At 33.8% G+C, this 72,089-nt stretch overlaps 1 protein-coding gene, 1 long non-coding RNA gene and 1 other non-coding gene across 3 annotated transcripts; 2 read left to right on the forward strand and 1 right to left on the reverse strand.

The window, feature by feature from the left end:
• Positions 1–10,437: 10,437 nt before the first annotated feature.
• On the reverse strand, positions 10,438–10,544 carry LOC120082297 (small nucleolar RNA R71). Its single transcript, XR_005483128.1, has one exon. It is a non-coding gene; the product is annotated as a small nucleolar RNA R71 (small nucleolar RNA).
• A 14,397-nt stretch (positions 10,545–24,941) lies between these two features.
• Positions 24,942–26,557, forward strand: LOC150035307 (uncharacterized). The gene is made up of 3 exons (XR_016530562.1): positions 24,942–25,069; positions 25,694–25,783; positions 26,368–26,557. It is a non-coding gene; the product is annotated as an uncharacterized LOC150035307 (long non-coding RNA).
• A 6,215-nt stretch (positions 26,558–32,772) lies between these two features.
• Positions 32,773–36,775, forward strand: LOC120081836 (caffeoyl-CoA O-methyltransferase-like). The gene is made up of 5 exons (XM_039037009.2): positions 32,773–32,923; positions 33,192–33,280; positions 33,468–33,618; positions 34,307–34,438; positions 36,367–36,775. Exons 1-5 carry the CDS (start codon positions 32,870–32,872, stop codon positions 36,652–36,654), a joined length of 714 nt encoding a protein of 237 aa, XP_038892937.1. The 5' UTR covers positions 32,773–32,869; the 3' UTR covers positions 36,655–36,775.
• Positions 36,776–72,089: the final 35,314 nt, after the last annotated feature.

The following is a 72,089-nucleotide window of genomic DNA, read 5'->3' on the forward strand; positions in this document are numbered from 1 at the left end:
CAGTTTAACGCTTTTCGACATGACTTTATGTATTTTTATCGTCGTATTCCCTCATTGTTTTTCTTATTTACGCTATAATAATGTGCATTTCTACCTGTTATCAAAATACCCATACAGAAATCATCGACAAGACTAGTGAGGAAGGTGAAATACCTAATGATAATAATGAGATTTCAATAAACTATGTTATGACAAGAAAAAAATGGAATCGAACTAATATAGTTACTACCATCATTTCTGCATATAATGTTGCTCTTGATATTATATATGAAAATGAGGACTTTGAACCAAAATCTGTTGAAGAATGTCGACATAGATAAGATTGGCTTTAGTGGAAAGAAGCAATCGAGGCAGAATTAAGCCAACTTTCAAAACATCAGATTTTTGGACCAGTAGTCCGAACACCAGAAGGTGTCAAACTTATGGGATACAAATGGGTATTTGTGAAGAAAATAAATGAAAATAATGAGGTCATAAGATATAAAGCAAGACTAATTGCACAAGGTTTTTACAAAGACCCGGTATTGATTATGAGAAGACGTATTCTCCGGTGGTGGATGCAATTATATTACGATATTTAATTGGTCTTATTATGTATGAAAATATGAACATGCATCTTATAGATGTAGTCATAACATATTTATATGGATATCTTGATAATGGTATTTATATAAGAATCTCAGAAGGATTTAAGGTACCTAAAACATATAAATCAAATTCCCGAGAATCGTATTCAATAAAGTTATAGAGATTGTTATATGGATTGAAACAATCAGGATGAATGTGGTGTAGGGATTGGTGTCCTAAATCTTGTAGGGTCCTATAGTTTGTATATGTATTATACAAACATCCTATTTATTTAACAAATTATATGATGTTTTATTTCAGTTTGAGTTGCATTAACCACAAACCGATAAACTAACATCCAAGGTTATCTTGTAGCTTAAACATGTATGGAGAGACATACGGATGGATCATGTTTAAGTGATAACCTAAATGATCTATAATAGATGGATAAGGTTGGATATCTTATCCTGGTGACACTACTATTGGGTTTTATGTTATAAAACTTGTGTTTTATAAACAAGAAACATATTCTATTTGCAATAAAGATGTTATTGACTTTTATTCAATAAAGTTGTTGTTGAATATATAAATTGCACTTGTAAAGACTAAATCCAATAAAATGAAGATCCATGATTGTTATATGAATACATGGACTTTATGTGGAGACATACGAGTGGATCAAGTTCAGTAAATAGCGAAAATGTTCTATAGTATATGAATAAGGTTGGGTACCTTATTGTGGTAACACTATCGGATTCGGCCCACTCTTTAGTTCTTACAATTTGTTGTAAAGTGCTACAAACAAAGTGATCCGGATTTGTTCATGTGGTGACATGAAGAGTGTGGGTGTCCTATGTAAAGAGTTTGCATAAGATCGGGCCAAGAAATAAGTCACTCTTACTTTATAACGTTGTTTACTGTTTAAAGACTGACTATTTCAAAGCGATGACTTAGTTAACTTAACCTTAATTTTGAGCTAACTATGAACTCCTGTTTATTCGAGATTATCCTTAGATTTTCATAGGTGAGAGTTGCCTTAACAGCGTTGGCTCAATAAGCCTCCAATTTCAGGAGTAAGACTTGGTAGATAGCTAGAGACATAAGGTGCAAGATGAAATTCACTCCTACTCGCTTTTAAGGATAGTAGAGAGGTTGTTCCCTTAAGTGCTGACTACAGATCTTGAACAAGGGGCCCCACCTAATCATTGGCCCAAGAAAGACTCGGTTTGATGATTGGATCTTAAACCAATTGTTCATTAGAGGATCATTGGGACTTAAGGAATAAGAGATGTTTGGAGCTAAGTAGGTGTTGTTAGTTCTACCTAACCCGAAACAAACAATATTTGTAAAGCTCGAACAACAACCTAAACTAACTAAGTGGAAGTAAGAGGTCAATCCATAGGAAATGTTATTTAATCTTTTTTTTTTTTTTTAACCAAGCTTAACTATGAAAGCTATAAAATGGGGGTTTTTTTATTAAGACGAGAGACATGCTAAAAATCAAAAGATAAAAGATAGTTGTTACATAATTTAGAACAATCTTTCTTATAATCCAAGCTAGACGTTTAATGCAATTTTTATCACCGAATTCTACAAATTTAATTCACAATTGGTTAAGTTCGCAACTACTTACTTAACTAGATTAAACTAGTCTCTACAAAGATGGACAACTAGCATTAACCTAATCAAGAAAGCGTCCTAATCAACAATTAAGGTAGGATAGGCCTAAACCTAATAAATCTACATACTTTTACCTCTATTGGGTTCGATGGCGGCCATATAGAAGAGAAAACATGTGCATTAAGTTCTAGGATTCAATTACGCCGATTAATTGTTAAGATAGCTTACTCAATTAATTGAATTTTTTTTTTCAAATCTAGTAATTAGTGCATCCTAGGATAGCCATTAGACATACAATTACTATTGCCTCTTGGAGATCTTGGCTAGACATTCTATTGAACACATTAAAAGCAACACATTCAATCATGAGTAAATGTGACAAAACCAAGCATCTAGGCTAAACATGCTCAAGATATAGATCATTCAACATGCTTCAAGAATTAAAAATGGATTCAAGAATGCTCGAATAAGATTGCTAATGATAAAGACAAGTAGAAAACTCAATGACCATTTTACCTAAAAAATTAGAATTAAAAGCAAATAATTAACATGATGTTGGGAAAATTAACATAGAAAATATAAGTCTTTTAAAGACCTAACAATAAGTAATCTCAGGGCTAAAATAGCGATTGACCCAACCGTTATTACGAACAACCTGTAAAGGGTTAACTTACTAATTATGATTATATCGCGTGGGCATAATATTGGGATTGGTGTCCTAATTCTCTTGGAGTCTCGTTTTTTGTAATGATACACATTATTTGATGAATAAAATAAATGTTATTTCATTCTGACATTTACTTATATCCAATAAACAAAACTCTATGGTTATCTTAGGTGAACTTAAGCACGTATATGTGATATACAAGTGGATCATGCCTTAAGAGATTAGCTAAATAGGTCTGTAGTATAAAGATTAAGGTTGGATACCTGATCCTAGTGACACTACGGATACCACCCGTTTTGTAGAGGTTTACAAGTGTTGTAAACTACTACAGATGGTAGATCCTGACCCTAATATGGAGACATGCAAGCAGGGGTGTCCTATACAAAGAGTTTGTATAAGACCGGATTACGAGATGACTAGACTCTATATATAACGCCGTTGATACTGGAGACTTACATCTCACCTAAACGACCATAGATGATACGACCTCATTCTTGAGTGTTTTGGGAACTCCTGCCTTTGAGGGCGGTCTTTTGATTAGTATGGGTGAGAGTGGCCAAATTGTCAACTCAACATACCTATCTTTTTAGGAACTTGTCTGATCTGGGAGCTGGGAACTCAATCCACAAGATGGAATTCACTTCTTTCCCGAAGTAGAGATAAGTAGAGAGATTTCTCTCTTAAAGGCTGATTCCGGGGCTTAAACATAGTGGCCACAACTTCTTTTTGGAAGAGAGTACTCAGTCATAGTAGGACTATGACTTATGTTCATTAGAGAGATCAGTGGTACTTAAGGAGTTAGATGTAACTACAGCGGCATAATGGTTATTGGCCTAACTGTACTTACGAGCGATCTGTGAAGGGTGTCGTACTACTGATTGGTTAAGATGGACATATAATATATCTGTGGTTAGGAGAGTTTAGTTGTCGGTGTTTAGTGAAGTGCTTGCCAGTTAACGGATGGTGGATTCTATGACTAAAGAGTTTAGTCAGTTATTGATGTACCGTTGGAGCTTCGAGCTACAGGTCCATAAGGTTCCTTTGGTAGCTTAATGGATTCAGTTGAGGATCAGTTCTTAGTGTTGATTTGAAATGTTCAAATTGACAAGAGGTAATTCGATTATATATGATATGATCGGTATGGTGTATGAGATACATCTAGTGGAGGATTAATGTAAATGAAATTTACATTAAATACCACGGAATAGAAAAAGAGCTATGGTTTATATATTTCATAAGATGAAATATTAAAACTATAGGTTATAAATATAGTATGATAAGTTCGTTATCATTTATATTTACAATGATATTAATTATTGGATAATTAATTCTTTTTCTTTAATAACCAATTGAGTGGGAATTTATTGGCGATTTCATGGTAACCGTGAGATAAAAGGAAAACTGTTTTCCTAATTTTAGTGATGTTGCAAAATTATTGATATGAGATTTTTCTCTCTCGGAAAAATAATCTCACCGAAGTTGTCAAGTAAATAGGATTTACTAAGCGACAACTTGGAGCAAGCTAAACGATTATATAGTGTTTGTAGGTGACAGACACGCAGCTAAGCGATGAGCTAAACGGTCGCTTAGCTTTTACTAGATGATCGCTTAGCTTTAGCTAAACGATTGGGCATCAACTTATACGATAGGTTCAGTCATCTCCCACTTGCTCAATCGTTTACACGATTGTTGTATCCTCCACCTTCTGCCTCAAACCAAGTCCACATAGAGCCCGCTCTCTGGATTTTCACATTGAGAATACCAAGGTACCCTTCTTGGTGGTGTCATACTCAACTCGACAACATCGAGGTTCTGTAGAGGTTGTTCATGCTATTGGGGTGTTCGTGATTGAGGCAATCGCTGAGTTTGAGTGTGTGGTGTTCATGTTGTGTAGCGATCGTGTTGGACGAGCGCTCGAGGTTATTGTGTTCGAGCATTTGTGATTAAGGATTTTGACGATGAGTCTACAAATGAGTGTATCATTTCTCCTTGATTATTTGTAGTATCATGCTGTAATTTCTGTAATGAATGGATAACCATATGTTTCCCTTTATGACTGTAATTTGTAAAGTTCATATATGATTGTAATTTGGAATGATCTTTCTGTTGCTTATGGAAATCCTCGTGCACGATTTCCTTTAATTCGTATCAAAGGCAGGTTGTTATGATATTCCAAATTACAAGTCTGTTTTGAACTTCATTTTACAGTCTCAGTGGGTTTCTGCATTTGTATTTAATTGTTAAGTGCATTTGTGGATGGAGTTGATGGATGTTTCGGGTTTAATTTCCTTTAGTTAAAGCTTTCTTCAATTACAAAGAGTTTGAGTTAATTGATTCTGTAATTCAAAGAGTTTGAGTTAGTTGAGTCGTTCGTGATGAAGTTTCGAAGCATGAAGATGCGGTTCTCGACGAAGAAGAATACCAAACATTGGTCATATAGTGTAGCCTAAGGTAAATGATCGTTGGGAATTATCTAAGCGATCATGTAGATTTTTCTATACGATCATGTAGTATTTACTATACGACCATTTAGCTAATGCTAAGAGATGGGGTAAATAGTTTACTCTATCGCGTAGCGTTGGTTGCACGATTGCGTAGGCGCTGGAGGTAGATGATCGTAATGGAGCATGTGATGCTCATCATTTAGTAAAAGACGTGCGCTAGACGATCGTGTAACTAGAAAGCCTCATCGCTTAGTTACTACCTACACGATCGCGCATATGCGATACGGAGGCGCTAGCTAAGTGATCGTTTAGGCGATGGTGCTTTGCCGCATCACTATCATTTAGACGATCGCGGAAGGCATGCGTTGTGTGGAGCGCGCTAAGCGATCACGTACCTCAAGCTTCATCACTTAGTAAAAGGTACACAATTGTGTAGTATTTGCTAAATGATCGTTTAGCTCTGGGAGCGTTGGTAAGCAATAGAACGAAGCGTTTGTTTTATTGTGTAAACGATCGCGAGGAGTTTAGTACACAATGGTTGGAGACGCGATGCTTCTCCCGAACAATTCAAGACCCGGTTCGCCTGTTTGAACTGGAGACTCCTCTTTTTTGTAATAGTTAGCTTTGATTTTGTGATTTTAAGGCAATTTTACCCGGTTCATCAACATTTATTTTTTATACATGTGATGTATGGTGCTTATATGCCAAAGTATTTGACATATAGTTTAAAACCCACCTTAGGTTGTGCAATTATTCATGCATCATGTATTATAAATGTTATAATCGAGTATGAATAAATTATATTAAAGCATGTGCATACATCATGAAATATAAGAGTTATAATTGCATGCAATGAGTATTATCATACATCATCTTTTTATTATAAGTGTTATAGTCTAAGGGTGAATGGAAGAATGTTTTGCTTGTTTCATTGTTGTTTTGTATAAGTGTTATATAAAAAAAGTAGCAATGAATGGACAATGCATTGAGCATGACACTTAGGTTGTTTATAATCGTTATGAATGCCTTGTTTGTGTTAGCTTAGCATTGTGGTTATGGTTTTCGTTTATAAGTGTTATAAAGGAAATTAGACCTAAAATCAATTAGAAAAAGTTGCATGCAAACTTAGGGTGAGCTCATGTTTTAAAAGGGTTTTAAAATTGGATTGAGATAGACCTAAGTTCAAATGGTTCTAAAAAAGTTTAGTAACCTAGATTAATCTTTTAAAATCGGTTTAATAGGATTAAATTGGTTGGCATAAAACATTAATTTTTTTTTAAATCTATCTATAAGGGACCTTTTGTCTAAGGTGGGTTCTGGCTAGGTTGGGGTTCTTAAGTTGATGGAAACGTAATAGCCCTACCTGGGAACCTACCTAGAAAGGTGAATTAGATAGATGTTCAACAAGCATACAACATTTTGGTCAAAGACTCCGTTAAAGAGTTTAATGAATGATGATCAAAAGTTGTTCACTATCCAAGGTAAAAGCTACTCTTGGACAAACCTAAAAGTCACTTGGTTAAAATCCTTAGCCATGTTTTTTCTAAGTAAGTTAAACCCTAGGTTATAAAATACTTAGTTGGAGGAAGAGATGTATCTGATATGTCTATGATTCCACTCACGTTTCTCCCTATATGTTCACATCGTGAGATTCATACTTGGCCTCGTGGTGCCCTGAGAGCATCCCCTTTTGGATGGTGTTTGCATGAGCCAATATCAAGGTGGATGGAGAGAGTGTTTATAGTAAGTGGGTAAAGGGTGTGTGTCAACATGTCCTATGGTCTCTGCCATTGGTTCACATCGTGAGATCATTCTGTACTTCCTGTGGCGCCCTGGGAGCATCCCCCTTCAGATGGGTTTTGTGCAGTTGGTCAAGATCAAGGTGAGCTCCAGAAATGGATAGGGTCGCTTTAGGTTTTGCCCCATTTGGATTTTCCCCTTCGGATTGGCTTTTTGGGGCGGATCTCTAGGCCTAAAATGGTAGGTCACACTTACAAGAGATTGTTGAGTAAGTTAATGATCTCTTAGAAAAATCAATGATGGCTAGTCGTTATAGGAGAAAGAGTTGTTCTGGTATTAATTACTAGTTGAGAACTTCTGAATTTAAAGGAGGGATAACTGACCTCCCTTTGACGACTTTTGTCCTAAACCTTTGAAGCATGATTAGGAAACTAGAGGGATCAGTCATAGTAGGACTATGAATTATGTTCATTAGAGGGATCAGTGGTACTTAAGGAGTTAGATGTAACTACAAGGGCATAACGGTTAATTGGCTCAGCTGTACTTATGAGCGATCTGTAAAGGGTTATCGCACTGTTTATTGGTTGATATAGACACAAAATATATCTGTAGTAAGGAGAGTGCAACTATTGGTCTTTAGTGGAGTGCCCAGCAGTTAACGGATGGTGGATCTCGTGGTTAAAGAGTTTAGTCAGTTATTCACGTATTGTTTGAGCTTCAAGCTACAAGTCCATAAGGTTCCCTTGGTAGCTCAATGGATTCAAGTTGAGAATCAGTTCTTGGTGTTGATTTGAAATGTTCAAATTGACAAGAGGAAATTCGATTATACATGATATAATCGGTGTGATGTATGAGATACATCAACTGGAGGATTAATGTAAATATGATTTACATTAAGTAACATAAAATAGAAAAAGAACTATGATTTATAGGTTTCATGAGATGAAATATTAAAACTATAGGTTATAAATATAATATGGTAAGTTGGTTATCATATATATTTATAATAATATTAATTATTGGATAATTATCTCTTTTTCTCTAATAACCAATTGAGTGGGAGGTTATTGGTTGTTTTATGGTAACCATGAGATAAAAGGAAAAATGTTTTCTTAAATTTAGAAGAGTTGCTTAATTCGGAAAGGAACTCACGGAAATTGCTATCAAGTGAAATCATTTCATTAAACGATAGTTGATAGAGAGACTAAACGATCGTGGAGTGTTACTATACGATAGTTTACTCAGTTGGTCGTAGCTAAACGATCACAGGGCATTATTTATACGATAGGCTGCCTTTTTCTACACGATTGAGTATTTGTCTATATGAGAGACACTTCTCATCTCCCATTTCCTCAATTGTCTACATGATTATTGTTCCTTCAGTCTCGTTCTCTAACCAAGTCCATACATAGCCCACACTTCTAGATTCTCACATCGAGAATACCAAGGTAACCATTGTGGTGGTGTCCTCACTCAACTCGACTGAGTTCAAGCTTTCAGAGGTCGTTCGTTGTGTGCTTGCATTGTTCGTGTGGTGGTTGCTGTTGATCGTGCTATGTTGCGGTTGTCGTGTTCGAGCGTCTATGTATTGCTGTCTTGGAGACTGAATGAGGGTTCGTGATCGAGGGAGTCTGAAGCATGAGTCTTCAAAGGTATGTATACTATATCCCTTGATCTCATCTGTAAGCATGCTGTAATTTCGTATTGTGCATGACCTGTTAGTTTCCGTTTCTTGAATTGTAATTATGTATGTTCAATATCGAATGGAATTTGGAACGATCATTCCGCTGCTCATGAAAATCTTCATGTCCGAATTCCTTCACCATGTAGATTTAAAATCCCACCATAGAAAGTATGTTGCATGCATCGAAAGTATGTTATAAGGAGTTATAAATATAATATGCATGTTTAGGATTTCAAGTGTTTAATATAAGGTATTATATTAAATCACAAAATGCTTGATGATTATTATGGATGCAAAGCATGTCTAAAAGTTTAATAAGTTGTTATAAAATTTGATTAGGCATTTAAAATCTATAACAAAGATAATTTACATGCTCACGTAGGTTAACAATTTGTTTTAATAGTTAAAATACGTCGTTATCTTGTAAAACTGTAGTTACAAACTCAACCGGTGTATAATCTTATCTAAGACTGGAGGTGCTTAAGTTGACGGTCTACGGAACACCTTTTATCTGGGGATTATGGCCGAATAATTGAGCGTTGTTAACCTCGTTTTATGAGCATACATGAGCGGTGTGCGGTTTTAAAACTGGTTTATCACCTAGACATCATAGATTAATTCCAAATATAACCGTTATACTTGAAAAATCACCTAGACTTAGATTGTGTAATTAGCCGAAACATACCTAAGTATAGATTTACCCAAAAACAAATAGAGCACTTCAGTAGGAGATCCATACAACACTGTGAGATATATATTCAGTGGGAGAAACATACCTAAATATAAGATATATTGTTCTTAGCTCTCACGTGCCTAAGAGTTCACACTGTGAGATCCATACAACGCTTCATGTCACCCTCGGAGTGACCTCCATTCGGAAAGTGTTTGCAAGGGTCAATAGCAAGGTGAATAGGGGAAGCAGTACATAGCAAGTGGGTGAAGGATGTGTGTCAACGTGTCCTACGGTCTCTTCCATTAGTTTGGCCCGTGAGATTCCTATGTTGCATCAGCTTGTCGACTTTATGCCATCTACACTAGTCATTTTTACGGCGACTATCTCCTCGGAGGGTTGTAACATAGGATTCGGAGCAAATCAAACTCCAAGAATGGATAGGATTTCTTAGACTGGTTCCCTACCTTTACTCTCTAATTCGGTAGCATCATTGGGGTCGTTAACCTCTGAGATCTAAAAATGGAGGGTTACACTTACAAAATTACTGTGTTAATAAGTTCTTCACCGAAAAAGGTAACTAAATGACTATCGGAATATGAGTTATTCTAGAGATAGTATTGTTGGGGTTGATGCCCTAAATTCTCGTGTCCTATAGTTTGTAAAGAGTTTGTACGAACGCTTGTGTTGTTAATATAACAACTTGATGAACGAGTATTTCTCCCCAGGAATCATGAGACCAGCATTGGATGGATCAAGGTTCGAAATGAAGCCAGTAATGTTACAAATGATACAAACAGCAGGACAGTTCAGAGGATGACATGGTGAAGATCCGCACGCCAATCTACGAAGCTTCATTGAAATTTGCAACACTTTTATCTTCCCTAATATTTCCCCAGAGGAGGTTCGACTCACGTTTTTTCCATTTTCACTATGTGATAAAGCAAGAAAATGGGCATACTCTCTCAAACTAGGAGAGATAACGTCATGGGAGAAAGTTGTGGAGAAGTTTATAAAGAAGTATTTTCCTCCCACAGAAAATTCCATAAGGAGGAAATTGATCACCAATTTTGAACAAGAAGAAGATGAATAGCTCAGTGACGCATGGGCGAGATTCAAGAGACTAGTACGCGAATGCCCACACAATGGATTATCGGATTGCCTCCAAATGGAGATTTTCTATCATGGACTCAACTCTGCATCATAGAAAGCTGCCAATGCGACAGCAGATAGAGGTCTTCTGGATAAAACATATGATGAAGCAAAGAATATTCTTGATCGCATCTCGGTAAACCATGAAGATTGGCAAGAAAGCAATCAAAGAACAAATACCAGAGAAAGTAATATGAGTAATAATGCCATCGCATAATTACAAAATCAGATGAATGTGATGATAAACTTGTTACAAGGCATCGTAATAAACAATTCAAGAACTTGAAATGGGCAAGTCAATGCGATTGAGAAAACAAGCACTAACTGTATCGTATGTGAAGAATCGAATTCTTTTAAAGAATGCCCACGAAATCCTCAATCAGTTTACTTTATTAAAAAAAAAAACAATCCTTTTTCAAACACTTACAATCCGGGGTGGCGAAATCACCCTGATTTTTCTTGGAAGAGCAACCAACGGCAAGGCAGTAAGCCTGTGGCTCAGAGAGAGGGACCACCAGGGTTTTTCCATAGAACTAATGGACAACAGCAAGCTAGTAGCTCTCAAACACCATCCCCATCATCCCTGGAAAACTTGTTAAAGAAATACATCGAAAAGAATGAAACAATCCTTCAAAACCAAGCTACATCCATATGCAATTTGGAAATTCAAATGGGACAAATTGTAGGAGAGCTAAACAACAGACCTCGAGGGACATTGCGTAGCTCAACCGAGCTTCCACGCAATTCAGGGAAAGAAAATTGCCAAGCAGTCGCCCTAAGGAGTGGATAGGCGGCGATAAAAGTCAGAAAAGAGCCTCACAAGACCGAATCAAAGGAGCAACCTGCAATTGAATCAGAAAAGCCTCTATCGCAAATTGAATCAAAGGAGTCCAAAACTAGGAAACCAGAAGATGCGATCACCTCTAAGCTTCCATACCATGAAACATTAAAAGTACAGCTACCTCTATTTCCTCAAAGATTGAAAATGAAACATAACGATGAAGGCCAGTATCAGCCTTTCTTGGAAATATTGAAACAATTACACATCAATATTCCATTCATAGAAGCGATAGAGCATATGTCGGTATATGCGAAATTTTTTAAGGACATTGTCTCAAAGAAAATAAGCATGGGAAGATTCGCCACGGTGGCATTGACACAAGAATCCCACCAAAGATGCACAATCCAGGCAGTTTTACAATACCCTGCTTAATAGAAGGAATTTATATTGGTCAAGCATTGTGCGATCTTGGGGCAAGCATAAACTTAATGTCTCTTTCAATCTTCAAAAGATTGAATGTGAGACAACTGACACCCACAACGGTGACTCTTCAACTCGCCGATAAATCCTTGGTGCACCTTGAAGGAAAATTGAAGGATGTCTTGGTAACAATAGACAGATTCATTCTACCTGCAGACTTCATTATCTTAGATTATGAGGCAGATAAAGATATTCCAATCATATTGGGACGACCATTCTTGCCTACTGGTCGTGCTCAAATAGATGTGCACAAGGGTGAAATCACAATGAGTGTCAACGGAAAGAAGCTTAAGTTCAATATTATCAAGGCAATGAAGTTCCCAAATGAGGAAGGCTTGTCAGATTCCGATGATGAACACACTTTCGCTGAAAATTGGGAGTCCGAGGAAGAAAATGAAGAAAGAGAGGATGCGACAACATCCATAAAGACTTGCCATGCGACAACAGAGATATTGAAGAATGAGGAAATACTGAATTTGGATGAAGAAAGAAAAACACAGAAGCCCTCTTTAAAGCAACCATCTACACTAGAATTAAAAACTCTACCAACCCACTTGAAGTATGTATTTCTTAGCTAGAATGAAACCTTACCAGTCATCATATCCTCTGCGTTACCTGAAGAAAAAAAGAAGTCGCGCTGCTCAATGTTCTAAAGAAATATATTAGAGCAATCAGTTGGACGCTCGCAGACATCAGAGGTATTAGCCCAATGTATTGCATGCATCGAATCCGGCTTGAAGAAAATCAAAGGGGCTCAATAAAACCTCAATGTAGACTCAACCTTGCGATAAAAGAGGTTGTCAAAAAAGAAATCATCAAATGGTTAGATGCCGACATTATCTACCTTATCGCAGATAGCACATGGGTCAGTGATAACGGGAAGAAATGCACGTTATCATAGTGCTAAGTTCTTAAACAATGTTGGATTACGTTGATGAAATATGTTAAATTGCGTCCATTAAGCATAAATTCTATAATATTACGGTCGCATGCATTCAGCGCATTAGACTATTGATTTTTGTATTTTTTTTGCAGAATATGCGTTAACGCAATGCAAAGATTGCGATCATAGGAATTTATTGGTCGAGCGCAACTTCACCGCAAGACTTTGCGTTGATCGTGCTCGTAAACATTCGCCCGAGAAGGATTGCTGCAACTTGGTCAGTGCAACATGGTGGGCACATCTGGGTGAAAGGCTAATTAAGAGCGATGGGACAGAAAGCTGATGACAGTTGAGTCCAAATTAAGTTGACAGCCGATAATGGTCACAGAGTACATTCAGCTTTATCGGTAACAATTATCCGACGCGTCAATCAGGAATTAAAGTTGTCCCATCTATACAACCGGGAGAGAGAAACCGCCTTTCACCATGGATGCTCTATAAATACCAAGTGTATTCTTCAGAAAAAGGGTTCACCACTTTTACAATCTTTTGTTCCAGTTTGCACGTCTTTGTTTTTAGTTTTCTTTCATCTTAAGGCGAACGCGAGGGAGAAAGTTGTGCCCGTAGATCATTCCGGTAAACTTGGGAGAGCATCGGAAGCTCCAAAGACAGAGAGAGGGTCAATGCCTGCGGAAGCGGGAATATCTTTAGATCAGAATAGAGATTCCAGTGTAAAAAGTCTCGTTTAGCAAGGAATTGCTACCAGGCTCTCTACCTTAAACTTCCATTGGCATTTTGTACTCAACTCATTTATAAGAATAGAATTTCTTTCTCTATATCTGTTCACTCTCTGTGATTTACGCATGAGTAGCTAAATCAATTGAATGGGTTGAGAAGCATTTAGCTAGCACAACTAGGGAATCTTCATTCTTTGCAATTATCTTGTTTATGTATGCTTCATTCGTCCATTAGAGATACTCGGAAGGGTAGTCTAAGGATAGGAACTAGACTTGGGAAGGTCAGATTAGAATCTAGGTTTGGAAGAACCAGATTAAAACGCATAAACAAGAGATAGGCGCTTAGGAATGAGCGCTATTTGTTATCAATGCATCGTAAGCATCCTAGAGATAGGATATGATTGTATGCGGTCACCTTGCTTTCATGCATCTTGCATCAACGCATAGGACAAGAGTAGAGACTTAGGGATGAGCTCTATGGACATTTTGCATTCAACACATGCATCCTAGATTTAGGAGCATCACATTTGCATTGGAAAATGACTTGTTGTGCATGGTAGTAACGTGATCGCATAGTCTGACGCATTCCCGAGTAACGCTAGCTAAAGATCTTCTCAACCCGTTCATCGCATACTCATTGCATCTATCAACGTAACTTTCGTTTCTCAAATCCGCCGCATTTATTTATTTCTTTTTCATCAACGCAAATAACAAACCAAATACTTCATTTATTTACCCGGTTATCGCAAAGTTTTTATCAAAATTACCAACGCAATCTATTTTCACAAGTCTCTGTGTTTGACCCTGGACTTACCAAGAAACTCAGAGGAATTTACACTTGAATTCCGCTAGGGAAACTTAAGTGCACAACACAATTCCATCAACGCATATCATCCATATTTCCATTCAATAAAACAACGCATCAGTCAGCCCCGTGCAATGTGTTCCCAAAAAAGGTAGGATAACAGTGGTTCCTAACGCAAACAATGAACTGATCCCCATGAGGACTGTCACAGGTTGGCGGATTTGTATGAACTACAGGAAACTCAACGCGGCGACAAAGAAAGATCATTTCTTCTTGCCTTTCATTGATCAAATGCTCGACCGATTAGCAGGAAATGATTATTTCTGCTTCCTTGGTGGGTACGCAGGCTAACCAAATTATGATCACACTAGAGGATCAAGAAAAGACCACATTCACATGTCCATATGGAACGTTCACCTTTCGTCGCATGCCTTTTGGATTATGCAATGCTCTCAGTACATTTCAAAGGTGTATGATGGTGATCTTCTTCGAGTACCTGGAAAACTCGGTTGAAATCTTTATGGATGATTTCTCAGTCTATGGGCAACATATGAAATTTTTCTGTAAAACTTGAAGAGAATACTGAAAATATGTGAAGAAACTAATCTGGTGCTGAATTGGAAAAAGTGCCATTTTATGGTCAAAGAAGGAATTGTGCTTGGGCACAAGGTTTCAAGGAATGGGTTAGAGGTGGACAAAGAAAAATTTGAAGCTATAGAAAAACTTCCACCTCCAGCAAATGTGAAAGCTTTAAGGAATTTCCTAGGACACGTCGGGTTTTACAGAAGGTTAGTAAGGGACTTTTCCAAAATCGCTCGACCTTTGAATGCATTGTTGGAAGCTGATAGACCCTTTGATTTCGATTCACACTGCCTCATAGCATTCAAAACACTAAAGGACGCATTAACTACAACGCCAATTCTGATTGCACCCAATTAGGCAAAGCCATTCAAACTAATGTGCAATGCCAGCGGATATGCGATGGGAGCAGTCTTGGCACAAAAAGTAAAGACAATGTTACACCCCATCGCATATGCTAGCAAAACATTAAACTCCACGTAGGCGAATTACACCACCACCGAGAAGGAACTTTTAGCGGTGATTTTTGCAATTGAAAAATTCTGACCGTACTTATTGGGGTCAAAAGTGATAGTCCACACAGACTACTTTGTGATAAGATATTTGATGACCAAAAAAGATGCAAAGCCTAGTCTGATCCAATGGGTTCTTACTCCAAGAATTTAATATGGAAATAATCGAACAAAAGGGAACAAAGAACCAGGTCGCTAACCATTTACCGCGATTAGAGAATCCAGAAGTGGATCGCATCCAGTCGGAGGTGAACGCCTCATTTCCTGATGAGTAGTTGCTTAAGATTGAAGAACTACCCTTGTATGCGGATATTGTCAACTTCTTGGTTTGCAAGCAATTCCCCGAACATCCCATCAAAAGAAAATGCTCATTCATGAATGCAAATTTTACTCTTGGGACAATCCGAATCTCTATAAAATGGACCAGACTAGATATTGAGACTCTGTGTTCCAGAAACTGCTTTCCATCGCATATTGTTTCAATGTCATGAATCACCCTATGGAGGGAATTTCGGTGGACAGCGCATAGTAGCAAACCTTTTGTAATGTGGGTATTACTGGTCCACTCTGTTTAAAGACGCACAAGAATACTACATGAAACGCGATAAGTGGCAACGCACTGGAAGCATTTCATAAAAAAAAAAATGTGATGCCAATAAACATCATTTTGGAGGTGGAGCTATTCGACGTCTAGGGAATAGATTTCATGGGACCATTTCCATCGTCAAATGGTCATAAATATATTCTATTGGTTGTTGACTATGTTTCCAAATGGATTGAAGTTGTTTCATGTGTTGCAAACGATGCGGCAACAGTCTCTAAATTCTTGCAGAAAAACATCTTCACTTGTTTTGGCACTCCACGTGCCATAATAAGTGACGAAGGGACCCACTTTGTGAACTGCATTATTAGTAAACTGTTGATCAAATATAATATCCACCGTAAGATCGCCACCGCATATCACCCCCAAACAAACGGACAAGCAAAGGTTTCCAACAGAGAAATCAAGTCATTCTTAGAGAAGGTGGTGCACCCATTGTGGAAGAATTGGGCCATGAGACTGGATGATGCCTTGTGGGCATATCGGACTGCTTATAAGACACCCATAGGTATGTCAGCATATGTGTTGGTGTTTGGCTTGTCATCTGCCATTGGAACTGGAATATAAGGTGATATGGGCAGTTAAGAAACTTAACTTTGATCTTAAGGCTGTAGGAGAAGAGAGAAAACTTCAACTACTAGAGCTAGATGAGTGGAGATTACAAGCGTATGAGAATTCCAAAATTTACAAAGAGTGCACCAAACAATGACATGATAAACTTCTTTGCGAGAAAAACCTCAAGATAGGTCAATGGGTATTACTGTTCAACTCTAGGTTGCGTCTCTTTCCTGGAAAACTGAAGTCACGTTGGTCCGGGCCTTTCATAATCAAGGAAGTATTCCCGCATGGAGCGGTGGAATTGACCAACGAAGATGGGACCAACGCATTTAAAGTGAATGGACAAAGAGTAAAGATGTATCATAGAGGAGATTTCCAACGCGAGAAAACCTCTATCGACTTGGGTAAGCCAGAATAAAGAAGAAACACTTAGTCCCTGCGATGATAAGCAACATACATTCATCAAGGACGAAGTATATCCTTTTGAGTATCCTTTTTGTTTTTCTTTCAAAAATCTACTTTACTTTTTAGCCCATCACAGGAAAGGATGCGATCACAATTATGCGGGCGAAAAATTAAATTTGGGGGTTGTATCCTTCCTTGCCTCATCTTATTTCAATTTTTGTACTTCTCACTTTCAATTTAATATTGCTGAATTTTACTATCACATTGTCTCTCGTTTGGCTCAATTATGTATTTCTGATTACTTGATTTGGTCGTCGCATTCATCCTTTGCCCATTATGACTTCAACGATGAAATATATGCTTCTTTTCTTATCACATGAACTAGCATCAGATTAATTTCAGGACAATCGATTTATAAAACATTTCTAAAAATTTAGTGGTCTACCAGCTTTACTTCAAAACCATTTTTCCAAAATTTTCTAAGTTCATTGCATGAATTATTTCGTCTTCAGAAATGAGGACATTGCTACATTTTAAATTTGAAGGGTATTATTTTTAGTCGCGTTATTTTCAGATCTTCATTTCAATTTAAAAAAAAATTATATAACGTTGAGATCGAATCCTGCTCGTAGTTGGATGTCTGCATGACACCCATTGGGGCAAGCCAAAACGAAGGTGGAAATCGTGATCAATGCAGAAGTTAAGTGATCGTAACTCCGCTGCCAAGTAAAAAAAGATGGGCATGAGTTTTGACTAAAAAGAGCGCCCGCTCGTAGTTGGATGTCCGCATGACACCTGTGAGGGCAAGCCAAAATGAAGGTCAGGCACTCGGACCAACGCAAGATCACAAAACGAATATCTAAATCATGCAAAGGCCGAAACCTCTTGAACACCCTGATTTGATAAAATTTGAAATAAATCATGCGATGTCCTGGGAAATGATTAAAGATTTTTTTTTTTTAAGATTCAGCTTGTGGTCCCTAAAGGTTAGAAATATTTTAGGAAGAGATTAGGATAGAAATTAATAAGGCATTGGTTCAGCGATTTGAATAAGACATCATGAAAAGCCTAGGCAGGGTGAAGGCGGTTGAAATTTTGAGAAATATTTAGTTTTATGCTTGAGGGCAAGCATTGTTTTAAATTTGGGGGTGTGATAGCTGGTAGAAATACAAGTTATTAAAGCTCAAATTATTAAAACAATGGGGGAAAGCGATGTTGACATAGGCAATATTATGATTGGATGCGTCAAACTAAAAGAAAATTGCGATCGCTAATGCTCATCGCATAAAAGCAATTAAATTGCGTTATTCTGTGCAGGTACAATGTGATGGCACACTTGAGTTTGCGATCCAAGGGTACCTCAAAGATGATCGAGTGATTACTTTACATAAAGGCAGTAGCTTAATGCAATGAAACATGATGGGACGTAAAGCTGATAACGGTCAAATCAGAAATGCAGTGGACAGTTGTTAAAGACCATACCGTTGCAAATACATTGAACTTCCGATGACCATCAGACGATGCAACAGGGTATGGAAATTTATGTTGCCCATCCACGAAATCATTGGTGAGAAGAACTACTTTGCCTAGAAGTCTATAAATACCCAATGTTACCAAACCAAAGAGAGGCGAGAGGGAGCAAGACGAAGCTGAGGGAAGGGAATTACTTTTCGGAGAGGTCGAAAGACTACTGGAAACAGTACAGAGGAGAGACACCCAACCCTTGGAGAGCAAGATTCTACAATTCGGGAAAGAGTTGAAGTGATAAGAGCAGTGTAAAAAGCCAGAGGAAGCAAGACATTGTTTACTTGGCTTGATACTTCTTACACCATTTATTGTTTTGTACTCAAACACTTTATTCGAAAAAATGGAAACTTCATTTCAATTTATGATCACTCTCCACACCATGCATGAGTAACTAAATTTGTGAATGGGTTGAGAAGTACTTAGCTGGCATGACTTAAGCTATGCACTTTATGTGATCATCTTGTCTTATGTATGCTTCATTCATCATTTGGAGTACTTGAGAGAGTAGTCTAAAGACAGAATCTAGGCTTGAGAGAGTCGGATTAGATTGCATAAGCAAGAGTAGAGACTTAGAAATAAGTTCTATCTACTACATTCCATATACATCGCATGCATCCTAGAAATAGGAAATGTGACCTTATGCATTGAGAAATGTAGTGCTTAATATTTGTGTATAGTATGATCGCATGACTTGTACAATATCTTAAGAAATGCTAGCAAAACATCTTCTCAATCCCTTCATCACATACTTGTTACAACACCACCCTTTCATTGTTGTGCATTTAATTCCATCGCATTAGAAAATCTAAGTTAAATCACCATCGTAATAGGATCAGAGAGTCTGTCGCATATCTATTTAGTAATCCCTGCGTTCGACCCTGAACTTACCAAGACCCTAAGAAGGCTTATACTTGAGCTTTTTTAGGAAAACTTGCATGATCATCTTATCCACATATCCTTTCATCGCATGATAAATCAACGCATCAACTAGGATTTTTTTTTTCCCATGGGGTATTTTCCTAGTAAGATTTTAATGAGTCATATTTCATATATATAATCGACATTTAAGGGGGAATATTATAAATATTATAATAATAATAATAATAGATGTCCATTAATGTCATACTTAGTGTTCAATGTCAAGTGTCATTTTTTTCATTACCTTATGTGTTGGCCATGTGTCATTCAACCACCAATGCATAGTGTCCAAGTGTGTCACTTCCTTCTAGCCAAAATTTCTAATAAATAAGTAGTCATTTGTGGATTTTGTAGATACACATACATTGGTTGAAATTCCATGAATTTTGGAGAAAGTGGAAATTTTTGGAGAAATTTTCTATTTTCTATAATTTTTCTACTTATTCTAAATTTAGTTATTTAGTTATTTTATTTATTTATTTAATTATTATTTTAATATTATATTTTTCGAAATTTGTATTCTCATTGTGCTCGTTTTTTCTCCTTAAATTCACAATACAATTAAGTTTTATTTAGGCAATCGAAGCGTATGATTGTTTTTTTGGTTTACATGCTTTTTATAAGGTTCTTGTTTATGACATTAATAAGGGAAAATTCAATATGTGATAATCATGTGAGAATTAAGTAATTTAAAAGTTGTCTCGTGGAGCACTACATGGTTTCATGAGTTTATGTTTTTGTTTTATGTGTAAAGTTTATCATGAAAATTATGTAAGGTATGTTTTATCCTTGTAATTTAAATTAGAAAGTAGAATGTACAGAGATTTTATATTTTATTGATAAAATTATTTGCAATATTAATATTTCTATAATTTGTGTTGTAAATTACTTGGAATTATGTTATTGATATTTATATATTATGAATAATTTGACTAAAGTAGTCAAATTAGTAAATTCTAGGTAGATATCAAATGAAAGTTAATTCATGAAAACAAAAAATCTATTTTACTGCTTATTTTTAATTTATATTTCTTAGATTAAAGTTATCCAAGATTTAACTATTTTCTTTAATTGCTCCATTAATGTTTATGTATTTTTCATGATTTAGTTATTATATTAAGTTTAGAACATTATAAATTATGCATGTTTAAATTCCCTTAAGTTTGGTAAATTAAATTATGTATTAATTATATTTTTATTTGTTTATGCATATAGCATGAGAATAATATAAAGATTGATTAAAGTATCCAGTTATCTTGTGATAAATTAATTGTGATTATTTTATTATGATATCTATATTATGAATAATTTATTAGTCATCAAAGTGACCCAATTAGTAAATCTTATAGATATCAATTTAAAGTTGATTCAATTACGCATGCTTATGTGATGCTAATGAAGAAGATGATATTATGAAACATCAAAGATTTTATCATGAGTATATTGGTATTTATTATTATAAGACATTTTGAATCACCCAAAGGTTGAATAGTAGTTTTATAATTTTGAACCTTATTATGGTTAATTGAGGTGTTTGGTTAGATATTTTTGATATATTCAAAGAAAACACTACAACAAATATTACATTCAATAGCATTTAGGATAGCACTAATAAAAAATGCTATTAAAAAAAAGGAAAAGAAAGGCGAGAATCAAAAAAATTAAAAATAAGAACGCGGGTTCACCTTACGGAAAAGCCCTGGCCATTTGTCTTCTCAACTTTCTTATTCGACTTCCCTTATCTCCGATTTCGACTTCTCCACATCTTTGACCTCTATTGCATCATCTCGATCCCTCCTTCGTCTTCTCAATGGTTTGTGCAGAGCCCTTAACCTAGTTATCTCCTTCATAAAACAAAAGCATGGAATCCAGTGAGTTCATGGAAGATAAATAATGTAACAAAAAATGCCTTCTCTGTGGAATTTCATCGGCAACAATAGATTCATTGTTCTTTTTCTTCTCAACATTTCAAAAGGTAACCTTCAATTACTTATTTGTTTTTGGGTATTTTGTATTGTTTCTTGTTCTTTTGACTTTGTCTGATAGGTCTTTTTGGTCAACTTATGTATGATGTGCAACCTTGTAGAAGGGTGGAAAAGTTCACAGATTACTTAATTTATCAAGAATGTCCTCTTAATTCTATGTCTTGTAACTCTTGTCCATGATTTGAGTTTTGATCATGGTGCTAGTTCTTAAGATTTTATTTGAACTGATCATTTTGATTGTGGATTAAAGGAGAAATAAAATGAGAGTTGAAATTTTGGGTCAATGACTTGAAATGGGTGAATGAGGCTGGGTCTTTACCTGGAAAGGGAATTATCATTGATATTTAGACTTCCAAGAGCAAAACTGAGATTGTGAATTCAACTTGAAAGTTGTCTCTTCATAAAGAAATAGAATTAAAGACCCTTTTTCTTCTTCTTTCTCAAAACTTTGACAATTCTTAATATCCTTAAATAATGCCAAAGAATATGCCTTAAGCAATCTATTCCGCCTAACAGCCATGTAAATTATATTCCATTCCGACAGAAACTTGATGACATGACCAAAACCCTTTTAGATTATCTACTGCTTTTGGTTGTTTTCTTAACTATTTCAGGCTTCTAGCTTTTGAGATGGCAATGCTCACATGGAAGAAGATACTGCCCCACAATGATTGAACAAGGTAAGTAAGTTTATCCATTGCATGATCTTTTTGCCTAATTTTGCATAGAATCTTCTGTACACCTTTTTTACCCTGCCCCAATGTTGGTGAAAGAAAGAACAGTTTAGAACTTGAAATTTTTGTAAAAAGCTTTACTTCAAACAATAGAGTTTCAAGACCATTAAAGCTATCAAAATGGCTAAGGATCCTTGTTTAGCATATTATTGAAAAATGTATATACATCCTTTCGTACATGCTTTCTTTTGATTACTTCTTAGACTTTTCTGCTTGGTTGTCTCTTGGTCTTTTCCATGTTATAACTTGCTTCCAGCTATCTATTTGTCTGGTGGGAACTAAATTGTTTTGTTTGACAATGTTGTTTTGTTCTATTTTTGTGGATTGATGGTAACTGAAGCTACTTTTATTAACTTTTTGTTTCATACGGCAGAAAGATTTATTGTGAGTTGATAACTTGTAGAAATACAAGTTATTGTCTCTTAAAAATTGGAACAATTAAAATCTTTATTGATAAAAATGCATTCATTCTAAGAAAAACGCATAGAATTCCTTGTACACCGTTAACTTATTCAAAAGTAGCATTTTAGTTAAAATTTGCTTCATTAACGCATCTCAACGCAAGAATTGAAGAAATTTCACCAAGTGTTGCAGACCAAACTAACGCAAGGACTATGCATCCAAGGATGATCAATGCAGAAAGTAGGGATGACAAAATTCCCCGCAGGGTTGGGTCCCCGCAAGTCCCAGTCCCGAACGAGGCGGGAAATCCCCGGTATGACCAAGGACGGGGATCAAACCGGGGATTTAAATTGGGTCCCCAGTTGGGGATAGGACGAGGATGGGGAGGGGATCCTCGCCCCGTCCCCGATCCCGAATTCGATCCCCGTCCCTGCCCCAATTTTTTTAATTGTTAATATTAATATTTATATTTATATATATATATATTACTAAAACAGTATGTTTCAGGTTTTTTTCTTTTTTAATTTTAAATATCTAATATAATAAATTTAATTTTTATTAATTTATAATTAAAAAACATGTCATGTTTAATTTAAACAATTATATGTAACAATAATACTAATCTCCTATATAAAATTTACAATCTCAATATAAATATTAAATTTAGCTAATTTTAAATAATAAAAATAATAAAATAAAAAGTGGAGATTTTTCCCTATGGGGACCCAAATCCCCGAATGGGGATTTCCCGACCCCGATCCCGGCTCTCCAAAACGGGGAATGGGGTGAGGACAGGGATTAAAAATCCCCACAAGAATGGGGATGGGGAATGCATCCCGCCCTGCCCTAGCCCCATTGCCATCCCTAGCAAAAAGGATATATTGGCTTGCGCTTTTTCTGTCAAATCACCACTTGCAGGGATGAGCATCTAACTGGCGGCATCTGAAAACCTCAAAGATGGCATGCAACTATCCAGGATATGGAATTTAATGCAAGTCTGGTCACAAGTTGCTGAAGAAACGCTTATAAAAAAGGAAGCTTGCTGTTGAGTAAAGGAGTTAGAGAGAACATTAGATAACTTAGAGAAATCAGATAGCTAGTAGAGCTCTACCATTGACAAGAAGGAGATAGGAGGGAAGATCCATTTCACCGTTGATCAAGAGGATTTGTTGGAGATAAAGCTCGATAGAGGAATCTTCATCACGTTCTTCACCAATTTGATTGAACAAGCAGTAAAATCGAGCCAAAGAGAACAAGAAATTGGACTTTGCGGCTTGACGTCTTCGTTTTACATATCATTTCCATTTCTCATTTCATTCTATCAAATTGAAATTATTATACAAACATTTTCTATCTTTAATTCAATCATTGATCTTTCACCACTTATCCATTTGTTTACATTCAAGTCTGCTCGTGTTTTCTAGTTTTTTGACTTAATGAATATTTGAAATCCATGCTTAAATCATCCTGATAAGTTGATTGAAGTTACCAAGTAGGTAAACTACTCAAGAGAGGCATTTAACTATAGAACGCATCAAGTCAGAGCGCATAATAGGTTGATAGATAAAGTTACTTGCATCTTTATTCTGTTTTTTACTCATGCACCCTAGAGATAGGAATACATGTGACATTCGCATTGAGAAATGTTGGACTAAATCTGAACTAAGGAACAAAAACACCAACGTATAACATGAACACTTAGTTTGTAAACAAGCATCAGTAACATCTTCATCCCATCTTTATTTCGCTTACATTGGCTTGTTCATCCCACTTGGAATCAATGCATATTGCCATCACTTAGCACCATTCAACCATAACTTTCCCTTTTTGTCTTCTGAACTCCTATATCTTCTTGTATGCATGCATTGAGAATGAGTGTAAATAATCTTCACTTACATTAATTTAGGAACTCTGCAATTGAGATAAACACAAAGTTTGTGTTAGATTGTCTTAAAATCTCTATGTTCGACCTTGGGCTTACCAAGAAACCTAAGTTAGATTTATACTTGGATCTGATTTAGGAAAACTTGTAAGCATTTTACAAGGTGTGCTTACATCCACTCTGATGCATCGCCTACTTTTCTTATTTAGAGAGAAATTAATCCATCATCCATTTTCACTCATCTTACCCACTCATTACTGTTGAAATTGTTATTTAGCCTTAAGGGCATTTTAGTCTTTTACTTAGCATCTACTGTCTAAGGTTTTTCTCAGTTTGATTATTTATATTTGTCCTGTGTTGAGTACTATGTATCAGAAAATTAAGAATAAAAATCCCTCATCGTGGTTTTTCTCCCTAATCTAGGGTTTCCACGTAACTCTGTGTCTTTTCTTTCTTCTACCTTTTTTTTCAATAATTACCATTCTTCATCTTCATCATAGCACTTTTTAGACTTAAATCATGAGGCGAACAAGTTTTTGGTACTATTGCTAGGGATTCTAAGTAATAAAGCTAACTAGAATTTCGTTTTTGTATCTCTTGTAGAAACATTCAACCAAAGGAGTATTACAGTCAAGCCTATTGGGGAAGACCCCATGATGGTGTTCAGTTGCAGTGCTCGTAAGATCGGGAGAAGACAATGTGAATTGGGGAAACGTGAAGAATTAGTCTTCAACGGGTATGTGATATCTTATCTCTTTTCTCCATTTACACAGTAGTAGCATGCTTGATTTCATAATGTTTATCAATTGTTTATGTCACTCTGAATTTTGTATGTTCTATAAAACAAAATCTAGAGACCAATGCATCCTATTGCTTCTGCTGCAAAGAATTTCAATCCCTTCAACATATACTATACTCAACTTCCAAAGATAACACAAAGATTTATGATCTCTAAATTGGATCATATTTTGTGGTTGCAGTAAGAACAAAATTGATGGTTTGGAAATTTTTCTCTTGGAGCAAGTTATCAGTTTAAGAAAACTACTTGCTTGCCCTCACGAGGTTAACAATGCATTTTTTGTTCTAAAATATCAAATTATTTTAACTATTCTACTGTACTTTTTTCTTAAAAGAAATATAATCCATGGCTTGTGTATCTGAAGCCATTAAAAGTTTTGTTAAATGAGTTTGATATGATAACCTTTCTTGGTTTATTTATGAAATTGACATGATTAATAAACTTTAATGGTGACACTTCTTTTTAGTTTCCCAACATTGTACAATGTCATTACATAGAGGTTGGAGTCGAAAATTTTGCTAGTAATATTTTTGCTTGAAACAAATTTATTTTTTTTCTCAGCAACCATCTGCTACTAGAGGAAAAATGGCTGAAGAATATGAATACCCTAGAGCTAAGAGACAAGAACAATTCCTTGAGATTATTGAATATGTAAGTTTTTCTATTTCACAGTAAAATTATTCAGTTGAAAATTTCCACGAGGCATTATGATTATAGAAAGAAAGATCAAAGGTATGCCCAAGATTCACGTGGCTATTGTTTGTTGTTTTCAAATTTGATTGGGAAAAGGGTACATTTTTTTACTTCCTATACCCAAGTGTGCAGATTTTGTAGTTTTCTGTTTGCTTGAGTTTGTGACTTGAACTGTAGAAGGTGACTTCTGATTTCTCTCCACTCATATTTTTATCAGTTTGGAGCTCTTGAAATCTCATTAGCTGTGGGGTTCACTTTCCACTGCTTTTCTGTATATTCTATTTGTTTCCTTGCAATCCTCTTAATGAAGATTGCTTCTCTCAATTTTGCGTGGTCTGTGCTTGTTTCTTTCATTTCTCTTTAGGAAATTTGTTTTTGTTTTTGTTTTTGTTTTTGTTTTTGTTTTTCTAAAATTTTTAGAGTGGTCGGGGTGAGAGAAAAGAAGAATCAATGCAATGAATCAGTGACCATTTCTATAAGTAGGTTTGAATTGTTTGATTTGGTTTGACTATCTCTTACTACATTCATTGTTTATGCTTCAGGCATATGTGGGTGCCAACTGGGTCTCAGCAGAATCTCCAAAGCAAGAAATTATTGAGATCATGAAGTCATACCTACTTCTTCGAGCCATGTAAATGTGTGGACTGGTTTTTTATCGTATATATTTGTTAAGTTTGCTTTTTACAAATTTGCAATTTTGTTGGCTTCAACATATACATAGTTGCAACTTTCTCACAAAACCATCTTCTTTTCACTGAAATACCTTAGCTTATTTAGCACTGCTTACAAAATGAAAAATAGATTCACACTTATTAATATTCTATTACATGTTGCCATATTTGTAAATACCTATTGTTTGGAGATGTATCATCCAAGGCTACCAACATGCTTTCCAAGCCAGAGATGTGGTGAACATTTGATTGTTCCACGCATTCTTTGTCGTTGTTTTTTTTTTTACATAGATGACATTCTTATTACAATAGTTTACTCAAACAAAACATGGTTTGCAGGTGACTGTCTTCTTTTCATATAAAAAATGTTTTGGGTGCCGATGCTTAGGTCATTTGATACTGTGATAATGCCCTTATTAATATCTTCATTTGATACACAACCACAATTTTCTTTTCATAATGTCTTTTGTTGCTATTGATTAGTTGTTGGATTTAGGTTCTTTGTTTCTCCCATCTTTATTTTCTTCTGTCATCATAAAACCTTATTAGAATTTCTTGGTTTCATAGTTGAGGTTTGGCTAATGTCTTTTATATTCCAAATCAAACATATAATTTTTAGTGTTGATCGATTTTGTGAATTATATATGTTTCTCTAACTTTTAGAGAATATTATCACCATGTTTCCCTTGATCCACAAGCAATAGTGTTTTGATAGGCTTGCTAACAAAATATTATGCATTTTTATGGATGTCAAACTCAGAAATGAGGATGTAATTGGTAGTAAATTGGATGGCCTTTTAACAAAGTTTTAATCTTTATATATGTCTATCTATTATTTTATTTCTTTATTTCTAATTTTATTTAACTATTATTACTTAATGACTTTTTGTAGGTTAATGAAGGACTATCAATAATGCATGCAATGTCTAGATCACAAACACAACTAAGTTGGAGTTATGTAGATTTTTTATATAACATATTTTGTAATTTATAGAGTTTATGTTTTGTTTCATCTCCAAATGTTTGATACTCAGTTCTATTTTTTTTTTTTTTTTTTTGTTAGGCAATATGAATCTTGTATGAATGCTTATTTAGATATACACATTTTGATTGTGTAGATTTATATATATATATATATATTACTTTATGTGTTGCAAGGTATAAAATACAATAATAGCAATATGAACATATTTGAGAAGTTATGAAAGATGAAATTATAAGCATCTTAAAGCTATAAAAAGTTTACAAGAGCTATGAAAATTTTAAAAAAAAATTAAACACTTGAAGGTTTATTGCTTTCATTAAATAAATAATTATAGCTGCAAATAAATAATATAATAGATAAATAATCACATATTTTCGCTATAAAAGAATTTTATAACCTTTTTAAAACGCTATATTTCATTTTATAAAGATCAAATTGTTATTTAAGTTTGTATTTATAGATTTTTCAAAATGCTATAAAAATTGAGCATTTCATAGTATTTATTAAGTACTATAAAAGTTTTTTTTTTTTTTTTTTATAGCTTGTTGCTATAAAAAAGTTAAGACTTTTTATAGCATTTTAAAATATTATAAAAAGCCTCAAACTTTTTATGGTGTGGATTGTCACGACTTGCATAAAACGCTATAAAAGACCTATTATAGTATTTTCTCATAGCTATCATAGGCTTTCATTCCTATAGTGTAACTAATATATTTAATTAGAGCATTTTAATTACCAATTATGTGGAATTAAATTTAGCATTAATTATGCACAAATGTTGTATATTGTTGTATCTTCTAAAGAAGAACTTTAATATATGCTAAATGATTATTTAATGTTATCTAAATCTACATTATGTATTTAGTTTATTTCTCAACGTAGTAATGTATAAGCATATTTATTCTATATTTGCATGTATCTGGTTCTGTTTCTCTTCATTCGCAAGCTACATTTATGATTAGGTCTAATGGACCCAATTTCTTTGATTAGTGCATACAAACTTGATTCCATCCGTATATTTTGGATCTTGATTTACTACTCTTAAGTGAGAATCTTGTTGCACTTACTAATGCTAACAGTGATGAGGAAAGATCCTTCATAAAGTTTGGAAAAGATCAAATAGGTTGAGCCTAATGTTTATGCAAATGATTGTAGAAAATAATATCGAGTCCACAAGGAAAAATGATAAGAATTTTATGAAATTTGTGAAAAATTGTTCTTAGTCTGAGTCGGTTGATAAGTTACTTACTAGAACATTAATGAGTGCATTAACCACCATTAAGTTTGATGGTTCTTGTACTATGCATGAGCGTATCTAAATAAACATTAAGAGATTGGTAAAGAATGAAATCTTTCTAGATATAAATTTTACTCATCTTTAACTTGTATGGATTGTATTAATGGAAAACAAACAAAATATACTGTTAATAAACTAGCCACAAGAAACTCATAGCTCCTTGAAATTATACACACTAATATTTGTGCGCCATTTGATTTTCCAGTGGAGAAAAGTATTTCATTGCCTTTATTGATGATTTTCACATTATGGATATATCTACTTGTTACATGGAAAACCTCAAGTGATAGATGTCTTAAAAGTATTTATCAATGAAGTTGAAAATGCAATTAGATAGAAAGGTAAAAATCGTAAGGTTTGATAAAGGTGGTGAATATTATGGAAAATATGATGAGAATGGACAGTGTTTTGGTCCATTTGCTAAATTCCTAGAAAGTTATGGTATATGTACTCCATATACAATGCTAGGAACACCACAACAAAAGGTGTCGTAGAAAGGCATAATCATACCTTAATGAATATGGTTAGGAATATATTAAATAATTCCTCTTTACCCATATTATTGTGGATGTATGCTTTAAGAACTGCTCAATACTTATTAAATAGTGTTCCTAGTAAATCAGTTCCAAAGACACATACCTTTTGTACTATGGACATGAAGAAAACCCAATTTAAGGTACCTACATGTTTGTGGTTGCCAAATTGATGTAAGAATTTATAATCCACACAAAAGGAAATTAGATTCAAGAAAAAAACTAGTGGTTTCTTCATTGGTTATCCAGAAAAATCAAAAGGTATAGATTTTATTGTCCTAGCCACAATACGAGAATAATTAGAAATGCAAGGTTCATTGAAGATAGTAAAATTAGTGGTAGTTTGGAACCATGTCCATGCAAAGTGGGAATTCAAGAAGTTGAGGTGAAACTTCCTTCATCTATAACTTTTTCTCAAGTTATTATTCTTGTGATTATTGACTCTATCCCAAGAAGAGCAAATTAATGATCAAACACTACATAATGATATTATAATGAATGAATCTACAATTGAGAAATCACAAGATATAGAATGAAGAAGATCAATTATTTTTTATGAATTTGTGGTTTATTTGAATGAGTCATAATTTGACTTAGGTATTGATAATGATCCAGTTTCGTTTTCACAAGTTATTAAAAGTGATAATTCTGTTAAATGGTTAGATACCATGAAAGTAGAGATAAAATCATTAGCTAACAATGGGGTTTGGGACCTTGTAGAATTTCCTAAAGAAAAAAAGAGTCGGGTGTAAATGGATCTTTAAGACCAAATTTGACTCAAATAGCAATAGCGACCGACACAAGATTAGACTCGTTTCCGAAGGTTACTCAGGAAGATGGTATTGACTATAAAGAGACTTTTTTGCAATCTCTAAAAAAAGATCCACTAAGAATTATTATGGTTTTAGATGCTCATTATGACTTAAAACATCATCAAATGGATGTGAAAACTACCTTTCTAAACGAGGACTTCAATGAAGAAGTGTTTATGGATCAACCAGAAGGTTTTGTGATTAAAGGAAAGGAACATATTTTGTGTAAACTAAAGAGGTAAATATATGACTTAAATAACGGTATCTTAAATTTAATGATACTATCACATCTTATGAATTTAAAGAAAATATCGTTGATCGATGTATGTATCTAAAGATTAGTGGGAGTAAGTTTATAATTCTTGTTCTATATGTTGATGATATCTTGTTGACTATACTAATGACTTTGGTTTATTATGTCAAACCAAAGAATTTCTCTCAAAACTTTGAAATGAAAGATATGGGAGAGGTATCCTATGTGATAGAAATTGAAATATTCCGTGATCAAACACATAGATTCTTGGGATTATCTCAAAAAACATATATTAATAAAGTTATAGAGAGATTTAAGATGGATAAATGTTCTTGAAATGTAGTTCTAATTTAGAAGGGAGATAAGTTTGGTCTCATGCAATGTTTAAAGAATGTATTGGAAAAAAAATCAAAGGAAAATCATTTCTTATGCTTCTATTAATGCACAAACTTGTGTTAATATATTAATAAAATCATTTCTTAATATATGCACAAACTTGAACTAGACCAGACATCATTTTTGTTGTTGGTATGTTGGACAAGTATCAAAGTATCTAGGAATGGATCTTTGGAAAACTCCAAGAAAAAAATGTTAAGGTATCTGTAAGGAACGAAGGATTATATGCTTACTTACTAATGATCTAATCATCTTGAGGTGATTGGATATTTATATTCAAATTTTGTGGATACATGCTTTGAGGCTATTATGTGGAGGAGCAATTTCATGAAAGATCTACATTTGGCCATTTCTTGGAAGAGTGTGAAGCAGTGTATCATCGCTACATCCACTATGAAAGTTTTGTAGCATGCTTTGAGACTACAGTTAATGGTTTATGACTAAAGAACTTTATTTTAGGACTTGGAATTGTCGAAAATATTATCAAGTCGCTAAAAATTTATTATGATAATTTTGCAACGGACTTCTTTAAAAAAACGACAAGTATTTAAAAGGTGCTAAATAAACAGAATTAAAAAGAAAAAATTCATTAAAGAAGAAATTAAAAAACAAAGGGTATAAATTGAACACATTAGCACTAACCTTATGATTGCAAATCCATTAAATAAATGATTCTCATCAAAGATATTTAATTAACATGTTGAACGTACGAGCATTAATTGATATTATGATTATGTTATTTGACACTCTCAGTTCATTTATTTGTTGCTTTTTATTTTATTCTATGGTCATTCTTATGATTTGTATATACATAAATGAATTATGTAAATCAAATAGGACATCGTCTTTGATAAAAACACTTATTGTTGGATCATTATTGATTATCTTTATTATAGATCATATTAGATGAAGCATTATTTTCATGATACATGGAAGGGAGTATATCAGTGCAATGATGTATGACCACTATGATCCTTTAGTAGTTTTCTTGTATTGATATTGATATCATGATATGAAGATAACCATTTAATCTTCTCTATGCATTATGCTTGTGAACGTTTATGACAAATAATGTCAAATAGGTCAAATGGGAGAATGTTAGTTTTATTTTAAATTTAATATTATTATTAATGTGGCTCTTCTACATTATCTGTTATTTTATCTTGTAACCCTATTATTTTATTGAGCCAATTAAGTAAAAGATAATTCTCTAATTAAATACCATGATGAGAGGTGTTTATATAAAGATAAAACCCTGAGAATTGGTCCTCTCTCTACCTCAGTAGGTAGTTTTTTTCTCCTTATCAAGAAACCTAATCATTTTCATTGAGCTAATTTGATTTTTTTTCTTCACTTATCATGAACAAAACTTTGTTATGAAGTAAGCTTCAAAAATTCTAAATTTTCAACCGAGGATGTACCCTACTCTTCAAAGGTTTGTATAATCAAGTTTATATAGGTAGCAATTTTCGTCATCTTCAATTTCTCTTAAAAAAAACAAGATAATAATAATAATAATAACGGAACACAAAATATTTTTCATATCTTAACTAAAAGCACATTTAATTTGTGTTTAAAATATATATTTCAAAGGAAATGCGTCTAACAGTCACAAACCTACATGCTTCCATCCACTGACATTTGTCCAATGTTTATTTAACGTTTATTCAATACATAGTAAGAAAATAACAAGAAATATTTGATTGGTTCTAAACTACACTTATCTTTGTATAAGTTTAAGAGTTGTTCAATTAAAGGTTTACCTGTGACAATTTTTCTTAATTCTTGTGCGTACAAGGAAAGGAGAGTATTTACAATCTAATTTTTTTTTGAAAAAATTGACACAGGACAAAATTTCATTGGAAAAGACAACACCCAAGATTGAGTAGTTAGTTTTTTTTCCCCCATTTAACGCACAGTTTGCTTGAAATGCTTCACGGTTTGTTTCAAGCTAATAGAATGATTAGTTTGTAATTTTATTTTCTCATGTACTCTCTGCCTATATATAGCCTTATTTCTCATCAATAAAATCACTGGAGTTTTATTCAGTCTCTTCCCTAATACAAGAATCCAAGCACATTCTTTACGGTTCAACTAATGGCGGATAATTCCCCCAAGAAGAACATCCTCCAGAGCACCGCTCTTCTCCAGGTTCTCTCCTATTCCAATCTAAATCCTCTTCTTGTTTTCACTTCGATTTCTGGCACTATAATTAATCCCTGCGCTGCGCCCCTGATTATGTTAATTCCTCCCGATTACGCTACGGATTAATCAGTTAATTTAATCCATCAGATCTGATTACCTCGATTACTCTGCGATTATGCCGCAGATTAATTAACTCAACAATCGTAGAAATCCAATCAAACCCCGTTTAATTTGAAAAAATGACTGACGTTGAAACACATGAATTTGATTGCAGTATATACTTGAAGCCAATGCCTATCCGAGAGAGCATGAACAGTTGAAGGAACTCAGGGAATCCACCTTCGAGAAATTCGACAAGTCCATGTGAGTTTCCAACTCTTCAATTGGTTCGATTCAATTTTTGAACGATGGATCGATCGACTTGGATGAATTTAGGATCATCGTTTCGGATGGATTTAGTGTGATAATCGTATAAGAGAGCGGTTAATTAATAATTTAGATTAGTAATCCATTAATAATTTAGATTAGTAATTTTGGAATTGAGTTGCAGGAATGGGAGTGTGATGAGTGTACCGACGGATGAAGGATTGTTTCTTTCAATGCTTTTGAAATTGATGAACGCAAAGAAAACAATAGAGATTGGCGTATTCACTGGCTATTCGCTCCTCACCACGGCGCTTGCATTGCCCGCCGATGGCCAGGTAGCTATCGCTTAGTTTCTATAATAGAAAAAACTTGGGTAAGTTTAATAAAGATGTATCATGTGGTAAATATTTTTAGGTGTAATGAGAAAAGGATGCATAAGATTAGATGCAATTAATCATTGTCATTTTCAATATATATTAGGATTAAATACAATTTTAGGTATTGTATTTTTTACTTTGATTCTTGTTGGTACATGTATTTTAAAATGTTTATTTTAGCTTTTACTTTCAACTTTGTTTCATTTTGGCCTTATGCTTTCGATTTAGTTCATTTTGATCATCGAACCTTTAAAACATGATCATTAAAATATAGTTGAAAATAGATAAACTAAAATGAACCAAAATTAATGTACGAACATTTTGAAAATATTTAAGATTAAAATGAACAAAATTAAAAATAGAGACGGATGTGGTTTTTAAACTTAAACCTATATATTATCTTCTAACATCAAGTTAAATAAGAAAGTTTCCTTATTGTAGTTTATACATTTTTGCACTTTTATTTTTAATATTGTGTTCACAGCTTCAAATAAGAGTAACCGAACTTTTAACTTAAAGAATTTCAATCATATGGCAAATTAGTCAATTACAGACTATACACGATTTTGAAAGATTTATTATCAACTTTATTATTAAAATTCACATCGTTATTGTTTTATTTGTTTATTTTACATGGAATGTGTAGATAACAACAATTGATGTGAACAGACGATCATTCGAATTTGGTTTACCATTTATAAAGAAGGCAGGAGTTGATCATAAGATCAATTTTGTGGAATCTCAAGCATTGATTGCCCTCGATAACCTCCTCAGTGATGTAAGTTATTGATTGAAAGTTGCATTTTCTAAACATGCTTTTCTATTCTTCAGATTACAAATTTAGTACACAAAAATATTTAGGTGATGTTAGCCTATTTTTTGTTTACTGCTATTTAGTTTTATTTCAATATTTTCTCTATTTTTGCAATCAAATTAATTAGTTACGGATTCCTATAATAAATGAATTTGAAGTAATGACTTAATTTTAGTGATATTTATGTTAGTGGGTAATTTTAGATTTATAATCAAATTAGAAAAAAGTGGAGAGAACGGAGGAGATTTTTTTAGGTTGAAGTTATTATTTGAGAGGTCGAGATCCTCGAAAATTTGGGAGGCTTTTGTTTTTTCAATTTGTGTGAGGATGTTAGTGTCTCTTATCATAATTTGGAACGTGATAAACTTTTCTTTATTTTTTAGAAAATATTTTTCATTTTTTTATGTATTTGTAAATAAAGTGGGTGCATAAAGTAATAATTTCTTTATTTTTGCAATCAAATTAGTTAGTTATGGAATCCTATAGCAAACGAATTTAAAGTAATGACTTAGTTTTAGTGATATTACAATCATATTGGCTTGTCTTATATTTATAGTTAAATTGGAAAAGGTAAGAGAATCGAAGAGAACTTTTTAGGTTGAACTTGTTTTTTGGAGGCTGAGATCCTAAAAAATTTGGAAGAGAGGTTATCTATTATCTATTTTTTTTTTTAAATCTTGTTTAGTATCTCTACCTTATCCTCAAATCATAATTTACAACGTGACATACTTTCCTTCTTTTATATATATATTGTGTGTTTGTAAATAAAGTAGAATGCATAAAAGTATTGAAAACTAAAAAAAATGGTGTATTATATGTTTTATTATAAAACTGACCATCTATATTTTTTTAGTTCTTTTTTTTATTCAATATTTTTTTAGTTCAATAATCGATGAAAAATTGATAAACATGGTCATTTGTAATAGTAATATAATTAATATTGAATATTGATGAATGTATCATTATATGGGTAAGACAATTCATTTGTTGAAATAATTAAATACATGTCAAATTATCAAGGTCAACCTAATAAGGTCAATTGAAATACAATTCTAAAAATACAAAGAAAAAAAGAGCTTATTAATCCTATAAATCGTGTGGGTTGTGATCTGATTGAGTTGAATTAGTAGGTTAAGGAGATTGACTCATTGTCTGTGGGCGCCCGGGTCGTTTCTTTTGTTTGGTGTCCAAAAAGGGGTGAATGGCTTGGCTCGCGCTATTGTGGGTTGTGGGAATTTTGGTGCTAGTTTGTTTCTAGTTCTTCTTCTAGCTCTGAAGAAGGTTGTAGAGATTCTTTTGATGGCCGTCTTGGTTCTCCTCTGCCTTGGGATATGAATTTCAGCTTTGTGGTTCTTTGTTGTTGGGTTATGTATCTCCTGTTTATTAAAAGTGAAATAATAATAAAGTTTACAAAAATTAAAAGCTCAAATCTTCATTCCATATTTATAACATTATATTCTTATTAATATTCACTTTATCTTAATGTTATCTATGATAAAATAGAAATTTGGATATAAGAAAATTAAACTTGGGATATAAGAAATTTAACATATTCATGTATTTGTTATTACTTTTATTTGAGGCATAAGAACTACTATTGAGTCAACAAAATTGAGTTATATAAGATATGCCTAACTCGAGGCTTGAGCGATGATAGTCAAAGGGAAATTAAAACAAAAACCACATTTGGTATGTTTAAATTTTAAAGTACATTAACAACTTTTAAAATGAAAAATTTGCTTAAGTTGTAGGTAACCTTTTCTACTCAAATAAATAAATAAGCACAACATATAATTTGTCTAATAATTACGTGTCCAAAAATTAACGTGAATAGTTTGATGAAAATTTTACTTCTTAGAAAGAAATATGATATTATTGTTTCTCTGAAACAGGGCAAAGAAGAAGAGTTTGATTTTGCATTTGTTGATGCCATAAAGTCGGAGTACACTAAATATCACGAGTTGCTTTTAAAATTGATGAAAGTAGGTGGAGTAATTGCCTATGATAACACTTTGTGGTATGGATCAGTGGCGCTAAGCGATGACGTCGTCCATGAAGATTTGAAGGAAAACAAAACTCATATACAACGACTCAATGCTTTTTTAGTAAATGACATGCGGGTGGAGATAGCCCTCCTTTCTATTGGAGACGGTGTTACTCTTTGCAGACGTATCAAATAATGGGGTTGTTTAGCATGTCAAAATTTCAACTTAGATAAATTTTATGAGGAAAATTATTGAATTTATTTTGAGCACGAAATCGATTTTAATAATGAAATGGTTGGAATATTCAGGCTTCAAACATGGGTAACTTTTGGAGATACTACATAAATTTTCATGTTAATTTGCCTTTGTTTGATATTGATGGAGGAAATGACATATATTCACAACATACATTTTGGAAGGTAATTATAGATTATTAGATGGAACAATAAGGGAGAAATTTTGTCTTCCTTTTTTGCCCTTTCTTCTTCTTCTTTTTTTTTTTTTTTTTTTTTTTTTTTTTTTTTTTTTTACTTCTTTTCCCTTTAATATCCATTTGCTTTTTATATGTATCGACACCAATGTTTCTTTCATATCCTTCATTTTGAAATCTTACGAATATAACTAAATCTTTATATAAAGATGGTGTTAGATCTTGTGTGGTTAGTATTATTTATTTAAGTGTTGCATATGTTATTAGAGTTGTCATTACATTTGCGGTTTCTCGCAAAGGAATATTTCTCAAAAATGCAGAATTTGCAGTCCTTATTAGGATTTTTCTTCTGCAACATTATTTGCAAATCTTTTTCTTGTTCAGTGTGTGACTGTTTTGGAAGTTAGGGTTGTTTTTCTTTTTTTCCACTGTGCATGTTTAAAGAATAATTAGTCCTCTGACTCAGATCAGTCGTTCTATCTTTATAACAGCAACATCGTAAGTGTATCAATTGTGTAAGAACAAGCAAATTGCATCACTTGGAGACATACTCTATTTTTTTATGTTCTGTGTATCACGATTCATTTGAGAAGGTATTCTTAGAGCTTGGGAGAAGCCCAAAGTCATTCTAGTCAAGGGGACTTTGCTCTTAGAGGGAAATATACAATTTCAGTGAAAATGAGTCTCGCGACCTGAGGGGAGCTCAAGCCTTACAGAGAGGGAGTCTCGGTCTTAGGGAGAGCCTAAGATATTCTTTACTGATATTCTCACTTAGGGGAGCCTAAGTTTCCATGAGAGGAATTCTCAAACCTAGGGAAACTTAGATGTACGGTTGAGTGATAAAGTTGTTCGAGAATCACTGTAATTGTGTGATCATTATAGATAGTACTATGTTGCAATTGTTTATCATTAATATTAGTGAAGTTATCTTTCTTGGGTACACTACCCCTTAGATGTAGGTGGTTTGAACTGGGTTACTTGCTCTTGTGTTCATTAATCTCCTAATTATATCTTGTAATTGTTGTGTAGAATGTTGTGACATTACAGGTAACATAGTTATCTTATAGTAATCATTTCCTTTCTTATTTTCAATTGGTATCATAGTGAGTCACCATTATCTCTAGTGTTATGATTCGACCTCTCTCAAATGGAAGAAGTAAAGGAAGGAGAATCTACTACACATCTCCTTATACTAAACGGGTCAAACTATGAATATTGGAAAGCAAGGATGTCAACCTTTCTAAAGTCCTTAGACAACAAGTCTTAGAAGTCAATTATTGTTGCCTAGACACATCCTCAAGTAGCTGATGAGAAAGGTGAATTAAAGCTCAAGCTTGAAGTAGGGTTGACTAAAGAGGAGGATGAAGCCTCTCTTGAAAACTTTCCAGCCCTAAATGTCATATTCAATAATGTTGATAAAATCATCTTTTGGTTGATCAATACATGTGTTTTTATTGAAGAAGCCTGGGATATTCTTTTTGTTGCTCACGAAGGAACTTCCAAAGTTAAGATGTCTAGATTGTAACTATTGGCCTCAAAATTTGAAGTGTTAAAGATGCAAGAAGAAGAAACTATTGTTAAATTCAATGTCAGGTCATTTGCCATTGCAAATGAATTGTTTGCCTTGGGAGAAAAGATCTTTGAAGAGAAACTTGTTAGATATATTCTCAGATCATTACCTAAGAGGTTTGATATGAAAGTCACTACAATAGAAGAAGCTCAAGATATCACTACAATGAAGGATGATGATCTCTTCGGATCTTTACTTACTTTTGAAATGTCCCTTAGTGAAAAACCTGAGAAGAGGGACAAGGGAATAGCTTTGCAATCTTCAATTGAAAGGCACTCATAATCTTCAATTGAAAGGCACTCATCTGATCCAATAGAGGAGTCCGAAGAAAATCTTGGTGATGTCATCACTTTACTGTCAAAGAAGTTTTCTCGCATGCTAAAGAAGTTTGAGAGAAAATCGGGTTTCCACTCTCCAAGGATGACTAAATCTGGCAACACCTCTAGACTACCTAATCAATGATTCTGACAAAATGAATGGTAATGATTTGAACAAAGACAAACAGTTTCGGTGTCATGAATGTGAAGCCTTTGGTCACTATAAGTCAGAATAATTTCTAATCTTGTCTGACGAGGAGTCTAATGAAAGAGTTATCTAGAAGAAGATGTTAAGGCCTTTGTCAATTGCATTTCTTCAGACAATTCAGAGGAGAATATATCTTTCAGTAAATTTATTATTGTTGATGGAGATGAGGAAACCCATGACACATTTATTACTACGTCCTATCATGACCTTTGAAAGCAGAGGTGTGAGGATGCGAAGGTCCTTGATGTTCAGAAGGCAAGAATTAAGTCTCTTATTACTAACAATGCTCGTCTTGTGGAAGTTATTTCTAATTTGAAATGTGAACTCAATAAATCATAGCTGAGAAAGAGTCCATAAACAAGTCTGTTAGGATGTTAAATTCTGGAACTTATTATTTAGAATAAATCTTATCTGAAGGCAAATCTTCTAGAGATGCTCGTGGTATTGGCTTCGTTGGTTCCAGTTTTGACAATAGACATCAAAGTTCAAATAAAGGCAAATAGAAATTTGTATTTGTCAAGGAACAAGAACCATGGAAAAATACTCAGCCAGAATATCCTACTTTTGGTCATCTTCAAACAAGGAATCATTCGAGCAGAAAGTAGTGAATCTTCCACTTCTGTGGAAAAAGAGGCCATATTGGACCCTATTGCTATAAGTTGTATGGATACTAGAGCTTTGGACACAACTCATGGTCTTCTGGTTATTTCAATAACAGAAGATCTCATTCTCCTGTAATGAAGCAAATTTGAAGAGTAAAAATAGTCCAAATCTCTGTAATATTGTTCTTACATCCCTTAGATCTTCAACAAAGGGGGTCGGCTTTTTTACAGTGGTCTCCTGTAATGAAGCAAATTTGAAGAGTAAAAATAGTCCAAATCTCTGTAATGTTGCTCTTACATCCCTTAGATCTTTAACCAAAGGGGATTGGTTTTTTTTACAGTGGTTGCTCCCAGCATATGACTGGAGAAAAAAGCTATGTTTCTAAGACCAAGAAAGTTAGATCGGGATAAGTTACTTTTGATGATGGAGCAACAAGAAAAATTATTGGGAAAGGAAAACTCAACTATCCAGGTTTGTCTATACTTGATGATATAATGCTAGTAGTGCGCCTAACTACAAATTTGATTAGTATCAGCTAGTTGTGTGATCAAGAGCTAGATGTGAACTTTACAAAAGAAGGGTATGTTGTTGTCACGGATAATGCTAGATCTCTTGTCATGACAGGTAAGAGATCATCTGACAACCACTATTTATCGACACCCACTGACTTTCAACATCATTGTTTTGTTTTGAAGTATGATGAAACTACCTTATGGCACAAACGTTTGGGTCATGTTTGTTGGGATTGGTATCCTAATTCTCCCGGAGTCTCATTTTTTGTAATTATACACATTGTTTATGAATAAAATAAGTGTTATTTCATTCTGGCATTTACTCATATCCAATAAACAAAGCTCCATGGTTATTGTATGTAAACTTAAGCATGTATATAAGATATACTAGTGGATCATGCCTTAAGCGATAACTTAAATAGGCCTGTAGTATAAGGATTAATGAGTGATTCTTGATCTTGGTGACACGAGTTTGAAAGTGTTGCAAACTACTACAGATGGTAGATTCTGACCATTCATGTGGAGACATGCGAGGAAAGTGTCCTATACAAAAATTTTGTATAAGACCTGACCACGAGATGATTCGTCTCTATATATACTACAGATGGTAGATTCTGACCATTCATGTGGAGACATGCGAGGAAAGTGTCCTATACAAAAATTTTGTATAAGACCTGACCACGAGATGATTCGTCTCTATATATAGCGTCGTTGATACTGGAGACTTACATCTCACCTAAATGACCATAGGTGACATGACCTCAATCCTGAGTGTTTTGGGAACTTCTGCCTTTGAGGGTGGTTCTTTGATTAGTATTGGTGAGAGTGACCAGATTGCCAACTCAACATGTCTACCTTTTTGGGGACTTGTTTGATTTGGAAGCTGGGAACTCAATTACACAAGATGAAATTCACTCCTTCCCCAAAGCAGGGGTAAGTAGATAGATTGCTCCCTTAAGGGCTGATTCTAGGACTTAAACATAGTGGCCACAGTTTCTCTTTACAAGAGAGGTCTTAGTCATAGTAGGACTATGACTTACGTTCATTAGAGGGATCAGTGGTATTTAAGGAGTTAGATGTAACTACAGGGGCCTAACGGTTATTGGCTGAATTGTACTTACGAGCAATCTATGAAGGGTTGTTGCACTGTTGATTGTTTAAGATGAACACATAATATATTTATGGTAAGAAAAGTTCAATTGTCGGTCTTTAGTGGACTATCTGGCAGTTAATGAATGATGAATCCCATGACTAAAGAGTTTAGTCAGTTATGTTGGGATCGGTGTCCTAATTCTCTTAGAGTCTCATTGTTTGTAATTATACACATTGTTTATGAATAAAATAACTGTTATTTCATTCTGACATTTACTCATATCCAATAAACAAGGCTCCATGGTTATCTTATATAAACTTAAGCATGTATATGTGATATACAAGTGGATCATGCATTAAGTGATAACCTAAATAGGTCTGTAGTATAAGGATTAAGGTGAGATACATGATCCTGGTGACACTACGGATACGACTCGCTTTGTAGAGGTTTGCAAGTGTTGTAAACATGTGGAGACATGCGAGGTTGAGTGTCCTATACAAATAGTTTGTATAAGACCAAACCACGAGATGACTAGACACTGTATATAACATCGTTGATACTGGAGACATACATCTCACCTAAACGATCATAGGTGACACAATCTCAATCCTGAGTGTTTTGGGAACTCCTGCTTTTGAAGGCGGTTCTTTGATTAGTATGGGTGAGAATGGCCAGATTGCCAACTCAACATGCCTACCTTTTTGGGGACTTGTCTGATCTAGGAGCTGGGAACTCACTTACACAAGATGGAATTCACTCCTTCCTCGATGCAGGGGTAAGTAGAGAAATTGCTCCCTTAAGGACTGATTCCGTGGCTTAAACATAGTGGCCACAGCTTCTCTTTAAAAAAGAAGACTCAATCATAATAGGACTATGATTTATTTTCATTAGATGATTCAGTGGTACTTAAGGAGTTAGATGTAACTATAAGGGCATAACGGTTATTGGCTGAGTTGTACTTACGAACGATTTGTGAAGGGTTGTCGCACTGTTGATTGGTTAAGATAGACACATAATATATTTTTGGTAAGGAGAGTTCAGCTGTCGGTCTTTAGTGGAGTGCCTGGCAATTAACGAATGGTGGATCCAGTGATTAAAGAGTTTAGTCAGTTATTCATGTACCATTAAAGTTTCGAGCTATAGGTTCATAAGGTCCCCTTGGTAGCTCAATAGATCCAACTTGAGGATCAATTCTTGGTGTAAATTTGAAATGTTCAAATTGACAAGAGGTAATTCGATTATATATGATATGATCAGTATGGTTGATGAGATACATCAAGTGGAGGATTAATGTAAATGAGATTTATATTAAGTACTATGGAATAGAAAAAAAGCTATGGTTTATTTGTTTCATGAGATGAAATATTAAAACTATAGGTTATAAATATATTATGATAAGTTAGTTATCATTTACATTTATAATAATGTTAATTATTAGATAATTATCTCTTTTTCTCTAATAATCTATTGAGTAGGAGGTTAAAATATGAGATAAAAGGAAAAATGTTTTCCTAATTTTAGTAAGATTTGCAAAATTGTGAACTTGAGATTTCCTCTCTCGGAAAATACTCACGAGAAGTTATCAAGTAAATTAGATTTACTAAGCGACAACTTGGAGTTAGCTAAATGATCATGGATTGTTAGTAGGTGATAGACACTCAGCTAAGTAATGAGCTAATCGATCGTATAGCTTTTACTAGACGATTGCTTAGCTTTTTCTAAACGATTGGGCATTGACCTATACGATAGATTCTTCCATCTCCCACTTGTTTAATTGTTTACACGATTGTGGTTTCTCCATTTTTCTGCCTCAAACCAAGTTCACATAGAGCCCACCCTCTGGATTATCACACCGAGTATATCAAGGTAACCTTCTTGGTAGTGTCATACTCAACTCGATACTGTCGAGGTTCTGTGGAGGTTGTTCGGGGTGTTCGTGACCTTGGCGATTGTTTAGTTCGAGTGCACGGTGATCGTGCTATGTAACAGTTGTGTTAGACGAGCGTTCGTGTGTTGTTGTGTTGTTGTGATCGAGCGTTCATGATCAAGGAGCTTGAAGATAAGTCTACAAAAGTTTGTTACTCTTGTACTTGATCTGTTGTATAACATGTTATAATTTCTGTATTTTATGCATAACCGTATGTTTTTGTTTGTGATTGTAATTGTATATTTCATATACGATTGTAATTCGGAATGATCTTTCCGTTGCTCATGGAAATCCTCGTATTCGATTTCCTTCAAGTTATTCACATACCATTGGAGCTTCGAGCTACATGTCCATAAAGTCCCCTTGGTAACTCAATGGATTCAAGTTGAGGATCAGTTCTTGGTGTTGGTTTGAAATATTCAAATTGACAAGAGGTAGTTTGATTATATATTACGATCGTTTGCCAATAGGATGGGATTTGCCATGACGTTATTCCCATTTGGTGCTCCATTTCCAGGTTGTTCCGCCATGTTGTCTTTCTCTAGTTGTTGTTATTGGCGGCTATCTCTCAATCTTCATCAGAACGTTCTTTCAATCTCTAGGTCGTAATTCGCCAGAGATTGAAAGCTGCAAAGAAATCAAAAAAATTACCGTTAGCACACTGAATTGCCAAAGTCCCCGGCAACGGCGCCAAAAACTAGATGCGTTGTTTTATGCGGTGAAATAATGAAAAAAATTGTGGTGATAGAAAATACGTTGTGCAACAAGTTTTCTTAGCAGAACCCAAGTATAAATCCTACTAAGTTTCCTGATAACTCCAGGGTCGAACTCAGGGACTAAGGAACACAATATGAGGTAATAATTTTTAAGATCACTTTGCATAATTCCATTTATAATTATAAGGAACACATAATTCACTTTGCATAAGTATAATTCCACCTCATAAAATAACGCATCACTAAGTGCTTCTAAACCCATTCGACAGATTTAGCTACTCATGCGTAATATACAGAGAGTGAATAGATATAAAGATGTAAATTCCATTTCTATAGATAAGTTCAGAGTACAAAATGACAATGGAAGATAAGGATAGAGAGTCTGGTAGCAATTCCTTACTTCCCAAGGATTTTACATTGTTAACTCTATTCTGCTCAAAAGATGTTCCTGCTTCCACAGGAGTTGGCCTTCTCTCTGATCTCGACGCTTCCGGCACTCTTCCAAGTTCACCGGAATGATCTCTCGGTACAATCTCACTTCCCTCGCTTCCGCCTTTTAAGTAAAATAAAACTATGAACAAGACTACTTCTATCTAAGAGGGAAATTCTTTTAACTGTCGAACTCCTTCACTGAAGGTGGCCTCTGGTATTTATAGAGCTTCGGGGTAAAAGGCTTCTTCTCTCTTATAATTGCACTGATGGGATGGCATTAATTCTCTGTCTGATGCACTGAATATTTGTCATCGAAAAGTTGAGTGTACTTGCTACAGTAGTTCGTTAACGGCTTGTCAACTTAATTCGGAATCGACCGTCATCAGCTTTATGTCCCATCGTGATTTATTACGCTTTTCACCCAGATGCACCCACCAAGTTGCGTCGGCTCTATGCGGCAACCTTCTTGAGCAGATATTTGCGAGCGCAAATGACCACATAGCCTTGCGTTAATGCAATCTCTTAATGCGCACGACCGTTGATTTCTTTGGATCGCATTTTCTGCCTTGCGTTAATGCATATTCTGCACAAAAATACATAAGTTAACTATTTTAATGCGATGGACGCATGCGACCGCAATATTGTGAACTTAGTGCTTTTTGGACACAATCTTATATATTTTTATCATCGCAAGCCTGCATTGTTTAATAACCTTGCACTGTAATAACCTGCATATCTATCTGTTATCAGACCTTTTCTAGTAAAGGGTCTTTTAGTCATTTTGCCTTCAAGGCATGACTCACACATAGGTAAAGAATTTTCTTCTAACTCGCTTAGAAGTTCATTCTTCACCAACCGCTCAATCTTATTGAGATTGATGTATCCCAACCTTAGGTACCAAAGTTGGACATTTTCTCTAGGAGAAATTTTAAGACTTTTATGTTGAGTTACTGCAGTTTTAAACATTTCAATATTATGGAAGGCTTAAGTTGCTAACGGTCCTAGCACAAAAAGGTTGTTTTCCCGTTTCACAAAACAAATATCAACACCATTTTTAGAAATAAACACTTTATTTACATTGAAGTTGATACAATAAGATTGTTCAAGTAAACACTTTACAAAAATTAAATTTCTTTTTAAACCAGGAACTACATACACATTTTCTAACAAAATGAATTTATTCTGTAAAGTTAACTAGAGACTCCCACTGCCACTGTCGAGACAACATACCCAGCTCCAACCTGCATCGTCATTTAACCAACATCAAATTGTCACCAGGAACTAATTTCCTGAAATGAAGAAAAAACTGTTGAGGTTGATGCCTTAAATCTCGTAGGGTCTTGTAGTTTGTAAACACATGTATGATCAAACGCTTTGTGATTTATAATATGAGATATTTTATTCCTTTCAGTCTATGAAATATGAGATATTTTAGTTGCATTAACCACAAACCAATAAACTAAGATCCAGGATTATCGTTGTAACTTAAGCATGTATATGGAGACATACAAGTGGACCATGCTTTAAGTGATAACCTAAATGGTCTGTAGTATATGGATAAATAAGGGACACCTTATCCTGGTGACACTACGAGTGTGGCCCACTTTGTAGGTGTTACAATTGTTATAAAGTGCTACAAATGGTATGATCTTGATCGTTTGTGTATTAGACATGCGAGTGAGGATACTCTATATAAAGAAGTTTGTATAAGATCAGACCACGAAATGTTTAGTCTCGTTAACGCCATTCATCATAGAGACTTTCATTTCACTAGGATGACCATAAGTAACATGACCTTAATCCTGAGTTAGTTGTAAACTCCTGCCTATGAGGGCAGTCCTTTGATTTGCATGGGTGAGGTCACTCAGGATTAAGGTCATGTTACCTATGGTCATCCTAGTGAAATGAAAGTCTCTTTCATAAACGGTATTATATAATGAGATTAAACATTTTGTGGTTCAGTCTTATACAAACTCCTTTGTATAGAGCGTCCCCGCTAGCATGTCTAATACACGAATAACCAGGATCAGACTATTTGTAGCATTTTACAACAATTGTAACACCTACAAAGCGGGTCACACTCGTAATGTGATCAGGATAAGATATCCCTCCTTTATCCATATACTACAGACCATTTAGGTTATCAGTTAAAGCACGATCCACTTGTATGTCTCCACATGTTGGGATTGGTGTCCTAATTCTCCCGGAGTCTCGTTGTTTTGTAAAGATACACATTGTTTGATGAATAAAATAATTGTTATTTAATTCTGGCATTTACTCATATCCAATAAACGAAGCTCCTTGGTTATCTTATGTGAACTTAAGCATGTATATGTGATATACAAGTGGATCATGACTTAAGTGATAACCTAAATAGGTCTGTAGTATAAGGATTAAGGTGGGATACCTGATTCTGGTGACACTACGGATACAACCCGCTTTGTAGAGGTTTGCAAGTATTGTAAACTACTACAGATGGTAGATCCTGACCATTCATATGGAGACGGGCGAGCGGGGGTGTCCTATACAAAGAGTTTGTATAAGACCCGGACCACAAGATGATTAGACTTTGTATATAACCTCGTTGATACTAGAGACTTACATCTCACCTAAACGACCATAGGTGACACGACCTCAATCCTAAGTGTTTTGGTAACTCTTGCCTTTGAGAGCGATTCTTTGATTAGTATGGGTGAGAGTGGCCAGATTGCCAATCAGCATGCCTACCTTTTTGGGGACTTGTCTGATCTGGGAGTTGGAAACTCAATCCATAAGATGGAATTCACTCCTTTCCCGAAGCAGGGATAATTAGAGAGATTGCTCCCTTAAGGGCTGATTCCGGGACTTGAACATAGTGGTCACAGCTTCTCTTTGGAAGAAAGGACTCAGTCATAGTAGGACTATGACTTATGTTCATTAGAAAGATCAGTAGTACTTAAGGAGTTAGATGTAACTACAGGGGTATAATGGTTATTAGCCCAACTATACTTACGAGCGATCTATGAAGGGTTAAGATGGACACATAATATATCTGTGGTAAGGAGAATTCAATTGTCGGTCTTTAGTGGAGTGTCCGACAGTTAACGGATGGTGGATCCCGTGACTAAAGAGTTTAGTCAGTTATTCACGTACCGTTGGAGCTTTGAGCTACAGGTCCATAAGGTCCCCTTGGTAGCTCAATGGATTTAGTTGAGGATCAGTTCTTGGTGTTGATTTGAAATGTTTAAATTGACAAGAGGTAATTCGATTATATATGATATGATCGATATGATGTATGAGATACATCTAGTGGAGGATTAATGTAAATGAGATTTACATTAAGTAACATGGAATAGAAGAAGAACTATGGTTTATATGTTTCATGAGATGAAATATAAAAACTCTAGGTTATAAATATAGTATGATAAGTTGGTTGTCATTTATATTTATAGTAATATTAATTATTAGATAATTAATTCTTTTTCTCTAATAACCAATTGAGTGGGAGGTTATTAATGGTTCATGGTAACCGTGAGATAAAAAGAAAAATTGTTTTCCTAATTTTAGTAAGTTTTTGTTAAAAATTGATTTGGAGATTTCTCTCTCGAAAAAAGAATCTCACGGAGCTTGTCAAGTAAATACGAATTTACTAAACGATAGCTTGACAAAAGGTAAACAATCATGTAGTGTTTGTAGGTGCAGACACACTGCTAAACGATCGTTGAGCTTTTGCTAGACGATCGCTTAGCTTTTGCTAAACGATTGGGCATTGACCTATACGATAGGTTTCAGCCATCTCTCACTTGCCCAATCATGTACACGATTGTTGAATCCTCCTTCATCTGCCTCAAACCAAGTCCACACAGAGCCTACCCTCTGAATTCTCACACTGAGAATACCAAGGTAGCCTTCTTGGTGGTGTCATACTCAGCTCGATGTCGTTGAGGTTCTATGGAGGCTGTTCGTATTGCTGGGGTGTTTGTGATCAAGGCGATCGTAGAGGACGAGTGCGCGGTGTTCGTGCTGCGGAGCGGTCGTGTTGTTCCAGCGTTCGAGATTTTTGTTCGAGCATTCATGAGCAAGGAGCATGTAGACGAGTCTACAAATGTTCGTAGCATTCTCCTTGTTCATTTATAGTTTTTATGTTGTAATTTCTATATTGATTGCATAACTGTTTATCTCTATTTACGACTGTAATTTGTAATGTTCATACATGATTGCATTTGGAATGATCTATTCCGCTGCTCATGGAAATCCTTAAGATCGATTTCCTTCACCACATACATACTTAAGTTACAACGACAACCATGGATCTTAGTTTATTGGTTTGTGGTTAATGCAACTAAAATATCTCATATTTTATGGATTGAAGTGAATAAAATATCTCATATTATAAATCACAAAGCGTTTGTTCATACATGTATTTACAAACTACAAGACTCTATGAGATTTAGGGCATCAATCCCAACAATCTCCCACTTATCCTAAAGCGAGTGGGGTGAACAAGATAATCAAACTACAAGTACACAAGACAATAAACCAGGGCATAAACGCCTAGTACAACACAAACATGGTTAGTGGCGCCAGAATCTATAATCCAAGCATAATCATCATTATCCACTAAACATGTTTCCAAAACAAGCAAATCATATTTATCTTGTTTGGCCTTCTTCTTTTTTGCCAAGTACTTGAGACAGTTCCTCTTCCAATATCCCTCTTAACTATAATGGAAACATATTTCCTTTGCAACCTTGGCTTTCTTACACTTTTGGGTAGCAGCTAGTAGGTTAGCTTTCCCCTTTCCACCTTTCTTCTTCTTCCACTTTTTGGTATCGTAGGAAGAAGATATAGACTTTTTACCAGAGGTTGAACCTCTGTGGAACTTCTTAGAGGATGAAGAAACATTTGCCTCATCCTTCTGTTCCTTGCTTTTCATCAAGGATTGGAAGGTATGTAGTTCGTTGAGCAAGGTGGTTAAGTTGTAGTCAATCCTGTTCAAAACGACATTTCTACGAAAGTGTTTGAAACTTTCAGGTAAAGATTTCAAAATGAAGCTAACTTGGCTGGCTTCATCGATGACGGACCCATTCATCTCCGCCATATTGAAGTGGACCATCATGTTAAGTATATGGTCTTGAATAGATGCCCCTTCTTGCATACGGGCATTGAAGATGTGTTTGAGAGCATCATGCCTGAGCTGTGCGGACGGTTGTTCAAACATTCTCTTCAGGGACTCCTTAATCTCACGAGTTGTGAGCATGGGCTCATGCTTCTTGCCCAAGACTCACCAAGATATATGCTTGGGCCTTTTCATTCTCCCATGTCCAACGCTCATATGCTTCTCGAGTATTTCGAGCAACATTTAAAGCTGGAATGGAAAGACGATCCTCCATCAGGACAAAATGAAGGTCATCGATGATAAGTATTGTGTTGATCGTGTTTTTCCATGAAGTTTAATTTTTATTGGTTAATTTACCAGCAGCGAGTAAATTTAATGTCCCGTAAGTCATTATGAAATAAATTTGCTGAAACCATAGAATTTATTTATTATTAGTTTATTTGCAATAAACCATCAAGACAATCAATCAATTTTTAGCAAAATAGTCTAATGTACCCTAAGTGACATCTATTTTGCAATGATGTTTCAGTGAGGCAGGGCAAAAATCACCTTAGGGTAATCAGGTACCCTTTCACTAAAATGAGACAATTTCAACTAACAGACAGAACAACTCCTTGCTACTATCACTATTAATCACCATTGTTTGGTCCAAATTTGTTAAACTCGTTTAACAATTCTCGTAAGTGTAACCTCTCATTTTAGGTCCTAGAGTTCCACCCTAATGAGCCAACCATAGGGAAAAATCAATTGGTACATGAAACTAAAGCAACCCTATCCATTTCTGGAGTTTGAATAAAGCGTCATGCAAAGATATCATCCTTTAGGGGGATACCCACGGTGCCACGAGGCCATGCATGAAACTTTACTTTAAACTAATGAGAGAGACCGAGGGATGTGTTATCACACATCTTGCTCTCACGTACTATAAACACTCTCTCCATTCACCTTGATATTGATCTACACAAATGCCACCTGTAGGGGGACACCTATGGTGCCTCGAGGCCGAGTATAGATCTCACGGTGTGAACTTTAAGAAGAAACGTGAAGAGGATGAAATGAAGTATCATCTACCCCATTTTCCCCCCACTGAGTGTTTTACCTAGGGTTAATTAACTTAAGAAAGATCCAGGTACTAATTTTATCTAAGTGATTGTTTAATTTGCCTAAAAACAACACTTGCCTTTGAATAGTTAAACAATTTTGATTAAGGTTCATTAAACTCTTTAACAAACTTTAATCAAACTTGCATGCTTATAACAAATCTATCTAATTCACCTTTCCATGTAAGTTCTCAAGTAGAGAGAGTTACATTTCTGTCAACTTAAATACCCCAGCCTATACAAAACTACCCTTAGTCAAAAGGTCCCTTATAGATACATTTGTTACAATATTTAATCTTTTAATTAAGATCAATTTAATCTTATTAAACCGATTAAAAGATTGAACTTAAATTTCTATCTCATTAGAAAAGTGATTTTAAGTCTACGTGAATCATGTTTTAAAACAATTTTAAAAGATGATTATTAACCTAAGGTTTGCATGCAACTCTTAATTATTGATTTTAATTTCTAATTTCATTTTGTTATAACAATTATAAACAAAAGAAATTAATTAAAACCATACATTGCATGCTTTGACATACTTTAGTAAATTATAACATTTATAAATTAAACTAAAGTAGTATCATGCTTCATGCAATTTCATTTCATTACTAACATATAAAACATTTTTATAATAAAGTAATGAAACATACTATAGCATGCATCTATACATACATTGAACCATATATTATAACAATTATAATATAAATGATGCATGAATATGTTGTTAATACATGCATGCATATATTATAGCATTTATATTATATGATGCATAAGCATGCTATATTAAATAAGTCATGCATATACATATATTATAACACTTATAATATAAATGATGCATGAAATTAAATGCATAACCTATGGTGGGATTTTATACTATATGACATACTTTATGTCATAAAAATATAAATGAAATTCATACATCACATGTATAAAATAAAGCAATTGATTGGGATTGGACACCTAGAAGGAAATTAAATCTAACTATTACAAATAAATATCCATTCAGTTCGAAATAGGTGTATTGGCCTTGAACCGCTCGAACTAGACCGCAATCGGCTCGAACAAGCCATGAATCAGTCTAGAAGAACCCAACCAATTCAAACTGGAGAGACCACGAACCGAACCGGACCAGCAGACCACGAACCACGTTGGATCGGAATTGGACCACATGTCCTCTCCTCCTTGGAGCATCATGATGTTGTGTTCTAGCGTCGCAACGCTACAGAGATGACCTTCGTCCGCCGCATCACAGCATCGTGACGCTAAGGCACAACGTCACAATGCTACTATATAGTCGCCCACTGTATAGTTTTGAACTTCTTCGAAACACCTCTGATTTTGGCCTCGTTTTCACCAAATCACCACCGAGAACAGTACAAACAACTCAAGGATTAACAAATACAGAATCATCGCAAGTTTTATGCCCCAAAAAATAGGCCTTTACAACACCAAATTTATAAAACAAAAGTGATAAATCTAAATGTCTAATCCTGTAAACATCCGTTAATGCAAACCATTCAACATAAAACTCATCACTTGAATTTACAAAATGCACATACCCACTATTGACTGTAAAATTAATTCATAAAAATGAAAATTTGGGATCAAAACCTAAAGGCTCTAATAGCAATTGAAATATCCAATGAAGGGTCCTTGAGCGAAAACGATGGATCGTCTCAATCTTATTAATTTTACATAATACAAAATTTTATAGAGATGAAAAGAACCTATGCACTTAATTCATAAATATAGCATGCTTAAAAAAAACAAAAGAACAAATAAGGGTTTCAGGAACCATTTACCTTTGAAGACCAAATCTTCACGAATCCTCTTCTCCGTGAAAATCACGAACACTCCAAAAAGGGCACTACCAATTGATGACCTCGATATTCTCTGGATGAGAATCCAGAAGGTGTGGTGCTCTGATGATTTTGGATTGAGAGGGAGAGTAGTAATTGAGAGAAGACAGGAAGGAATTTCTCAGAGAAAAATACATAACTATTCTATATTCAAGTTCACTGACCAAAAAGGGAGAAGAGGAAGATCAACCATCTCCCTCCATCAACCACCCACATAATACATGGGTAGAAAGAAAATTGGGGAGGGAAGTTAATTCCCTCCCAATAATTCAAAAATAAAAAATAATTAATTTAAAATTTAATTTAATTTAAATTAATTAATTTAATATATATGTATATATAATAACTAACTTATTATACATATATACTAACTATATGTTATATCACATATAGTATATAACCTATAGCTTTTATATTGTATCAAATACAACATATCCTATAGTTTCAATTTTCTCTCACCAATGGTTTTTAATATAAATCACATTTACATTAAATTTAATTATATGACAATTCATATAATTAATATTTGAATCATATTCAAACAATTATTTCTTCTTTTATAAACTTTATATGAATGTATCAAATACATTATAGTAATTATATCATATATGATTAAAATAACTTAATTATATCACATATAATTAATTTCCTCGATTATTTGAAAAATTAAAATTAATCTAAAAACTTATTCTCATTTATTCCCATTGAACTACTTAGGGAGCCTCATGGACCTGTAGCTTGAAGTTCCAATGGTACGTGAATAATTAATTAAACTATTCACCATCTACTAACTAACGAACACTCCACTAAAGATCGACAGTTGCACTCTTCGCACTACAGATATATTTTTGTGCCCATTGGATATAACTAATCAACAGTACGATGGCCCCTCACAAATTGCTCGTAAGTACAGCTGAACCAAAAACCGTTTTGCCCCTCTAGCTACATCTAACTTCTTAAGTACCACTGGTCCCTCTAATGAACAATAAATCATAGTCCAACTATGATCATACCTCTCTCAGGTCAAGAGATGGTGTGGCGCCACATTGTTCAAGCCTTAAAATCAGGCTTTAAGAAAGAAAATTATCTACTTGCCCTGACATTGGGGAATGGGTGAATTCCTGCTTGTGTAGTTGTGTTCCCAACTTCTCAATTAGACGAAACCCCAAAATGGTAGGCTTGTTGAGTCGACGATCTGATCATTCTCACCCATACAAATCAAAGGACCGCCTTCTTAGGTAGGAGTTCACAACTCATTCAGGATTCATGTCATGTTACCTACGGTCATCCTGGTGAAATGTAAGTCTCTATTATGAACGACGTTATATAATGAGACAAACGTTTCGTGGTCCGGTCTTATACAAACTCCTTTGTATAGAATATCTCCACTCACATGTCTCCATATGAATGATCAGGATCAGATCATTTTTAGCACTTTACAACAATTGTACATCTACAAATCAGGTCATACTCGTAGTGTCGCCATGATAAGGTATTCAGCCTTATCTATCTATAATAGACCATTTAGGTTATCACTTAAACATGATCTACTTGTATGTCTCTGCATACATGTTTAAGCTACAAGATAACCTTGGATGTTAGTTTATTGGTTTCTGGTTAATGCAACTAGTTTTATAATAAAACATCACATATTTCATTACATAAATAAAATATTTGTACATTACAATTACAAACTACGGGACTCTACGAGATTTAGGGTATGATCCCAACAAGTGTATCCTATAAGGATCAAATCCTTAGACTCATACACAAGTATGTATTCTCTCATTCTTCTAAGATACTTGAGAATGGTTTTAACGAAAGTCCAGGGATCAAATCCTGGATTAAACTTATATCTACTGACTATCCCCATGGCATAGCAGATGTCAGGTCTAGTACATAATATCGTATACATTAGGCTGCCAACAGCCGATGAATAGGGGTCCATCTCATCTCCTCAACTTTTTTAGGTGTCTTAGGACACTATTCCTTAGACAAAGAAACCCTATGCCTGAAATAGGGAAACTTTTCTTAGAGTTTTGCATCGAATACAGCTTGTCAATATATGATGCTTGAGACAAGGCTAGCAATTTATTCTTACGATCTCTAAATATCTGAACATTAAGAACAAATTGCTCTTCTCTCAAATCTTTTATTTGGAATTTGGCCGACAACCACCGTTTTATGTCAGTCAGTAGGTCTACATCATTCCCAATGAGTAGGAGGATATCATCTACGTATAATATTAAGAAAGCCACTGAATTGTTGATGATTTTCTTGTATACAAAAGGTTCATAAACATTTTGATCAAAATCATAAGATCTGATCATAGTATCAAACCTTATATTTCAAGATCGAGAAGCTTGTTTCAGTCCATAAATTGACCGATTGAGCTTACAAACCTTTTTCTGTTGACCTTGGGTTATGAATCTCTCTAGTTGTTGCATATAGATGGTCTCCTCAAGATTGTTGTTCAGAAAGGCAGTTTTGACATCCATTTGCCAAATTTCATAGTCATAATATGCAGCAATGGATAGAAGTATCTGGATAGACATTAACATGACAACAGTTGACAAAGTCTTCTCATAGTCAACTCCCTCAACTTGGGTATAACCCTTTTCCACTAGTCTAGCCTTGAAGGTTTACACTTTACCATCTGCAACCCTTTTTCTCTTGTAGATCAATTTGCAACCTATAGATTTTACCCCCATCAGGTTGATCTATAAAATCCTAGACTAAATTGAAGTACATAGATTCCATTTCGAGATCTATAACTTTGATCCATTAATCTTTATCTACATCATCCATTGCATGTTTATAAGACAATGGATCCTCAAATTCTTTATAAGATATGATGGTTAGGGTTTTTGTTAAACCCATATAACAAATAGGCAGATTCGCAATCCTCTCACTATGACAAGGTTCCCTCAATAGTGGAGGTGGATGTGATCTATTAGATGAACCAACATCAATAACTTTTGTTGATATTCTACGCTCTTCAATAACTCTTGTTGAAGACTTAGTGGTTTTGCCAAAAATTTCATTTAATACTATCTTACTGTGCAGTTTGTGCTTCCTAATGTGGTCCTCTTCTAAAAATGTAGCATTTGTCAGCACAAACACTTTATTATCTTTAGGATCATAGAAGTAAAAACATGTCATTCCTTTGGGGTAGCCTACAAATAAGCACAATTTTGAACGAGATTTCAATTTCTCAAGATTAGCCACAAGCACGTGTGCTAGGCAACCCCAAATCCTAAAGTGGAAAACCACCTTTATGACCATTCCATAATTTCAAATGTGTTTTAGAAACACTCTTGGATGGAACACAATTCAAAATAGAGGTTGCAGTATGTACTGCATAACCTCAGAACGAATTAGACAAATGAATGTAACTCATCATAAACCGAACTATGTCTAGCAAGGTTCAGTTTCTCTTTTTTGATACACCATTCTACTGAGGTATACCAAGTGTCGAGAGTTGGGATACAATTCCATATCCTATCAAATAGTCTTGGAATTTAAAATCCATATACTCTCTACTTCGATTAGATCGAAGCATCTTTATTGTTTTACTTGGTGTATTTTCAACTTCAGCCTTGTACTCCTTGAACTTTTTAAGAGCTTCATACTTATGTTTCATTAAGTAAACATACCCATATCTTGAATAATCATCTATGAAGGTGCATTCAAACCCTCCTCTTTCCTTAAAATTTATAGAACCACAAAGATCTAAATGTATAAATTCTAAGGGTTCTTTGGCTCTGTGACCTTTTCCAGTAAAAAGACTCTTAGTCATTTTTCTTTCAAGGCGCGACTCACATACTAGTAGAGAATTTCTTCTAACTCACTTCGAAGTCCATTGTTAATAAACCTCTCAATCCTATCGAGATTTATGTGACCTAATCTTAGGTGCCAAAGTTGGACATTTTCTTTAGGAAAAACTTTTTGTCTTTTATTTTGAGTTACGAAAGTTCCAAACAATTCAGTATGAAGGAGGGCCTTTGATTCTAACGGCCTTAGCACATAAAGGTTACTATCTAACTTTGCAAAACAAATCTCAACACCATTTTTGTAAACGCTTTATTCACATTAACACTCAAAGTGTACAATTGTTTTAATAAGCACTTTATAGAAATCAAGTTCCTTTTTAAATCAGAAACTGCATAAACATTATCTAACAAAAGATATGATTTCTATAAACATAAGCAGAGTCCTCCCACTACCACAGTTGAGACGACGTGCCCAGTTCCAACCTGCATCATCATCTCGCCAGTCTTCAGCTGTCGTCAAGAACTAATTCCTTAAAATTAAGAACAAACATGGATAGTGGTGCCTAAATCAATTATTAAGGCAGAATCATCATTATCCACTAAATAAGTTTCCAACATGAGTAAATCACATTTACCTTGTTTGGCCTTCTTCTTTTCTGCCAAATATTTGGCACAAATCATCTTTCAGTGTCCCTCCTAGTTAAAATGGAAACATATTTCCTTTGCAACCTTTGCCTTCTTCTCCTTATGGGCAATAGTAGGGTTAGCTTTCCCCTGACCTCCCTTCTTTTTCTTCCACTTTTTGGTGCCGAAAGAAAAATGTACAAACTTTATTCCAAACGTCGAACCTTATGAAACTATTTAGAGTACGAGACAACATTTGCCTCATCCTTCTATTCCTTGACTTTCATCAAGGACTGATAAGTCTGCAGCTCATTGTGTAGGGTGGTCAGGTTGTAGCCAAGCTTGTTCGTGACAATGTTGCTACGAAACTGATGGAAACTTTCAGGTAAAGTTTCCAAGATGAAGCTAACCTGACTAGCCTCATTAATGATAGACTCGTTCATCTCAACTATGTTAAAGTGGATCATCATGTTTAAAACTGAAGGAACTCTAAATAGAGAACCAGTGAGCAGAAGCGGATCGTTCTAAATTCCATTGAGAAAGAATACAAACATTATAGTCAAGAAGAACAGATTATGCATATCGAGTAAATTACAGCATGCTTCTTAATAAAATACAAGGGATCGAGTATAATACCTTTGAAGAACTCCTTCTTCACATATTTTCCTCGGTCAAACTTCAATACGTCCAAACAGGAACCCAAACATAACGATCAACACAACAAATAGCACAAACTATAGAATCCTCGATCACAATCAAGTACAATTGGATCCTTGAACCTCGAACGGAACTGAACACCACTACAAAGGCTACCTTGGTACTTCTCGATGTGAGAATATAGAAGTTGTGAGCTCTATATGACTTTGGATAGAGGAATAGAGGAAGTGAATGATCGAGTAAACGATCGAGTATGCGACAGAAGAAGGAAATCTATCGTATAATTTGAACACTTCAAACTAACTCAAAATTTGATTCTCAACTTAAACCCATTGAGCTACCAAGGGGATCTTATGGACCTGTAGCTTGAAGTTCCAACGGTATGTGAAAAACTGACTAAACTCTTTAATCACGATATCCACCATCCATTAACTGCCGAACACTTCACTAAAGACCTAAAGTTGCACTCTTCGCACTATAGATATATTTCTGTGTCCATATAACCAATCAACCATTTGATGACCTTTCACAAATCGCTCATAAGTACAGCTACGCCAATTTTCCGTTTTTCCCCTGTAGTTACATCTAACTCCTTAAGTACCATTAATTCCTCTAATGAACAATAAGTCATAGTCCCCACTATGACTGAGTCCTCTCTTCCCAAGAGAGGTGTGGCTACTATGTTCAAGACCCGGAATCAGCCTTTAAAGGAGCAATTTATCTACTTACCCTTACTTCAGGGAATGAGTGAATTCCGTCTTGTGTAGCTAAGTTCCCAGCTCCCCAGTCAGACGAATCCCCAAAATGGTAGGCTTATTGAGTTGGCAGTCTGGCCACTCTCACCCATACAAATCAAAAGACCTCTCTCAAAGACAAGAGTTTACAACTCACTCAGGATTAAGGTCATGTCACCTATGGTCATGCCAGTGAAATGTAAGTCTTATTTATCAACCACGTTATATAAAGAGACTAATCATTTCGTGGTTCGGTCTTATACAAACTCTTTGTATAGAATAAATTGTATAGGATACCCCACTCGCATATCGTCACATGAATGATCAGGATCAAACCATTTGTAGCACTTTAAAATACTTGTAACATCTACAAAGCGGGTCGTATTCGTAGTGTCACCAGGATAAGGTATCTCTCCTTTATCCATTTACTACAGACCATTTAGGTTATTACTTAAGGCATGATCCACTTGTATGTCTCCACATACATGCTTAAGTTACATAGAATAACTACGGATCTTAGTTTATTGGATTGAGTAAATACTTATAAAATAACACTTATTTTATTAATAATAATATGTTTACAAAATGTTTACAAACTACAAGACTACTAGGAGATTTAGGACACCATCCCAATAAGAACATGTTCACAAACTGATGTCCCTTCTTTCATCCGGGCATTGAAGATGAACTTGAGAGCGTCATGCTTGAGCTGTGTGGACAGTTATCCAAATATTCCCCTCAAGAACTCCATAATCTCACAGGCCGTGAGCATGGGCTCATGCTTCTTGGCCAAAAATTTAGACAAGTTGGCCAAGATATACGTTTGGGCCTTTTCATTCACCTTGACCAATCGCTCATATTCCTTTCGAACATTTTGGGATGCATTGACAGTCGGAATTGAGGACACTTCTCAACCAAGATAAATTGCATGTCATTGATAATGAGTACAGTATTAATAATATTTTCCCAGCTTGTATAATTATCACCATTTAACTTATCACTGGAAAGTGGGTTTAAAGTAGCGCCCGTCATAATGAAATTTTTGAAACCATACAATTTATTTATATTAGTTATTAGATGCATTACCCAATTAAACAATCCAATTAATTTAGCAAAATTCTAATGTACCCTATGTGACATCTATTTTGTAATTATGCTTCAATGGGGCAGGGTAAAAGTCACCGTAGGGTGGTCAGTTACCCCTTCACTGAGTTGAGACAATCTCAACTAATAATTACACCAGATTAACTCTTTTTTCAAGAATTATTAGTCACCATTATTTGGTCCAAAAAAATGTTAACTTGCTTAACATTTTCTTGTAAGTGTAACCCCTCATAGAAAAAAACTGATTGGGACAAAAATTAAAGTTGTCCTATCCATTTCTAGAGGTTGAGTAAAAATTCATGCAAATATCATCTGTAGAGAGATACAAGCAAAGGTGTCTCGAGGATGAGCATGAAAGTTTACTTCAAAATAATGAAGGAGACTGTAGGATGTTTTGACACACTTCCCTTTTCCACTTACTATAAATACTCCCTCTATTCACCTTGTTATTGACATATGCAAACACCACCCATAGGTGGATACAAGCAAAGGTGCCTCGAGGCTAAGCGTAGGTCTCACGGTGTGAACATTCAAAGAGAAATGTGAAATGAAAAATGAAGTATCATATAACTCATTTTCCTTCCACTTAGTGTTTTACCTAGGTTTGATCAATTTAGAAAATTCGGCTAATAATTTCTACTACATGTTTGTTAATCTTTGCCTAAAGTAATATTTACTTTGGGTAGTTTAACAACGATGATTATTGTTCATATTTTAACAAACTCTAATCATTCATTGCATACTTGTAACAAATCTATCTAATTCACCTTTGAGGTTAGTTCCCAAGTAGGGGTGTTCTATTTCCATCAACTTAAGTCCCCATCCTAAAACAAAATTGTCCTTAGACAAAGGTCTCTTATAGATTCATTTGTTATAAATTTAATCTTTATTTGAAATCAATTTAATCCTATTAAACTGAATTGAAAGATTAAACCTATTTCTAATTGTATTAGAAATTTATTAAACATAGGTCTATTGTGAAATTAATTTTAAACTATTTAAAAAAAATAACTTATGTTAGCATGCAACTCTTTATATAGATTTTATTTCTAAATTCGTTTACTTATAATTATTATAAGGATTAAATGAAACAATTAAAATTCATACATGCATCTCCTTTTTCATTACATTGCATACATAACAATTATATACTATGGTAATGAAACAAAAATTAACATACATCCAAATATCTAAACTATATAATATAACATTAACATAAATGATGCATGAAAATGTTATTTATGCATGCATTCATATATAATAACGTTTATGTTATATGATGCATGAGCATGCTTAATATATCATGCAACTTTATGAGATAACAATTATATTAAAATTGATGCATGATTAAATGTATATCCTATAGTGGGATTTTTCTATATGACATATATTAAATTAAAATAACCATACATCACATGCATAGTTAAAAGCATCAATTAGGATTGGGATTGGCTTCCTAAATCTTTAATTAAATTAATATAATATTTATATTAATTTAATTAATAAAAAATTAAATACTAAAATATTACTATTAAAAATTAAAAACATAGGGAAAAATTGCTGATGGACTGATCATATTACAATTCTAAATTACGTTCGAAAATTAAAATTGGGACTCAAAACTATGCTCTGATACCAATTGAAAGGATATGTGAATACCCGTTGCTGAAGCGATCATATCCCAATCCTAATTTTTTTACAAAACATATAGAAAACACATTGTGCGGAAACAATATTTACATAACAAAATAAGCATGCATTTTTACTGAAAATGAAGAGGAATAAGAGATTTGAAGATCACTTATCCTTGAAGATTAATCTCTCCACGATTCCTCTCTGAATCTCGAATACAACGAACTCTTCAATCACGAGCACCCAAAATCACATCAATAAAACCCAGTTAATCAGACACCACCATGCAGAGACCTCGGTGTTCTCCAAAGATAGATAATCTTTGAGAGTTTATGGGCTTCAAGTTTAATTTTGAAGAGATGGATGTTATTGATTTGAGAGAGCAAAATATGTAAGGAAAAACATACACAAAATCCTACTCATTTTGTGTTATATAAGAGTGCAAGAAGACAATCAACCAACCTTGCCCTTTTGGCTTCCACACATTAAGACATGAGAAAATAATTGTGGGGGGTTTAAAAAACTCCCTCCCTAATAATTTAATTATTTAATTAATTAAAAAAATTATCTTTTTGAATTAATTAATTAATTAACTATATAATAACTAATTTTATATATATATATATTAAAACCATATGTTATATCTAATATAACATATAAACTATAATTTATATTATTTATATTATATCACATATAATATAACCTATAGTTTAATATTTGAATCATACTCAAATATTTATTTTTCTCTCAGATAACACTTTATCTTTTAATGTATCATATGTAGGAATCGAATCCCGAGCGGAAGCATGAGAATGCCTTGCATTTCGTAATTTGATTTTAAAGAAACAAAATACAACAAATTAAAATAGAATAAAAGAGGATAAACATCATAATAAGTATGCCTTATAAAGGAGAAAAAAAAGGGATGAACGATTTTTACTTTAGTAGATTCTTAACTTCTCGAAATTCCTCTTGTTCGTCGTCTTCTCAATGATCATCGACCCACAGGAATAATCGTTATTCTCTAGGATTCCAAGAGTTAGATGAGTGTCTCAAACACATTGGAAGAGGAAGAGGTAGAGAGATTGTAGAGAGGAATTATCTTGGAGGCTAGGGTATATTTTTGCACAAATGAATGTTTGTCGTAAATGGGCTAATGGATGAATTTATATAGATAAGGGTTTCCTCCTTCTCTAAGTATTTCCTTTTTCACCGTTGATGCCAATTAATTAAATAACCCCCTACTTAATTAATTGACACATTAGATTTAATATACAATTAATTAATCAATTAATATATAAACATCATATGTTTGTATGCTTCTACCTCTCTAACATTATGATTAATTAATTCTTCATGAATCTAATTCATATGGACTAAATATTTGAATCTCATTCAAATATTTTTCTCTAACATAATTTGAATTATAGATCAAATCTATAATTAATTATATATTAATCACATTAATATACAATTTCCTTAATTGATTGGATCAATTCAAATCATTCCTCATTAATATCTTTTAGTGAACTAACAAGAGAACCTAGTAGATGTACAGATCAGAAGCTCCAACGATATGAGATTAATTGTCTAAACTCATTAACCAAATTAATCAATATTCATTAACTGTGGGTACACTCCATTAAAGACCCATAACTGCACTCTTCTCACTATAGATATATTTCTGTGTCCATGGATATAGACCAATAACAGCAAGTTAGTCCTTCACGAGCGTTCATAACACCAGTTAGGTCAAATTATCGTTTTACCCTTGGGTTACCTTTGTATTCTTAAGTACCAATGCTCTCTAATGAACAACATGTTTATGGTCCAACCATTAAATAGAAACTCTCTCGAGCCAGCAAGAGGGTAGAGCCCTTTGTTCAAGTCCCGAAGACACCATTTAAGGGAACACTCATCTACTTACCCTAAAGTCGGAAAGAAGTGGAATCCATCTTGTATTATTATGTTTCCAGCTTCTCACTGGGTCTTGTCCCCAAAATGGTAAGCTTATTGAGTCGGTAAACTGGTCACTCTCACCATACAAATTAAAGGGCAATCTCTTATGAACAGAAGTTCATAATACACTCAGGATTAAGATTAAGTTGTCTAGGTCGTTCTATTAAAATAGAAACCTAAGTAGACAACAGTGTTACATCTAGTAGTTACTAACGCAGTCTGGTCTTATGCAAACTCATTGCATAGGATACCCCCACTTGCATGCCACTTACACGAACGCGTTGGATCATTGTGTTTGTATCAAATACAAAGTAAGTCGTATCTATAGTATCACCAGGATAAGGTTCCAACATTATCCTATACTATAAACCCTTTAGGTTGTATCTTGAACATTGATCCTTGTATATCTCCATATATAGTTCAAGACTCAGACAACCTAGGATGTTAGTTTATTGGATTTAGGGTTATTAAGACAAAATATAATACAACATAATCAATAACATTTATTGAAATAATATCAATAACTCTTTAATGATGATGGTCAATTAATTACATTTACTATCTACGAGTTTTAGGGCATAAAACTCAACATCATATAGATTGTATTAATTTTATCTCATATAATTTTAAGTTAATTATCTCTTATATAATTAATTCTCTTTATTAATTTGAACAATACAAATTAATTGGATTCTCATTAATCCCAATTGAGCTAACAATGGGACCTTATGGACCTATAGATTGAAGTTCCTATGGTACTTGATTAATCAATTAAACTCTTTAATTAAATTAACCAACTTCTATTACCTGTTGGTCATTCCACTAAAGACCGACAGCTGCACCCTTCACACTATAGATATATTTCTATGTCCATTGGATATAATCAATCAACAATGCATTGACCCTTCACAAATTGCTCATAAGTATTGTTGGGTTAAAATTACTTTTTTGCCCCTATAGTTACATCTAACTCCTTAAGTACCACAGATCCCTTTAATGAACAATAAGTTATAATCCAACTATAACCAAACCCCTCTTGGACCAGGAGAGGGTGTAGCACCACGTCGTTCAAGCCTTGAAGTCAGCCATTAAGAGAGCAATTTCTCTACTCATCCTAAGAATAGGGAAAGAGTGAATTCCTTCTTGTGAAGTTGCGTTCCCAGTTCCCCAATCAGAACAATCCCCAAAATGATACGCATATTGAGTCAACGAAACTAGCTATTCTTACCCATACAAAACAAAGGATCGCCTTCATAGGTAGGAGTTCACAGCTCACCCAAAATTTAGGTCAAGTCACCTGTGGTCATCCTGATGAAATGTAAGTGTCTATTAACAACAGTGTTATATAGAGAGACTATTCATTTCATGGTCCGGTCTTATACAGACTCTTTGTATAAAATACCCTCGCTTGCATCTCTCTACATGAATGATCAGGATCAGATCATTTATAGCACTTTACAATAATTATAATATTTACAAAGCGGGTCGTATTCGTAGTGTCACCAGGATAAGATATCCAACCTTATCCATCTACTACAAACCATTTAGGTTATCACTTAATTCATTTTAGAAGATAACCTTGGATGTTAGTTTATTGGTTTTGTGGGTTAAGGCTACTAAATGTCAAATAAAATACCTATTATTTTATTAGATAAATAAAGTATTTGTATAATATAATTACAAACTACAAAACTACGAGATTTAGAGCATCAACCTCAACACTTAATAAGAAGGATGTTGAGAGAGAAGTTAGGGTAGCTAGGGTTACTGAAATAGATGGTCCTGTTAGTTCAGTTGGTTTAAGTACCAATTTTGTTGATAATATTCTTTATTCTGAAGAAAATTTTTCTAACCCTAGAAATCAGAAAATTACAAATATTGAAAATTCTGAAATGGTTGATCATCCTCTCAACGTCTTATCAAATGTTGTTACATCTAGTTTTCTTAATGAGGATGCTAGTGCTCAAAAAGAGTCCGGTTCTGAGAAGCCAACTTTGTTCTCTGAGCATAATGATTCTGAGCTGAAGAAAGAGATTGTTAATTCTGATGAGTCTGCTACTGTAAATTTTGATGATTTGAGGAGAAAAACACTGATGTCTCTGATGGAAACCGTAAGAGTGTGGATGTTTCTACTTCTGTTAGTGACACTTCTGATGACAACACCACAATTAACTACTTAGGTTTGAAAGGAAAGAATAAAATAAGTGATGTTGATCCAAGCTCCTCTAAGTAGAGAGTTGATGAGATAAGTTCTGACTCAAAGTGGATTGATGAGCAACATGACCACCCCGAGTATGAAAGTCTCCTTCATAGCCCCCATAAATCTCAGAAAAAGCATCCTACTAAACAGACCAAGAAAAAGTCCCACTCCAATTTTGTACCTGTTGTGCCCCTTGATGGAATCTCGTCTTAATTTGTAGATAGTGCTTAGATGTGGACATTTGTGGTTAACAAGAGAATTGCAGTTGAAAGAGATCTTTCTGAAAAAGGTTAAGATTGTCTAAAAATTATGGATTTATTGGTGAAGGTTGATATTGTTCGTTCTGTGTTAAATCTTGGGCCTTACTATCCTTAGCTAGTTCATGAATTTTATGTGAATATGTCATACCAATTTGATGTTCAAGGTAGCTCTGATTTTAGAAGGGTTCGTGCGAGAGGCACTTTTTTTTCCAGCTATTGTTATCAACAAGTTTCTCGATAGATAAGTTCCAGAAGATGTCATTGAACAGAGACCCTCCATGTCAGATCTTGTCTTTGAACTCACAAGAGGTGTAAAGCGTGCCTAGCCTAAGAAGGGCCAATTGACTTGTTTTGATCTCAACGTGAAATGTGTGCTGCTCCATAAAGTAGGACAAAAAAATTGGTGCCTTTCCTCTTTCAAATTTGGGCTTTCTACGATATTAGCAAGTCTTCTGTTCCAAATTGGTAGAGGAACTCAATTCATATGGAGTCTTTATCCTCGATCAAATCAAATGTCATAGTGGCTTACAAGCCACTAAAGTTCCTTTGTGCTTTCCAAGGCTTATTGTGGTATTCTTCTAGCTTAGAAACCTAACCTTCAGACTGACTCAGATTCTCTTAGACCTCTTCCCTTTGCCTTGTCTTTTTGTTATCGTTTATATCAAGGGAAGTATATCCTTGATTTGGTTCACTCTATAGTGTCTTCCTCTGAAAGTGGCCCAACTACGGAGTTTCTTTTGACACCTCATGGGAAAAAGGTGGTGTATGTTTTGGCAAATGAATCAAGGGATTTGGGAGTTTTACTCCAAAAAATTTCTAATCGCAAAGTCAAGATAGATGACATGTTGAACCTTCTTCATGGTTCTATGGATGCTCTTGCTCAGGATGGCAATTCTGGTTCCCAGGATGAGGATGGGAATGTTTGATGCATGCTTGTTTTCTGCTTTGTTCCCTTCATTCTTTTAAGCATGACAAAAGGGGGAGAAAAGTTTGTGTTGGGTTTGGTAGCTACTTGTTTGGTTTGGTTGGTTGTGTTTTATGTTGGCTAATATTTTGTTGGTTTCTTGATGATTTCTACTTTTTTTAATGATGTGGTGATATGTTCTTCAAACTGTTATGAACTATTCAAGTGAATTTTCCTACTGATTTTGTCATGATCGGTTGTGTATTTGTCACTTCTTGGAAAATATTGCCAAATGGGGAATTTTTCAGATCTTGTGTGGTTGGCATTATTTGTTTAAGTGTTACATATGTTATCGAAGTTATCATTACATTTGTGGTTTCTGGAAAAGGAATATTTCTCATAAATGCAGAATCTGCAAAATTCTTTCCTTATCGGGATTTTTCTTCTGCATTATTATTTATCGATCTTTTCTTTGTTCAGTATGTGATTGTTTTGGAAGTTAGGGATACTCTTCCTTGTTCCCACTGTGCATATCTAAAGGACAACTAGTTCTTTGGTTTAGGTCAGTCGTTCTATCTTTACAAGAGCAACATCACAATTGTATCGATTGTGTAAGAAGAAGTGAATTACATCACTTGGAGACATACTCTGTTTTGTTTATATTCTGTGTATCACGATTCATCTGAGAAATGATTCTCAGAGCTTGGGAGAAGCCCAAATTCATTCTATTCAAGGGGACTTTTCTCTTAGAGGGAAATATACAATTTCAATAAAAATAAGTCTCACGACTTGAGGGGAGCTCAAGCCTTACAGAGAGGGAGTCTCGGTCTTAAGGGGAGCCTAAGACATTCTTCGCTAATATTCTCACTTAGGGGAAGCTTAAGTTCCGTGAAAGGAAGTCTCAAACCTAGAGGGAGTTTAGATATGGTTGAGTGATAGAGTTGTTCGGGAGTCATTGTAGTTGTGTGATCATTATAGATAAGTATTACATTGTAATTGCTTATCATTAATATTAGTGAAGTTATCTTTCTTAGGTACACTACCCTCCAAACATAGGTGGTTTACACTAAACTAGGTTACCAATCTCTTGTGTTCATTTATCTCCTGATTATATCTTGTAATTGTTGTGTGAAATGTTGTGACATTACAGGTAACATAGTTATCTTGTATTAGTCATTTCCTTTCTTATTTTCAGACGGTATTTATTTTTCCAACCCATGAGCATGTAAATGCCACAAATCTCTCTATTATAAAACCCTACAACTCTCAAGTTTATGATCCTAAAGCCAAATCAATCACACTATGCTATTATGCAATTCTTCACTTTCCCTATTCTCTTTTCCCTTTTTATTCTCCTCCATTCTTCTTTTGTTGCTAACGATTCTTCCAACCTCCACTCTCTATACCACTATGGTACTACTACTTTGATTTTTCTTTTTCATTCTTCTTTCCATTTCTCTACGTTTTTCGACTTTTTTACTACGTTTAATTTGAATTGATACTGAAAATGAAAGCAACAAAGAGAGAGTTGGTTATTTGGTTATTTCTTTACGTTTTTCGACTTCTTTACTATGTTTATTTTGAATCGATATTGAAAACGAGAGAGTTGGTTGAAATAAGAGATAAAATCATGAGAATGAACTACCGAAATGTAGAGTGAGAGATATAGAGAGATGATTTGAAAAAAAAAACTATGGAATAGTGAAATATGGAGGAAAAAGATAATAAAAGGCTTGAAATTTGTTTTATCGTGTTTTAAACTTGGTTTCAATTGGGAATTTTCATGGATTTGATTTTTTTTTTTTTTTTTGGTGTAGAAGTAAAAGATGAACAAATAGCTTGAAATCTGTTTGATATTTTTGTTTGAATTTTTTATTTATTGGTAATGTTAGAGAATGTATCACTTTTTCCCTTTATACCATAGTTTTCTTTTTATTCATACGTAATAATAATTTTTAGCTATTTTGTATCTTTGTTGTAGATATATGTCATTCCTCTGTGTTTATATATCTCAAAATTCTCACTCTAATGCCTCAAAAGGTACCATTATTATTATATTTTTTTTGGCCTTTATATACATAAAAGTTATGTACCATTTTTTTCTCTAATGCCTCAAATTAGGGGCTTTAATCGATATTCTATGTTTATTGGGGTTTTTATATTGCAATTTTGGGATAAGTTTATTTTTAATTGATATTGAAAAGAGAAGAAAGGAACAGAGAATTGGTTGAGATGAGTGAGAAAATAATGGGAATAAAGAAAAAAATAGGGAAATAGGAGATATATAACAAGATATTTGAGAAAATCAGGGAATAGTGAAAATTTGAGAGAGAAGTTGAGGGAAAAAGGGAGTTATTATGTAAAAATTCATTTAGTTTTTAAATGTACAATAATCTATTTGTCTTCCTCCTTCATTTCCACATTCTCATCCTTTTAGGTTATTTGTTCTAACAACCAATCATCTTCCACATTTTTTAGAATTAAACTATTACGTACATATCCGAATTCTTTGTTGATTTTCTTTAAATTAACAAAATAGTATAATCATATAGTTTTATTAACTTTTGGATGTGTTGTGTTACTTCATATTTATAATTGGTATTAAAAATTTGTTGTTATAATATAGTTTTATTAAAATTTAATTAAAACTATGAGATTTCACATGCATTGTATGTGTTTCTTGACTAGTATATATATTAGCTTAATAACAGTAGAATAATAAATTTTATCATTGACACATGAATTGTGTAATATATGTACACAATCTAGAAATTGTCACATTTTTTTGGCATCGGGAGAATGCAAAATTCTTGTAGCGTGTGATATCAATTGAGAAGTTATACTAACAAAAGAGATATTTCTTATTTTATTAAATCATCGAAAGAAATCGAAAAATAAATCTAAATTCCAACTAATAATATATTATTGATATCTGTATTTTGATGTTTATTGAAGACAAAAAAAAAAAAAAAAAAAAGAGGAAAGAAGTACAAAGTAGTCCAATTGTCAAATGTACAGTCACTCTAACCTAAAGTAAGACCTTACATATTACATCCACAACAAAAGAACTACCAAAGATGGGAAATGGGATTTTTTTTTTAAAAAAAAGAAAAAAGAAAAAAGAAAGCTTTGATAAACATACCCAACAAACTTTGAGAAGTAAAGCAAGCAATCAAGCATTTATATTTTTTTTATGTGAATTATTCGTAGAATCAAACCAATTATTTCAAAATTGATAATACAAATTTTGTGAAAGTTGAACTATATTTATGTTTGCTTGGACTATAAAATTATAAATATGTGTATTTATAAAGAAAAGTGTTTGCACAAGACTTTTTAATAAATTTAATTAAATCTTAACATGATTGTAACTATGACAATTAATTTAAAAAGGGATATGTAAATAACTAAACTAATTCTTGATTAAATGTTGTGAATTTTAATATTTTATCTATATCAAACTATAAAGTAAAAAATAATTTATGATATTCAATTAATCTTCAACGTGAAATCCAAATGAACCTTGCTATTGCCGGCGCATTTAAATTAATTATTCATAGTTTTTTTAACCCTTCCTCGAGTTGTCTTGTTATAATTAATTAGTTCGAAATTAATGGAAACGAAAATAGTAAATTGAATGTTTGTTTGCAAATTTGAAGCCAACATGGTTTGACCGGTAGCCGGTCTCATAATTTCATTGATTATTCAGACAAAATCCAACGCAAATCACTCTTTGTATCTTATTTTATTTCATTGTCATTATCGATGAGAAATAATTAATACGGGATTTAAATCATAAAAATATTTGAAAATATTTAAAATATCATAATATATCATAGATATACATTAATAGATGAGATAGTGATATCTATCACAAATAAATAGTGATATTTTATTATATTTATAAATATTTTGATTTATTTTATTATATTTAAAAATAACCTATTATTATAATTTATTAGTAGTTAAAATATTTCCAAGGAACTTAAAAAAAAATAGATAGATAATAGAACAAAAAATATAGTTAGCCTTCTGTATTATGTTTAATTAGTCTCAGTTATAAAAAAAATGTTATTTTCAAATATAAGAAAATTAATTAAAATATTTATAAATATAGTAAAAATTTACTGTCTAATAACGATAAACTACAATAGACTATTATTTGTATCTATCATGACATAGATAATAATCTATCATGATCTCTCGCGATTCATCACATATAGTAATATTTTGCTATTATTTGTAAATATTTCCAGTAGTTTTATCATTTCAAATAATTTTCTTAAAAAAATTTCAATTTTTTAACTTTTAATATTATATCTAACAATAAATTTATGATTTGTTGAATATTTTATAAAGTTGAATAATTTGTTGGGCCTAAATTGAACGTTACCTATTACATATATTTAAGAATTTAGAGAATAATTAAGAACATTAGCTAAAACTTTTTTTGTCCTTAAAATTTTTGTAAAAGGAACATAATTTAGGCTCATTTGGTAACTATTTTATTTTTTGTTTTTGTTTTTGAAAATTAAGTCTATGAATACTACTTTCACCTCTAAATTTCTTCCATAAAACTTTTCACCAATAATTTAAAAAATCAAGCAAATTTTGGGAATTTAAAAAGTAGCTTTCAAAAAATTATTTTTTATTTTGAAATTTGGTTAAGAATTGAATTATTGTACTTAAGAAAGATGTAAATCATTGTAAGAAATAAGGATGAAATAGATTTAATTTAAAAACAAAAAACAAAAACCAAAAATCAAATAGTTACTAAATGGGACATTAATTTTTTAAATTAGTTATAACAATTTAATCTATATATTTTGAAAGTTGTAATAATTTAATATATATGAAAGTTTAAGTATCCATGTTATAAAATATATCCTTTATATTTCTTAATTTGTAATCTATTGAAAATTTAAAATTAAGTGTTGGTTTCAATTACGTAACGGCTCAATATGTGTAGCATTATGAAAACATTTTCGTCTCTAATCAGTTAATTGAATTTACATATTTAAGAATTTCTATAAAATTTTAGGGTATTTTTTTACGACAGAGACAAAATCCTTAAAATTTTTAAAATACAACTAAGACCTCCCATTTCGTTTTTCTATTTTTCTAATTAAGTCTATTCCCTCTCATTTTTTTTTTTTTAATGATTTGCAACTTTCTTAAATATAAAGAGTTGAATTCTTAGATAAATTTTAAATTTCAAAAACAAGTTTTTCGAAACTGTACTTTTCTTAGTTTCAAACTTTGGCTTAGTTTCTAAAAGTATTGGTAAAAAGTAGATTACAAAATAAGAAATTTAAAGATGAAACGAGTGTTTATAGACTTAATTTTCAAAAACTAAATATAAAGTACGAAATAATTACTAAACAAAACCTAAGTTATTGTATCTAAGGTTGAATGACTAATTTGCTACAAAATTAAAATAAAAAATTGTTTGTTGTTCACCATCGATTCGGGTCATTGGGATGTTGCAAAGTTTCAAGAGAACCTTAATATTGAGGAGGGATCTTTGATTCTAATTATTCGTGCTCTTCATTGGGACATTAGATGATTCCCATATTTGTTATTGTGAGTATAATGACATTTTTTTCGATTAAAAGTGACAATATGAAATGATATTCGAGTTTGAATGTCTTCTTCTTAGACTAAAAGTTTATGCCAATAGTGAAAATGTTTTTGGAAGATGCAAATTATAGAGAAAATTAAAATATTTATTTGGCGGTCGTGTTTGAATAGACTCCCTAATCCAATTAAATTGTTACGTTTGAAGTTCATTTGTTACTAGAGTTAGCACACTAAGCTAATTATGTGAAAATTTGTTACAATTAAAGTTAGTACACTAAGTTTAAAGTGTTTCTAATTAGGATAACTTGAAATTAAAGGCACGGGCTCCTTTTATA

The sequence above is a fragment of the Benincasa hispida genome, chromosome 7 (genome assembly GCF_027475165.1).
Source record: "Benincasa hispida cultivar pf3 chromosome 7, pf3_genome.v1.1, whole genome shotgun sequence".
Taxonomy (NCBI): domain Eukaryota; kingdom Viridiplantae; phylum Streptophyta; class Magnoliopsida; order Cucurbitales; family Cucurbitaceae; genus Benincasa; species Benincasa hispida.

What these genes read in the sequence shown, in the direction of transcription:
- LOC120081836 (XM_039037009.2), top strand. Translation starts at nt 32,870, where the DNA reads ATGGCGGATAATTCCCCCAAGAAGAACATCCTCCAGAGCACCGCTCTT. An exon ending in GAGAAATTCGACAAGTCCAT is followed by an intron (nt 33,281 to 33,467) that starts GTGAGTTTCCAA and finishes ATTGAGTTGCAG; the next exon opens with GAATGGGAGTGTGATGAGTG. An exon ending in TCGATAACCTCCTCAGTGAT is followed by an intron (nt 34,439 to 36,366) that starts GTAAGTTATTGA and finishes TCTCTGAAACAG; the next exon opens with GGCAAAGAAGAAGAGTTTGA.